We start from the raw sequence: 72089 nt of genomic DNA on the forward strand, positions 1-72089 counted from the left end.
TTTATTACTTAATTGTGCATTTTCTTTGAGTTTGGTGTTGATGGTGAATGTCCATAAATTGAACATTAGTATTGTATACTTTCGTATATATTGAACATTTGTAATATTTTTGACATTTGTAATATATATATATATATATATATATATATATATATATATATATATGTGTGTGTGTGTGTGTGTGTGCGCGCGTGTTTATCATGTTTATTATATGTTTATTATGAAATAAAGTTGGCTGCTAGGAGTTTTCGACGATGTATCACTCCGTCTTGAATCATGCATTAGGGAACAATGACTATGTTTATCTTAGAATTATGTGTGTATTTCATCTAAATCAAACAAACTACCGAATTCAAATAGAAATAATACTGCCAAAAATTCAATATAATTTTATTCATAATCATCCGATCCAATAGGATATTACATAGTTTATTTGTTTTGCTTATTTAGTTTAAATTTTCAATAATTGTATGTCTAGATCCTTTTTTAATCTTAATGGGCGGCTTTACCGATTCATATATTAATTTTTAAAAAATATTGTTCGTGCCCACTCATTTAAAAGTGTTGTGAGTTTTAATTGATTAGCAATTTTTATTCATAATTGACCATTAACCTTGATTTGAATTTGTAGGAATTGAAGTTTGGAAAATTAATTTAGGAATTTTGATTAGTACATTTTCAACTAGTATTGATTACTAATTGTATTTTACAGTTTGCTTCTGAGTCATATGATGCAATTAGAAGGGCTCACATTCAAAGATGATATCATGTGTTGGTTGCGGAATTTGAAAAGTCTGAAAATTTTCGTCATAAAAAATTTAATATATATAAAAAAATTTGATGTTAACGACATTATTTAGTTTTATTCAAGATCTAATCCTATAATTTAGGGCCACCTCATTCGCTTTTTACAGCTCACTAATTAATATTGGCGTACTTATTCACTAGTTTGGATTAGTTTATTTTCAAAAAATTTAATTGGATTTGAATTTAAAGTAAAACTTGCTTGATTTTTATTTAAAGTTGATTCATAGTAAGAAAAAAATACAAACTCTTAAACTTTCATCCTTAAATTATTTCACAAATATCAGTTTAGTATTTTTTTCAGTTCTGAAATATTTGTTATATTAGACTTACTGAGACTATTTATATTTCAAGCTTATTTTATTTATTACAGCTAATGTGTAGAAGAAATATTGTATTCCAAGCTACTCTGAGTGCCCATTGGCCATCGGGTCATTCATCCACTCATTTGCACCTGAAGTCCTCCATGAATAAAACAACACCACGTCACTCCATCCAACATAGATTTGAAGTGAACACAAGACGCTGGAAAATACTCGAACATCTAAAAGTAAGTCCCCATCCGCCCATCGTACTCTTGAGAATAGATCACAACACAATTATTAACTCAAGAAAATAAAAAAGATTATGAAATTGTATGAAAAATAGGAGAAAATGAGTAAATAAATAATAAAAAAAATTATAAACCATAATTTATAATAGATTTGGTTTAAAATTAAAGAGGCAGACCAATATAAAAATATGCTAAAGTGTTAAAAAAGTTGAAAATTTTTACATGGTAGTATTGAACTTTCATGAAACGTCAGTGGTAGTACTTTTGTAAGATTTTCCACATGGTAACATTCAATTTATGCCTTATCTAACTGTCGTAGCATTTTCTGTTAAATTCTTGTTAATTTTCGTTTAATTCATTATTTTGACGTTTCTATCCTTATTAAGTGTTGGTTGTTATCTTTATAATTTGCCTTAAACCATTTAATTCACCATTTTAAGGGTAAATTAATAACTAAATAGATAATACAAATAAAAATAAGACATATGAGCAGAACTTACCTAAAAAGAAAGTAGAACATTTCTTCTAAATTAAAGGAGTACTATTAACAAACGGGGTGCTCAATTTTTTTCATCCCAGCAATTTAAATTTTATCTTTATTTAAAGTTTTTTATTTTTTTATTAGAGTAAGTAACTTTACATGTCTTATTTTTTATTTTAAATATGTTAACTTTACAATATTTACTACGAGCTAGTTTTTCACTCTTTAATATTTACTAACTCCATTTTACTATTATCAAAATACATTCTTTTTTTCACAAATAATCGTATTTAACCATCTAAAAATGATAAAAAAAAGCCAAATAAAATCAATAGTAGGGATTATATTATTGATAAATCCCGTGAACAATACCAACTACATTGTCATCGATGCTCCAAGGAAAACCAGAAGAAACTTCCTTCCTTATCCAACAATGTTAAAAGCATCCATAACTACATCTCCTTCTCTTTCACTTCTCTTCAAATTCAACCAACCATCTCTTCCTTCTTCTTCTTCTTCTTCTTCTCTTCCATTTTCCTCTTCAAAACCTTCACCATCACCATTAACATCATTATCAGCAACTGTTTCTTTGTTTAATTTAAAAAACCCCATGAATAATCTTCTTGGAAAACTAGGTTTTGGGTCTAGAACAGCTGAAAATTCAATGGAATTATCAATTGCTCAAGGCCCAGATGATGATTTGCCTGCACCAGGGCAGCAATTTGCTCAATTTGGTGCTGGGTGTTTTTGGGGCGTTGAATTGGCTTTTCAAAGAGTTCCTGGTGTAACTCGAACTGAAGTTGGGTATTCACAAGGTTTTACTGATAATCCTACTTATGATGATATTTGTAGTGGGATGACTAATCATTCTGAAGTTGTTAGAGTTCAGTATGATCCTAAACAGTGTAGTTATGATACTCTTCTTGATGTTTTTTGGGCTAGACATGATCCTACTACCCGTAATCGTCAAGTATGTTCCCTTTTTTTCTCTATATATTGCTGTAATTTTCATTAAATTTAGTTATTTTGTTTGTTTTTGGATTTTTGATAGATCATTTTTGGGTTTTAGTAGATGATTATTGGTTATATTAATGTGATTTTTTGCTTCTATGTTATATTGATCAAGCGACTCTTATTGAATTTTGGGAATTTTGTTTAATTGTTTTGCTCCCCTTTTATAGAGCATTTTGGGGTTCTAGTTGATGATTATTGCTTTCAAATTTTATTGTATTTTGATGGGATTTGTGTTGTATTTCTCTGTTATATATTGATCATTCAACTCTTACATTTATGTTTGGATAGAGGAAAAGGAAGAGAAGAATCCCCCCTTTTGGATAGCAAAAGGTGAGGAGGAAAAGTGAGGATCTTTATTGAAGAAATAACTTTCTTCAAAAGAGAGAGAATTGAAAATGAGAACACATAAATGTAAGGAGCTTTGTTTTGTTTTGTAGAGCATTTAACAAATTTGTTGATCGTTATGCACATTTTTAATGTGATTTGTGTTGTAATTCTCTAGATGGCCAACAATTAACAATTGCAAAGCGGTCTAGATAAAGTTGGCTCAAGAGTCTAGATAAAATTAACATAGTGAGTTTTATTGATGGAGAGATTTTATCATAAACCAGTATTTTTATGTTTTCCTTGAATCGCAAGGGTCTAGATATATTGGCACAAGGGCCCCAAAATTTTCGAGATGGCCGTGCTTCTCTGATATATTGATCACACAAATCTTCCATTATCTTTGGATAGAGGAAAGGGAAGAGGAGAATCTGTTTTTAGGATAGCAAACAAGGAGGGGAGGGAAATGGAGAACCTTTATTGAAGAAATGATTCTCTTCAAAATGGAAGAGGTTTGAAAATCAAAAGAACACATAATTTAAGGAGTTTTGTTCCCTTTTTTTAGGCATATAAGAAAGTAATTGATCATTATGAATATTTAGATTGCAACATCGTCATTTAATTTTATGTCTAAATATCTTTGTTCTCTATCATTTTAATTTCAACACTAGCCTTCAATATTGCTAATCCTCCTTGTTAGTTGACATAGATCTTTCTTCTTCGAGTAGATTGGTAAGTTTTGAATACATACAAGGGTTTGTAGTAAAGTTCAGTCGTACTTGAGGTTGAAAAGTTAAGTTTTAGGCCTTTAGAGCATGAACATCCAAGAGGAGGATTATATCCTCTTCACAATTCTCTCTTCTTTTCTCCATTTGACACATCATCTTGTCTTTCCTTCACATCATTTTTCACTATTTTCATCCTCTTCCTCATTCTCTACTTTAATTTTTCCAACATCAAAGGAAATACTCTTCCATCCTCTTTTCACTTTTGTCTTTCCTACGCACATATATTCCACCACACATTCTTTTTCCTATCACCAAATTTAATAATTGTATATTGTTTGATTGTTGAAAGATAAATACTACTTACCCAATGAATTTGTATAATTAATTAATTAGCGTATTACTAGTCGTAAAAAATTCAACCTGCACATAAAAAATCATAATTTAATATTTTATAACGTAACTCACGATACATGAAACTTAAAGAATCAAAGTACAAAACATAGAATTTTAGAAAAAAATAAATACTACTACGTTATTCCATTCAAAGATTAGTCTGTATAGGAGCTTCCGAACTTTTCCCACAGATGCTCTACCAAATCATTCTTCTAAGACATAAGTATATGTATCACGAATCTCTTCTCTCGTAGCTAAGAGTGTCGTAAAATTATGATCATCATATAGTCCGGGCGTGACAGAAAATGTTATACCATTTATGTTTGATCCTACTACATTTTCAGGTTGCTCTTGGGCGAACTCTTGTGAATCTTTATAATTAACTTAAGCATCGCACTCGTCTTGAACAATCATATTATGGATAATGATACATGTCATCATGATTTTCCATAGCATTGGCGCACTCCATGTTAAAGCAAGTTTTCGAATAATTGCATATCGATCTTATAGTACACCAAAGGCACGTTTCACATCCTTTCGTGCACTCTCTTGGCGTTCAGTGAAAAACCTTTTGTTTATGGGTTTATGGAGCGGTTATGGCGTCAATAAAAGTTACCCAGTTTGGATAAATCCCATCTGTGAGATAGTATCCTTTGTTGTAGGTATTTCCATTCACGTGGAATTGGACTTGTGGTGCTCGACCGCTAAGAATGTCGTCAATAACCAGTGAACGCTGGAGTACATTTATGTCGATGCAAGACTCTGGTGTTCCGAAAAAGCAAACGACTTCTAAGGTTACAGTCTCTGTTCTAGATCTTCCATGATACATCCCTTTCTAACCAGTTTCCATTCCCAATGCATGCAACCATTGCTCCCTATCATACCTAAAAACCCTCTATCTTCCCCTTCTCTAAGAAGACATTGGACGTCTTTAGTACTTGGCTTCCGAAGGTATTTTGCTGAAAATTGTGTAACTATACCATCAACAAAGTGTGTAAGTGTCAGACACTTCTTCGACGTTGTAGCACCAAATTTTAAATACTCGTCGATTTGAACTACAAATCCATATGCTAGCATCCTTATAACTGCAGTCCATTTTTGAAAAGTGGTAGCACCTTGTCTCATACATGCATTCAGATTTTGTTGGAAAAAACGATAATGTAAACTGAAGTAATCGGCTATCAAACGACCGTTTGCTGATTCCCGATCTCTAGAAATATAAGTTCTTTTCTTTCTTGGACGTAAACCTTCATTTCTAGCTCCTTCGACGGTGGAGTGAACTACGTATCTTCCTGCATCCTTTATCGCTTGTATTTCACGACTCTCTTCGGCAAAATCCATTAACATATAATCATTGATTTCATCCGCACTTGAACTCGAAGAACTGGAATCGAGGTTCAACTTGAAGTTCATTTTGGGATGATATGTAAGACTGTGATGAAGATGATATCTAAATGGAAGTATATAATTTATAACAAGATGATAATGTAATAACGTTCTCTACAAAATCTGAATTGGAGGATAATGTAAGTCGGAACATAAAATTTTTGCAGCAATATTATTGATAGGTGATGTTTTAATGCATAAAATGACATGAAGTGACAAGTCCTTGGTGAAGTAATTTATGATTGGAGGATAAAGTAAGTCTAAATATTAGATTTTTACAGCAATAATATTGATAAGAGATGTTTCAATGTATGAAGGGACAATAATATTAAAAACAGATGTGTCAATGCATGAACAATTATATTAAAAGCAAATGTTACAATTACTAAAAATATAACAATCAAATTAACAATGGATGTACAAATAAAAATAACTTAGTAAAGACAAATTAGAATTACGTTAATATTGTTGAAAAAGCATTCATAAATCATAACTAAATAAAAACGACTAGAAAGATGGGTTTAGCCATCAACATACTTATTAATATTCAAATTATTAATCAAAGATTAAACTTATTATTGAATTTGTCCCTGAGCTTCCGCTACATTTCTGCTTCAACTTCATCAAGGATTAGGTTTAGCCATCAACATACTTAACATCATAAACTTCGTCGCCTCCTCCTTTTGCTTTTATCTTTTTTCTCCTCGTTCCCTTATCATGCTGAGCATATGTACCCCTAATTCATTTCTCTGGGCTGCATGGTCTTCAAATGACGTAACTCATAACTGTAAACCTCCACCTATTTTGGAACTTAATCTTTAATATGATCTCAACGTTGTTGCATGGACTTTGAGTTCCGTTCACGAATTTCCCCGGGATTCTCAGACTGTGCCATCTCATAATATTTAAAGATTTCAATCTATAAGTCAGCCTGTCTTGTGTTTGTGTTTGTGTTTCTTACTACGTCTCCTCCAGCGTTGATGTAGCCCGAAGCAATTGCATTAACCTTAGCTACGCTCCAAGCCGCCTTTTTTTTCTAGTTTTCTCTTTAGTAACGACAAAGAGTTCTCGTGGAACCGATTCAACATTAACCTCCTCTATATCTTCATGATGTCTAGTTGCCCTTAATTCAAAAGTCGGAGCAGCGTTGTAAGAACCTTCACCGCCCGGTGAATGCTACATTTTTTGAGTAAAATGTTTAGAAATGGAAAATGATGGATTATTTTCCGAAGATTGTTGAAACAGTGTATAGCTTGGGTAAGTTAGATTTATTTGTATAGGTTGAGAGCCAAACCATTGTAAAGCAGCTTGAAATTGTGGATTATTGAGGATATTTGGAACAAAAGACGGTTTATTTGAGTTATTTTGAGGTTTTGTGTAGTATGGAAAGATGAAATTTCTTCCATAATTTGGATTATTTGGATCCATAATTAAGGATATGATAATGTGAATGAATTTATCAACAAGAAAATGAGCTTAGATGGGTAGTTTATGAAATTGTGTAAGTATTAAAGAGAGAGAAAAGACTGAAAAACTAAAGTGCGTGAAATATAGGCAAAATTAGGTTCATTATAGAGTCGTTGGTGAAATTATTTTGAAATTTTACTTGTTTTTTTATGACTGTTTTTAATAATACGGTTGTAAAAAAATCAAAGTTAAATACAACCAATCATATTGTGACAAGTGTACCACTCATATTATTGCTTGTGGGACCCACTTCCTTTTTTTCCTTTTTTTCTCCCTTTTTCCCTTTGCCACTATGATTTTTTTTTCATTCAATCCTCTTCATTTCCTTTTCATCCTCTTCATGTCACTTTATGTCTCTTTATTTCCACTAATTTTAAATTATTGCACCAGGGACTTGTCACTTCATGTTAGTTCATGCATTAAAACATCTTCTGTTAATATTATTGCTACAAAAATTTTATCTTCTAACTTACCTCTTCCTCCAATTCGGGTTTTGTAGAGAACATTATTTAAGTACATTATTATCTAGTTGATAAATTGTATACTTTCATTCACATATCATCTTCATCAAAATATTACATATCATCTCAACATAAATTTCGAGATGAACATTGATTCTAGTTCTTCGAGTTCAAGTGAGGATGAAATCTACGATTATATGTTAATAAATTTTGTCAAAAAGAGTCGTGAAATACAAGCGGTAAAGGATGCAGTAAGATACGTTGTTCACTTCACAATCAAAGAAGCTGGAAATGAGGGTTCACGTCCAAGAAAGAAGAGACATTTATGTTTCTAGAGATCGAAAATCAGGTAACGATCGTTTGATAGCTGACTACATCTGTTTCCAACCACTCTACAATGAACGTCAATTTCTTCATAAGGTCCGCATGCGAAAACATGTATTCATTCGCATGTTGATACCCTCGGTTTACATTATCGTTTTTTCCAACAAAATTCGAATCCATGTATGCGACAAGGTGCTACTGCTCTTAAAAAATGCACTGCAGCTATAAGGATGTTAGCATATGGATGTGCAGCTGATCAAATCGACGAGTATCAAAAATTTGGTGCTACGACGTCGAAGAAGTGTCGTACACACTTTGTTGATGGTATAATTGCGCAATTTTTGCCAGAATGCCTTCGGAAGCCAAGTACTGAAGATCTCCAACATCTCGTTAGATAAGGGGAAGATAAAGGGTTTCCATGTATGATAGGGAGCATCGATTGCATGCATTAGGAATGGAAAAATTGTCCCGTTGTTGGAAAAGGATATATCAAGGAAGATCTTGAACAAGGACTGTAAAATTAGAAGTCGTTTGCTTTTTTGGGACACCAAGATCTTGCAAAAACATAAATGAAGCGTTCTTCGGTTTTGATGACATTCTCAACGGATGAGCTCCACAAGTTCAATTCAACATGAATAGAAATACCTACAATCTTTATTCGACATGAAGGGATACATTTCACATATGGGATTTATCCAAAATCGGAAACCTTTATTGACGCCATAATCTCTCCACAAACCCATAAACAAAAGTTGTTCACTCAGCGCCAAGAGAGTGCATGAAAGGATGCTGAACGTGCCTTTGGTGTACTACAAACTCAATTCGCAATTATTCGAAAACCTGCATTAGCATGGAGTGTGCCAAATGCTATGGAAAATCATGATGACATGTATCATTATCCACGATATGATTGTGGAAGACGAGCGCGATACTTATGTTAATTATAAAGATCCACAAGAGTTCGCCCAAGAACAACCTAAAACTATAGCAGGATCATAAATCATAAATGGTACAACATTTTCTGTCACACCCGGACGATATGATGATTGTAATTTTACGACACTCTTAGCTACGAGAGAAGAGATTTGTGATAGACATCTACATATGTCTTTAAAGAGTGATTTGGTAGAGCATTTGCGGGAAAAGTTCGAAAGCTCCTATGCAGACTAATCATTGAATGGAATAACGTAGTTTTCCGGGTTTTAATAATGTATAGACTTTGGTTCTTTATGTTTCATGTACTGTGAGTTACGTCATAAAATCTTAAATTATGATTTTTTTTTTTTTGTGGGTTGAATTTTTTTACGACTAGTAATTCTCTAATTAAGGTAAACAATATTTATCTTTCAATAATTAAACAAATTACAATTATTAAATTTAGTGATAGGAAAAGAATGTGTCGTGGGGTATATGTTAGTAGGAGAGAGAAAGTGAAAAAAGGATGGAAGACTATCCCCTTGGATGTTGGACAAATTAAAGGAAAGAAAATGAGGAAGGGGATGAAAATAGTGAAAAATGATGTGGAGGAAAGAGAAGATGACGTGCCAAATGGGAGAGAATTGTGAAGGGGATATAGTCCTCTTGGATGTTCCTGCTCTAATCTCTTATCTTAGTGTACTTTTGAAGGCGTAGCCAACTGAAAGAGTTTTACACCTCTAGCAAACTTTATTTGAAAGAGATTCTTAAGACAGTGTCATTGGAAGTGTTGTTAGAATGACCTAGATGCTTAGGTTTAAAATCCTTGAGGCACCCTATGGCGGTAAGAGTTTAGAGCTTAGGCTCTAGGCGTCCTTAGTAAACCTGAGGGCAATAGACTCTGGGTATGAGGCGCCCTAAAACTTTGAAATTTATTAAACAAAAAACTGCATGAAAAGTTCAAAGGAAAAGGGCACTCTGAGCTGCTTGACTTAGGTGCAAAAAAATACTTTGAAGCGATTTCCTTACGAAATTGCCTCATCCAGACCTATTAAGGCTCCCACCCATGAAATTCCCAAGGCACTAACCTTAGACCCGCCTAGACGAGCTTTTTAAAACTAAACGTGGATGAAGCTGGATGCATGTGTAACAGAAAGTGAGTGATTCATGATATAGAACACCTTTTGTTTTTTCAATTTTGAGTTTTTTTTATTGGAAACTCTGATTGAATGATTTTTTCTTTGAAATTTCATTTTTAGCATCGTCCTTTTGAAAGCAATCTTCTATCAATATGCTTACTTTGTTATGTGACGTAGTTAAGAGGTTTGAATCACATTTACGGTGTTGATTTTTTTTGGGTATGTGTAATCTGTTGGGTGTAGTTGAAGAAGTTTATTAAAGGTTTTATGACGGCCAAGGAAGTTTATGGAAATAAGTGTGTAGAAGAGATTAATGCTTGTGGTCATAATCAGCATTATGAAAATGGAGTTTTGGGCTTGTAGGTTTTGATTATTAAGATGGGTGTCAAAAGGGCAATTCAACTAATTACGTCTGCCCTTCGTCTGATCAAGATATGGACTAAAACACTAGTTTGATCCATTCATTTAACATGGTGGATATGTTTTAGAAAACCTATCACACATGAGCAGACCGTCTCTCAATGAGACGGTCTTAAACAAGAAGCTCATATCCTCATAGATGACCTATTTAACCCATGTATGAGACGCATCTCTCGGTGAGACCGCCTCGTACAACAATTTGTGGTTACACATCTATGTTTGTTTTCCTGATTTCTTCTAGTTACTTATCTCATTGGTTTTCAATTAGACTGTCTTAAAAAAACAGTCCTAATTGTAATCAGCTTTAAGATTAACCTTGAACTTCTTTTGTTCCCGTCAATGAATGGTGTGAATTTTTTCAGGGGATTGCAATTCTGATCGGTGGATAACCTTTTATTTCAGGGGAATGACGTAGGGACGCAGTACAGATCAGGAATATACTTCTATACACCTGAACAAGAGAAGGCTGCAATTGAATCAAGGGATCGTCAACAGAAGGTGTTGAACAAGGAAATCGTGACAGAGATTCTTCCTGCTAAGAAGTTCTACAGAGCTGAAGAGTACCACCAGCAGTACCTTGCCAAAGGGGGACGTTTTGGTTTCAAGCAATCCACTGAGAAAGGGTGTAATGACCCAATTCGATGCTATGGTTGATCTTTTCAAGCCATGCTTGTCTTATAAACTCATTCTTTCTTATTTACATTATGCTATTGATATACACAATGAGTTCAGCATGTATGTCTCATGGGTCTGAGATTTCTGGTATAGCTCACGTTACTTGTATTGTAACTAGTTGCGAGTGTGGGAACGGATGTTCATCTAGTGCGAATGAAGCAGATATTGTGGTTTGCTTGTAAGTGCAATGTTGCGCTGTCTTCTACTACCATGATACTCGTAGTCCAGAATGAATATCCAACAAACAACTATAGACTGTAACCGTTCATTTGTTTAGAAATATAAATAATTTCATTGCACTCTTAATTATTTTTTTTTTTAGAATTCATATAAAAAATGAGCAAATGTTGCAGGCAAGAATTTGCTCTCATTGTTTAATAATGATATATTGACTTGCTTTAAAACAAACCACACTTACCCCTAGTAACTAAATCTAACGCACAAAGGAGAAACACAATGGAATATAGTCTCAAACTCAGAAGCTCAATTTCTCGCACGCTTAAAACCATTTGTGCTATATTTGAAAATGAGGATTTCATTTGAAAATATAGATTGACTCAAATTTAATGTTTGGCAAATATAAAAATTTCGAATTTGGATTCGAGTCGATTTCACAATTGTTATAAAAATGGTTTAAAGATGAGGATTTGAAAATGACCTCCCAAACCTTGTCATTCTCAAATTCTACATTAATGATTTCATAATTGAAATCTATAATTTAAAATGAAATGTTTATTTCCAAACACAACCATATTCAATTCAATCGGGTTCAAATTGTGTTTGATCTCCAAGTTAGCCAATGATTTTCTCGTCTATGCAAAATACAAGAAACGCGTACAAAACAAATGTCAAAACTTTCATCAAGACTAAGAAACTGCTTCATCAAGTACAACAAAACCATGTATACAGCTTTATGAAAGAGGAAGCATACACTAATGAGCTTCTTGGAGTACACCGAAACCATGTACAAAGCTTCTTGGAGTACAAAATTGGATACAAAGTTCGCGTACAACATAGCTTTTCAAAAACTCACAAAGTCCTAATTGCTTTAATCCAATCAATTTCAACTCTGAAATCTCCTGGCCCAGATTTTGCACCGGGGACACCACCTTCAGCATTTACTGAGAGTGACATACCAAGAACACGGGATGGATTCATCTCCAAACTTGCGTCAATGACATTACCCCTCCATGTTGGTAAATACCGAGCTAGAGGGATCTGATAAAAAAGGAAGATTTTTCATGAGAATCAGACATAATATTTGATCAGTGCTGTCTTTCAGAAGCACACATCATAATAGACACAGAGGCACATGCAACTTTTCTAATATGGTGGTGCCAAAATGCTCGTTGTCGATTAATATATTTAAAACAAAAAACATTGAAATTTCAAAAAATTAGATAGGGGTCTAGATCTGTCTATGATTACAAGGATCAAATCATTTCTAAAGCTATCTGTTAAGCTCAGCAATTAACTGGATCAAAGAATAGCGCATTTAAACTTCCACTATTTACGCAGGCGACAAATACCATTTAGTCCATCACAAAACAGTATGTCTTGGCATGGGCTACTCAATCCACTTCATTAAACAAGCAATACCAAAACAATTTGACTCGGGTTTACTATGTCCAAAGGGAAACAAAAGAAGCCTCTAGGTGTTGGTTCTTCTTTTAAGAATTTTACAAACTTTTACGCAACATTAATGGTGGAAAGCACAACTTCATTGTCATGTAAGTGTGATCACTGTCATATGATTCACTAAACTCCTTGCGAATTGCAAATAAAAAAAAATTATGGTCGGTTTTGGGCTTTTTATAGTGATTTGAGTGAATCGCGAATTCAAAAAGTAAGTTATGTTGCACTGAGTGTGATTTATGAGGAAGAAGATAATCATGATGGATTAGTAGAAAAACAATGGGGAGGAATCTATCCCCTTGATAATCCTCAAGTGTGAGAAACAAAAGTTTATGTGTTCAGGCAAAATTTATGAACTTACTAAAGCAAACAATGTCCACAGTGAAAAAGCATTTTAGATGGTCAAATGTACAGGATCAGATCACAATTAGTATGGTTAGCAAGAAACTTTGATTTAATTAAGAATAAGAATTTTTACAAGTATGTAAGCTTCTACAAACAATGAAACTTGCCTTAGCAATGTACCAATTGTCTGCAGGAACGTAAACAAAAGCCTGCCAAGAATTATCTTCTTGCTGTCCTGGGGAGTTCACCCAATTCTCTGTATAGATCTGACAAGGAATATTTGAAACGTCAGTTAAGGTTCAAGTTACTCCTTGTTTATAATTTCGATGAGAGCACTGAAGCCTTACCGTAGATATGTAGCATCTACCATCTCCTTTGAGTTTCAAAGCTATTGTATCGTATGAGTCCAAATCTATGAAGCCATCAAACTGGAAGAAACGGAGTAGAGGTGAGAAGAATAATGTCATTTAGAGTTTCTTTTGAGTATCTATATCAAAATAGTTTTAAAAACTCCAATCTTTTGGGATTAAGGCTTTAGAATTGATGTCGTTAATAAATATAATAGTGCAATTGTTTTCCTAACGCATGAGACTTTTGTTTTATTTTTGTTTCTTAGTGTAATCCACGCATAATAAGTTTTTCTTTAAATTTGAATTTTTGCTTAAAGTAATGCCCAAATAAACCATATTCCCCAATCTCAGATCACTAAAATTTCATTCTCGTGCTCCATGTCCATGTAGTATCAAGATCAAGATATAGAAAAATGATAGAACCGCTCAACGACTGTTCAACAGCGGTTCTATTTTTTAAAAAAAATAAAATAAAAATAAAAATAAAAAAACCTTGACAATGTCAATCTGATCTAGTAGAAAACATGACTTTTGACACGTTGAACTATTGTCAATAGAACCCCCGACACCCATTTGTTTTAATGGGTGAAATTTTAGTTTCTCCAGTAAGTAAAACCACTGACACTATCCACAGTTTTCAAATGGTTCTACGCTTCTCAACTTCGTCAACTATTTGCTTTTTGGAGCTTACATGGACCATATTGTGCCAAAGTATACCCTTAAGTCAGAATTTTAATTAACTTTAGTATCATATTGAGCAAATATCCTTCAAATTTTTCTTTCAAAGAAAGGAAGTTTTGTTGTGAAGTACCAGCACTAGGTCTATTAAAAATGTCTCAAACCAAGTTTATTCGGCGGTAAATCTTTTTGAAATAATGGAAAAAGATAATTTGATGACCAGATGTATATGGAACTTGGAAATTTATGTACACAAGCATTTTACTCTATTTGTTCCTTGTTTTCTCAGAATTCAGGTCAACAGTTAATAGGGCATCTAAAGTGCCTAGACAAGGTTATTTAAAACTTATCATGGTTATTCAAACTGTAGGTATAATCTTAAAGCATAAGCCACCCTTTTCAAATTACATTACAAAAGACAAAATTTCAGCTAGCAAATTTAACATTACAAAACATCAATATTATATCATAAGGAAACCAATATAGCTTTCATAACCATCAAATAGCCCACTTTTTTAAAAGAACATTACAAAAAGTCTCACAGCATTTGCAACAGCAGACAGGTAGTAACATAGACAACTAAAGAAAATTACAAAGAGCATTACCTTCTTTGAACGCATTCCACAAAAGCCACTTCTTTTCATATTCCATCCTGATCCCTCCATTACATCAAAAGAGAGCTTTCCAGAGAATAGCCCTATCAATAAAAACATATTGGACTATGAGCAAAAGACCATATTGTAGAAATATAAATTTGAACTTTCAAACCCCAACAAAGGTGGATGAGAACCAAAATAGACAAATTGGTGACTCCTAAGCTTAGTTTTGAAAAGCATGAGGTGCACTAAGGTGTGCAGCAACATTTCATCTCTACGTGCCTTTGGAAAAAAGCACAGGGCTGCTGGCCAATATATGTTGTAAATTTATATAGTTTTGTATCAGGTGTGTTTGGGCCGAAGAATGCCTCCAACACCACACCTAAACTTTAAGATCTGATTTCCAGTGACTGGGTGCATCTTGCGCCTAATCATACTTTTTAAATTTCATACCTAAAGGATTTGCCGACAGACTAGCTTTATGACTTCAAGAAAGAAGAAGATGGAGTGAACAATCACATTAGATGGTAACCTACATAAGTTGATATATTTCTTTTAAAGTGTTGATGCATTTCCAGTAATGTGATAATACTTTTACACTATGACTACTGATAATAAATGGTGGTAATGAGAATGCTTTGCAATGTAAATATTTATGAAATGTAACATATCATTCTCATTGTAATGAAAAATTAATCATAAAAAAGTTTTTTTGTTCATAAGTTTTCATTAACACCCAATACCAAATGCATTGGAGCAAAATTGTTTGTAAAGAAAATGAGATTACGGAAGTAGATGAAGAATCCATAGATTTTCCTACCAAAATTACAAAATTTTCATTATCTTTGCTACCATTTAATATCAACTACCAAACAGATCGATATTGTCCTACTATTGAAGTATTGATCGGAATCCTCAATAAATATTACCTAAAGTAATAATTTTTAAGTACCATAAGGGATTTTCTACAATTTATCAACAATGAAATTTTAAAAAAATCTCAAACTATTTTTTGAATTTCTAATCAAGCCACGAATCCATTGTTCTTTGGTTTTATTTTAATTAGACTAGAGTAAAACAAGTAATTGAATCTAGTGAGTTTCTAACAAGATGAGAGTTGCATTCAAGGGTCATTCGAAAACCTCTTGGTTATTACAAGGCTAAGGATGGGTACATACGACCCTCCAACATTTCCTAGGCGGCTAGGCGGCCTTGTGGTGTTTATGCAATGCAAATGTTGAAATTTCTCACAAGTCCATGGAAATTGACACAAAGACTTTTGTTTTAGCAATGAGTAGTCTACGTGCAACGGGCTATGCTCATCCTCATGTGATCTGGCAAAAAATACTCTTGTTCTTTTCGGACTAATCACATCCTAATCTTTTCCTAAATGATTTTTTCAAAACATAACGAGAAAAGATAAACAGGCAATCTAACCTTTCTCAATTGTCATTCATGTTGTATAAAGGACAAGAATTTTATAGAAACACACAGGAAAAAAGATGAAAGGCACTCAACCAGATATCATCCATCACCCAGACTTTCAAGAGTTAAGAGTTAATTTAAGTTCAAAATGAATCGAGATATACCTTTGAAACCTTCTCCTCGATCATTGATCTCCAATGATGCTGAAGACAGACCTGGAAAAAAGAAGCAACAAAACATTCTACTTAAAAACCACTTAAAAGCTTGGACGTATGAAGTACCAACAAAATCTTATCACAATTCACTTTGTCACAATCTAAGTGAGTATAGGCTTAGAGTAAAATAGCCAATTTAGAAATATAAATGTGGTGTTTGTAACATTTATCATATCAAAATTTCATTTCCAAAAGTTGAGTTCATGCCTAGCTTCAATCATGTACAACAATTCCTAATTTACTCTTAAAAAGTGAGATCATATACTCTTTCTCCCTACATGATAACATACATCTTTCAGAACTTGACATAAATAAGCTCCACGTGATTCAATAAGCTATTTCATTAGTCCACTATAAAGAACTACGAATTGCAGCTCCATTGAGAATGGACAACCAATGCTAAACCCTTAATCAAAGAAAATGGGGTCCAGTACATGGATTAATAACCTAATCTTAGTGACTATTCACAGAAATTTTCCTCAAAACATTTCTATCTCTTGTCATATGGTTTTCTCAGCCTAAACATCTCGTAACCTCCCTTACTCTGGCCATCCATATCAATTTTCGACTCTCTCTCCCTCTTTATAAACCTCCTCACAACCTTTTACCTTACGTATTCGGGTTGTTACCAAAAAGAGAATCTTTTTCATCTTATCTTTAATATTTGCAACTAACCCCTTCCTTATGTCTTAATTCCTAATTTTATCGTTCCATATATGTTTACTTTTCCATCAAAGCATGCATATCTTAGCTAACCCTACTATGATCAGTTTTAAAGGTCCGTGGAAGATGCATCGCCACTAATAATTCCTTTCTAATTACAGTATGTACCAGTAACATCGCCAACTACAGAAAATAGGATGTAATCAAAGTGATAGGTACCTGTATATGCACATACCTCCGTATTCTGAGTCTGAGTAAAGATGCCATTTCTTGATCTCTTCTTTACTATTGAAACTGAAGATATACTTTTCACTAGGGGGCATTAAATCTTCAACATTCCACGTGAAAGCTACAACAAGAAGATGATGAAAATGTTAAGACATTGAAACATACACAGGTGAAAAGTAAAACTTTCACATAATGCTTCTAAAGAGTTCGACATTCTAGTTCTTAAGAGGGGATTAACTCGTTAAGGGTGGTTTGGATAAATGAAACCTTACCCATTAAATAATAATTTAAATGTTATCAATAGAGTTATAGACGCATAGTATAAGAAACACTAACTGTCAACTGCATAAAAATTTAGAAAAAAAAAATGCATCGCTTTGATGAACCAACCCTCATATGTCAAAACACTATGGAGAATTATTTGAGAGGAGTGGAAGCAACAGAAGAGGAATTCAATAATACACATCAGAGAGAGAACAAAGAAAAATCAATTAAAGGGTTAGTTATGTATAGTACAACAATGAGTACAAAAGTCAACATCGGATATAGCATTCCATTGATGCAAGAAGAATATCAATCTAAGTGCACAATATGTCGAAGATCATGGGTTAGCCAAGTGGATGAGGTTTTTATCTCACCCTTATAATAGTCATTCGATTTTGATTATTTGTAGAGATTTTCTAGCGTACCTCGAATCAAAAAAGTTCACGATTTGTAGATGTTTTAATCACTTTTGTTGTACATGAATTGTACGACGTGGTTCTAAAGTTTGTACAAGTAAACATTTTTTATCTCACCTTGATGCTTTCACACATTATCATGTGTCCAAAGAGCACAAGGTGGTAAGACTTCCTACATACCATGTAAGAAATATCCTCTAAAATAGATATGGATCACTAACTTTTGCTTCCTAAATCCTTATACAATAGCTCAGTGGAGATTTAGGCCTGAGGCTTCCTAGTCTATAGCCCGAGTCATTTGACGAAAACTCCAATCAATATTGAATAGAGTAACATAAAACATAGAAGATTGGTAGTTGAGTTGATCCTATTCGGCTCACTCAATACCATTATCTTGAATTTATTGCTAGCCATGCTTTAAGCACTACATTCTTTATTGTGTCATAAATATAGCTAATGACAGCCACATTTGAACATTTAGTGGGGCAAGTTCTAGCTTGCATTGATAAAAGCATACATGAGGAAGCGAGGGAGCTCACATGCCAAGGTTTGAAGAATGAAAGAGTAGAGAAAATGTTGGAACAAAGGTATGCTTGACAAGCATAAGGTTGTTCAACCGGGCAGAATAAGCAAGTTGCATGAAGAAGGTTTTGAAAGGGATGCTTGATCGAGGGGGTGGTTGGCCCGATCAAGCAAGCGTGTCAAAAGCAAAACTTTTGTTTTGCGTGAGTCTTAGTTTTAAAAAGTGAGCTTCAATTTGCGCCTTGTAGGTCTCTAACTCATGCTAAAATACCTCAACTAGGTAAGGCAAAGCCCATTACAAGAAGCATGTACCTTGGTGCGCCTCAATGTGTACCAACTCTTGTGTGCCCGATGCACCTCCCCTTTGGTCAGTTAATTAACTATTGCTTCCAAAAACGGCGAGCAAAACTGGTAAAGAATAATAAAATAACTTTGGGCACTATTCATGTTTTCAATATTATAGTTATGATTTCAATATTATAGTCATGTACTAAAGTTAATGAATGTTTTCAAGCTTGTTGCTTTTATAAAAAAAATAATTGGCGTGTTTTTTAAAGTATTATATATGCTTTAAATTTGAATTTTTGCAAAAAAATGTCACTACAAAAATGATCATGCCTTAGCCTTGCCCTCTGCGCCTATGCTTTAAAGATCTTTTGAGTCTCGGTGTGCCTCGCGCTTTTTTATTAAGACACGTGTGAATCCTTTTATGGATCCCAAGAATTGGATTGTTTGACCCTCTTAAGCCTATAAAGAGGATGTTAAGGGTTGAAACAAGAGTGTGGAAAAGTGCAAAGAAACATTTGTGGATTGTTTAACCTTATGAGAGAAAGTTGCCTTGTATTTTGAGAGAAACATCATAGGAGTTTTAGCAAGCTACAGAGAGTGAGTTGCGTTTGTATGAGATTTCTCATCTTTTTCTATTCCTTTGAGCATCGAAATTCACAATATGAACCGGAATAAATAATAGTTGCACCATTGTATCAAGTAAGGAGTATTAAACAATCAATTTCTTGATAAATTTGAACACAAGAGCACATTCAATTACAACAATAAATCAAAAGAATGGGGAAAATCACAATTAAAAAGTTCAAAAACATAAAATTAATCAGCAGCAAACGAAGCTTCAGAGTTTGATTAAATTGGTGTATATACCTTTCTTGGTAGCATTCAAAGAAGCTTGAATAAGTGATCGAAATCTTGACATTTTGAGTATTCTAAACAAAACCCAAATCAATGTCTTCGAAGATCGTTACCTATTGACAATTATTAGGAAGACGCCATTATTAGTACAGCTCGATTTTCTCTCAAAGCTTATTGGGTTTTGGGAGTTTGGGAACGAAGCTTTTAGGCTTGACTTCTGAGGTGTGGATGCCAAAAATAGGGGTTTTTTGAGTTTTTGGCACTTCTGTTGCTCTTCCTTCCTTGGTGTTGAAATGAAGATTACAAATGATGAAAAGAAATGAAATTTTAGGAGGATGCGTTGTACTTGTAAATTTGTAAATTTTGAGAAAAGTAGTATAGGAAATAAACTTATATCATTTCTTTTATTACATTCACTCACGAAGCATTGTGGAACTTGCACTCATATATAGTGCAAGATGATAAATGTATACAAAAGTGTTACTATTAAAAGGAATAGGATAACTCTCAACTCTATGCATTCAATTGTCTTGTCCCATCAATCACAATACTCCCCCTTGAATGCATTACATATATGTGTAAATTTTATTATGACATTCATAATCTTAAAACTGTCTCATTAAAAACCTTTATCAGAAAAAAACCCAGTGGGATAAAAAAAAACTGATCAAAGAAAAAAAGAGTACAGTGAGCATATTTCTCCCCCTGAAGTTAACATATGTCTCGAAATCGGTACATCCCAATCTTGCGTACCAAATATTCAAATTGCTTTGACGGGAGTGACTTTGTGAATAAATCAGCAGGGTTTTCACAGGATTGAATTTCTTGGACTTTCATCTTTTTATCTCTCTGTAGATCATGTGCGAAGAATAATTTTGGTGACAAGTGTTTTGTTCTGTCTTCTCTAATGTATCCTTCTCTGACTTGATTGATACATGCATCATTATCTTCATAACCTGTAGTTGGTGCCCTAGTTGTATCGTTTAAGCCACAATCCTTTTGGAGTTGGCCGATCATGGACCTCAACCATACACACTCTCGGCTGGCTTCATATAAAGCTATCAGTTCTGCATGATTTGAGGATGTAGCCGTTAGAGTTTGTTTTGTTGATTTCCAAGATATTATGGTTCCTGCATATGTAAATACATATCCAGTTTGTGACTTGCCCGTATGTGGATCAGATAGATACCCTGCATCAGCATACCCAGTGAGTATGGCATCATTTCCTGACTTGAAAAATAATCCAAAGTCTATAATTCCCTTTAGGTATCGAAACAAATGTTTTATCCCATTTCAATGTCTTTCTGTTGGTGCATTGCTATACCTAGCTAATAAATTTATAGAAAATGCTATATCAGGTCTTGTATTATTTGCCAAGTACATTAAAGCACCAATGGCACTCAAGTATGGCACTTCCGGGCCTAAAATTTCTTCGTCTTCTTCTTGTGGGCGGAATGGGTCATCTTTTATATTTAATGATCGTACGACCATTGGGGAACTTAGTGGATGAGCCTTGTCCATGTAAAATCGTTTCAAAACTTTCTCAGTATAATTGCTCTGGTGGACAAATATTCCACTTTTCAAATGTTCAATTTGTAGACCAAGACAGAATTTAGTTTTTCCTAAATCCTTCATTTCAAATTCTCTCATTAAATATTTAGTTGTTATCTCAAATTCTCTTGGGGTTCCGATCAGATTTAAGTCATCTACATACACAGCAATTATTACGAAACCAACTTGAGATCGTTTGATGAATACACGTGGGCTAATTTGGTTGTTTTTGAATCCTGCTTTCATAAGATATTCACTCAAACGATTATACCACATTCGCCCAGATTGCTTTAATTCATACAATGATTTCTTTAATTTTATAGAAAACATTTCTCTGGGTACTTTTTTTATTGGTAAGTTTAGCCCTTCAGGGACCTTCATACAGATGTCTGTGTCGAGTGACCCATATAAATACGCAGTTACAACATCCATCAATCTCATGTGTAGGGATTGAGAAACTGTTAAACTTACCAAAAATCTGAGTGTGATTGCATCAATTACTGGGGAATATGTTTCTTCGTAATCAACTCCTGGCATTTGAGAAAAACCTTGAGCTACAAGTCTTGCCTTGTATCTAACAACTTCATTTTTCTCATTTCTTTTTCTTACAAATACCCATTTGAAGTCTACGGGCTTTATGCCTTTTGGAGTTTGTAAAATTTGCCCAAAAACTTTCCTTTTTTCTAATGAGTTTAATTCTGCCTCAATTGCTTCTTTCCATCTTGGCCAATCAGGTCTTTTTCTGCATTCATTTATCGATATTGGCTCAATATCATTTTCATCATTTATTATTTCAATAGCTACGGAATAAGCAAAGGATTCATTTGGAATGATCCCTTTTCGATTCCATTTTTTCTTGGAAAAAATATAATTCATTGAGATTTCATAATTTTCATCCTTTTCATTATCGGAAATGTCTTGATTTTCTCCTTTATTTTCATTTTCATTTTGAATATTATTTTGTGCACCTTCTAGTTTTCTCAACTTTCTTGGTTTTAAATCTTTTGAACCAAGTGGCCTTCCACACTTTCTTTACACAACAATTTACTGCTGGTATATGTGATTTTGTAACTCTCTTAGTATCTGTGAATGTATCAGGTAATTGGTTAGCAACACTTTGAAGGTGAACAATTCGTTGTACTTCTTGTTCACATGATTTTATTTTTGGGTCTAAATATTCTAAATGTGTTGCTTTCCAAATAAGTTTCATATTTCTTTTCTGTAAGTCCACATTCTCTCCCCCTAAGGATGGGAATATTGTCTCATTAAAAATGGCAATCAGCAAATCTAGCTTGAAATTGATCACCAGTTAATGGTTCAAGGTATCGAATGATTAATGAAGATTCAAAACCGACATATATTTTCATTCTTCTTTGTGGACCCATTTTTGTACGTTGAGGGGGAGCAATGGGCACATATACAGCGCATCCAAAGATTTTCAAATGTGAAATATTTGGTTCATGACCAGCTACTAATTGCATTGGCGAATATTTATGATAAGCTGTAAGTCTTAGCCTAATCAATGATGCTGCATGTAATATTGCATAACCCCAGGCCGATGATGGTAATTTTGATTTCATTAGCAGTGGTCTTGTAATTAATTGCAATCTCTTAATTAAGGATTCAGTAAGACCATTTTGTGTGTGAACATGTGGCACAAGGTGTTCCACTTTAATTCCAATTGACATGCAATAATCATTAAAAGTTTGAGATGTGAATTCGCCGGCATTGTCCAATCTAATACTTTTTATTGTATAATCAGGAAAATGATTTTTCAATTTGATGATTTGTGCAAGTAGTTTTGCAAATGTATTGTTTCTACTTGATAGAAAGCTTACATGTGACCATCTTGTGGAAGCGTCTATTAAGACCATGAAGTAACTAACAGGTCTACATGGTGGATTAATTGGCCCACATATATCTCCTTGAATTCTTTCAAGAAATATAGGAGATTCAGTAACAATCTTATTTATTGATGGTCTAGTAATAAATTTTCCAAGAGAATAAGAGGTGCAAAAGAGCTCATTCGACTAGGGAATCTTAATATTTCTTAGTGGATGCCCGACTGAATTTTCAATTATTTTATACATCATCCCAGTGCCAGGATGACCTAAGCGGTCATGCCATAAAGTGAATAGCTCCTTATTGTCTAATCTTATCATATTTATTTCAATCGGGCGTATATGGGTGAGATACAACCCCGATGAATATGCTGGCATCCTTTCGAGGATAATTTTCGTTCCATTTCTTTCTGTTGTAAGGCATAAGAATTCTTTTTCATTTATACTTTTGGTTTCCATATGGTAACCATTTTGCCTTATTGCCTTGAAACTGATAAGATTTCTTCGAGATTTACTCGAGTATAGTGCATCATTTATTTCTAATTTTGTTCCATAGGGAGTATGATGCATTCTTTTCCAGTGCCTTCAATTAATTTTGCTGTTCCTGATATGGTATTGACATTTGCCTCAAGTAATGTTAGGTTTGAAAAATATTCTCGATTTTCAATATTGTATGCGTTGCTCCACTGTCCAGGAGGCAATGAAATGTTGATCCATTTACTGACATTTCCTTTTCTAAGACAAGAGAAGAAGAAAAAAAATTTTATATTATTAATATAAAGCTAGAATACTCAATACAAAAACATAAGTAGAGAATTACAACTTATCAAACGAAAAACAAGTTAGATAAAACAGAAAATGCATCTAGTCATCTCAAAAGATGTAATTATCTTCTTCTTGGGGATTAAGTTTGTGGAGGTTTACATCCTCAGTAAAGGAATCGGAGACATCTAAGGTGGGCCCAGATGTACTTGCTTCATTTAAAAAATTTGCTTCTGCCCCTTTTCCTTTGTTTTTCTGGAGCTTGATATAAATCCACTAAATGTTTGGCGGTACGACAAGTTCGCCCCCAATGTCCAGTCATGCCACATCTATTACATGTGCTTTTGTATTTCTGGACTTGTTTAAAATTATCATTTCGGGGGGGGGGGGGGGGGAAATATATTTCTTTCATAAACGTGGCTACGTCCACGGCCACGACTAAGTCCATGACCACGACCACGACCACGGCCATAGAAATTTCCTTGTTCAAAAGTATTCATGCCGCTCTTTTCGTGATATTTTCCAAGACCTCTGCCTCTTATGAAATAGTTTCCAAGACCTCGATGGCGCACATTCCTCTCAATCATATTTGTTTCATTAAAGGGCATAGTCCCAACCGGTCTCCTGTTGTGATTTTTCAATAAGAGTTCATTATTTTGCTCCGCAACAAAAAGTGTTTTCAGCAATTCATGATATTTCTTGAAATGTCTTTCACGATATTGTTGTTGTAACAAAATGCTATTTACGTGAAAGGTTGATAATGTTTTTTCTATCATTTCTTCATCTGTTATTATTTGTCCACAATAGACTAATTTTGATTTTATCAGATGAAGGGCTGAATTATAATCATTGATTGATTTGAAATCTTGAAATCTTAACTCTCACCATTCATCGATGGCCTTTGGGAGAAGTACACTTTTATTATGGCCAAATCTTTCATTTAGCTCTTCCCAAAGTAATTTTGGGTCCTCATAATTGGTGTATTCATGTTTGAGACTGTCGGTTAAATGATGTCTCAAAATTGATGCAACTTTTGCCTTCTCTTCCTCAATTTTTATGGGATCTCTTTCAATACCCTTTCCTTTGTCGGTGGGATTAAGTTCAATTATTGTGCATAATAAACTTTTTCCTTTTAGATATAATTTGACATCTGAGGCCCATTGTATAAAATTGTTTCCTGTTAATTCCAGGGCATTGAATTCTCTCTTTTTGAGATCAGCCATTATTTTCTACAATTGAGAAAATGACAAGGTTATTTAATGATTTTATGTATCATCAGAGATATTAAAGCATATTAGTCTTATCTCCCCCTGATTTAATATCTCAAACATAATAAGCACAATATAATCATACATAAAAATAAAATAGATAGTATTAATAGATAATAAAACAAAAAAATAAATAAATACATATTGCTAAACAAATGCAAGATTTTTGGATAATTAGGTAGAGTATTAACGCTACCAGTAATACTATTAAACTCATAATGATAAGGAATGCGTCAAGTATTTTACTTATATTGTCGGCAATTGGATTGATGTGGGTGTTTGTAGATGTATTGTTTGCCATGGATGGTTGAAGGAAGAAGAAGATGAAGAAAAAAAAAATTATTTATTGTGTTTGAGATAAGGTGTGAGTGGTGTGTGTGTGTTTGTGACGGGTATAAGTCCTTATTTGTAGGGGGTAAAAAGGTTAAAAAAAATTATTTTTTTTATTATTTATTTATTATTATTATTATTATTTTAGAATTGAACCTTGAAGATTTTACTTAAATTAAAATTTTCGAACCACTCTGGCATTCATCCCAGGGTGATATTTTTACAATTAGAAAATGATTTTATGTTGTGTAGAAATAATGTGGTCATGTCTGCTAATAATCTGTGTTATAGATAAATTAAGACAATTTATTATTATAATGTTAAACAAAATAGAATCAAATAAAAGCGTTATTTATTATTATTTGAAGGTGAAATTATATTTTATGAGTTTATCAAGTGATTATATAACTTATGGACTAAAATAGCCAAATGCATATGCACATAATATGATGACATGATCAGATAAATAGAGATAAAACCGTCCATAAAGGTGATAACAATGCTAAATTAGCCAGTCCTTAAAGGCGGTCATTACAAAATAATATTAGCCAGTCCATATAGGTGGCTGAAAAAGTAAAAACGAACATAAAGATTAAACGACATTATTAAAATAAATTATTTTATGGGTTAATAGTCTGAAAACGTTTGTTACTAGTTTTTTCGCCAGTGTCATTTTTTCTTTTATTATTTTCTTGTGGGACTGTAGAATCATTAGTAGGTTGGACTGGTGGGTTATCAGTAGATTGTGGTGGTTGATTAGTAGGTGGTTGTGCTGGTGGATTAGCTGCATTATTGGGACTTGGCATTGAGTTTTCATTTATATGGGTATTATTTGGATCATGTCTTCGCAGTTGGTTTAAACCACTATTAGCTGGGTTAGTAGTAACAGATATACAATTTTCTTCAAGGATAAAGTATAGAACGGTGTTAGTAACACCTTGAATAATAATATTGATACCGTTTGATTGTTGGTCCATATTGTGGCTTAAAAAAATGTTATAATGTTTTGAGAAAAAAAAATTACCTTCTTGGGTTTTTTTATTTGAGAGTGAAAAATGGTGCTGATAACGTGTTAAAAGGTAGGGATAATATATGGAGAAAAGTAGTATAGGAAATAAATTTATATCAGTTTATCTTAGCTTTTATTACATTCACTCACAAAGCATTGTGGAACTTGCACTTATATATAGTGCAAGATGATAAATGTATACAAAAGTGTTACTATTAAAAGAGATATGATAACTCTCAACTCTATGCATTCAATTGTCTTGTCCCATCAATCACAATAGAAGGTTATTTTTTTCAAAATTTTTAAATTAAAAGATTTTTTATGAGAATAATAAATGGAATACTTTTAAATGGCAAATGAAAAGTTTTTTAAGTAACAGAGAGAGTAATTTAAATTTTGTAACTAAAGGATGCAAACTTAAATAAAAATAAAGATAAAAAATAATAAAAAATTAAAGTTATAAAAAATAAGTTGCACGAAATCTAAAAGAAAAGGGCTATTTGGCGTTCACTTTCACCACAAGGAATTACTAACAATGACTATTATTAAGGAGTATAAAATGATATAAATAAGTGCAATCCTACCAGCATCCTCGTTTATTTGTAATCGGTTAAGTTAGTCTCTTTAATATTTTTTTTATAAAAAAATAGAGTAATAGTTTCTTTTACTCACACTCAGCCTCTTTACTAGGAGGATACGTTGAGTTTCAAAGAAATGCTGAGCTTGACACAGAAAAACAGCTTTATCCTGGCATGGCCGCAGACCCTGAGAAAAAGCTTAATTTTCAATTGGCCGAAATTAGGGAAAATTATAAAATATTATTTTCAATTGACACAGAAAAGGTATGAAATTTTTTTTTTATCTATCTAAATTTTGCTTAGTGTTATAAAATATTATTTTCAATATGTTGAAGTAGTTTGACAGCAATTGTATTCTATAAACCACGATATCAGGAAGTTGGAAATGGAAAAAGTACAAAAATACGTGAACGGCAGGATTCGAACCTGCGCGGGCAGAGCCCACATGATTTCTAGTCATGCCCGATAACCACTCCGGCACGTCCACTGGTAGTACTAAAAACATTATAACAGTTGCTGTATTACTAATTGTATTGTTCAGAGTTTCGTCTACCATTTGTGTGAAGATTATAGCACTTGTCACTTATGAGCTATGGTTTACTCAATTTTTATGCAGTGAAAAAGTTTTGTTTTAATTTTTTGTGGGGATGGAGTAAGGCTTGAAAATACATAAAATATAACTATATGAGGGGTGAGAATTATCCAATCTATGGAAATTTCAATTTTAAGAACTCTATAGTTGGATTTGAACATTCACAAGGTTTTGAGAGCCATCATCTCATATCGAGAATAATAGCCAAATCGATTTAATTATAATTTTTCCAATACGTGATTAATAATTGTATTAATTTAACGTCATAATTGATATCTTTAATGTTAAAATTGATTTCTTTTATAAGTTATAATTGATTATTTAATTAATTACTTTATATATAACTAGTATAACCTCGTGCAATGCACAAAGTTTTTAGTGAAAGATCTATATATAAATATGATTTTTAAAAATACGTAATAAAAACATACTGGTGGTGGTGTAAATGGTATGGGTGATGGTGGTGGTGATGGAATTTGATAAGATAGTGGTGTGGCTGGCTTTAGTGAGGGAGGTGTGTCATTGGTAGGTTCAAAGGTGTTGTGTGAGGTAGAGTCATCATCCAAATCCACAACCGGACTTTTTCCTTTAGAAGCTAGCCTTCGACTTTTCCTTGGTGTTGCAACAGGCTGCTTCTGAACCGGCAATTGAACCTCCTCATCACTTTCAGCATTATCATCATTATCCTCCTCCACATCCTCACCTTGTTCTTCAGCTTTCCCCTTACTTGCTTCTTCCCCCTGTTCCCTTGGAGAACAAGCTTCTGCCCTTTTTGCAGTGGCAGAGGAAACAGGCTCCTGATCCTCTTTCTCCAGTTCCTTTTCTTCCCTTCCCTCCTCATTTTTTTGTGCCTCCTCTTCCTTGTCAGAATTAATAACATCAACCTGCTCATTTGCATCCTCCAGAATCCCGATATCATTTAATTTCAAGTGCAAATTATTCAGACACTTTTCACCTATTATATTATTGGGACTCATGGGAAAATGCAGACCATCGAGAGGGACACCAAACTTCTTAAATATCCACGTTAACAATCCTTCATACCCAACCAAATATTTCTTCTCAATGCAATCACTCAAATGTGAAATCATCAAAGAAGGAAAATTAGTTTTTATGTGATTAGCCAAACAATAAATCAAAGTAGCATCACGTAGATTTACCTCACTACGCTTAGAATTGCGTGGCAGGATAACTCGACGGGCTATGTTGTAAAGTAGTTTGTGAAGTGGAGACAGTATGTTGTGACTAATTTTACCCTTCTTTTCATGAATCCCCAAGAACTTCAAAACAGTCTTCTCGTTTATACCAAAAAAAACAATTTTAGACCCAACATGATAAGTATCAGAACCTACGGCTGGCACTCCAAACCATTTGCGCAACATTAAACTGTTAAATTCTATTTTAATCTCCTTAACAATACTCGAACACATTCCATTGTCAATAGAAAAATTTGAAATAAATTCCCGCATTAAATTTGGGTATATAGGGTTACAACATTAATCAACCATTAGGAGTTTTCCAATATTGATTTTGTAATATAGCATGAAGTTGAGGGAAAGGAGTGGATTCATATCAGTACTTGTCAAGACCGAATCCCACTGACATTTCCTTTGATATTTCCTCAACGCTGTTGGGATCACTCTGCTTGGTTCTCTTTGTTGATCTGGATAACGATTTTTCTGTTGGAGTGTCATTGGATCGTTTGTTCCCAACATGCATCGTAGATGCACTTGGTGTACTTGAGTGTTCTTTTGATGGAGATGGAGCAGCAGCGATTTGGGGTGAAGGATGGACTACCTTTAACGGTTTTGGTTGAGTGGTTTTGGGTGTTTTGTTGCTCTGCTTCCTGCTTGAGGCGGTTTTTGGGGTTTTCATGGTGGATTTCTGAATTGAAGATGAAGGAATGAGATTGAATGAGGGAGATAGACGGTTTGAGAATTGTTGGTAAAGTAGAGTGATGAAGTAATATGTTGTGACGTGAGGGAAAGAGTTTATATTGATGATGAGGGGACGGATACTAAAGGGTTTCAATACACATTATTTAATTTTGCATGTGTGAACAATGTGTTTGAAAGGGTAGGTTCATGGAATGAGTAGTTAATAACGGTTTTTCGAAGCATTACGATGATCCGACTCCCACTATTTAATTAATTTGCGTTAACCATCTATTAAAAAAATTGTTGGAAAAAATATAGAAACTGAAAATATGAAATATTTTATATGAGGATAAAAATATATAGAATAAATATATGCTGCTTTGGTCTGATCAATTTAAACATGCAAACAAGAAAGCATTCATAGCACATACTTTTAAATAACTGCGCACCTGATCTTTTTAATAATTGATTTTTCAATTAAGATTTTTGTGGATGATTTAACCTATTCAATTTTCATTTTGCCTTGAGGAGAATGCTTGTCATATACTTTAGTGTAGCTTAATTATGCCAAGTTCTAACCTCATTTTTTCATGTTGTTCCCTTGGAAGTGGTTTTGTCATGATGTCTGCTACTTGCTCGTTTGTATTAACATGCTTGACAATAATATTTTTATTTTCAACATTATCCTTAAGAAAAAAATGTCTTAAGTGGATATGTTTTACTCTTGAATGATGCACTGGATCTTTAGATATTCAGATGGCACTGGTATTATCACAATAAATAGAAACACAATCAAACTTAATACCAAAATCTCTTAGCTGCTGTTTTATCCAAAGCATTTGGGAACAGCAAGCTGCTGCTGCCAAATATTCTGCTTCAGCGGTGGATAGTGCAACGGTGTTTTGTTTCTTGGAACACCATGATACTAAACATGAGCCAAGAAATTGTACCATACCTGAAGTGTTTTTCCTGTTAACAAGATCTCCTGCATAATCTGCATCACTATAACCTTTCAAATCATAGACATTACTTTTAGGATAAAATAGGGACGAGTCATCTGTTTCCTTCAAATATCTCAGAATTCTTTTCACTGCTGTATGATGTGATTCTTTAAGGTTTGATTAAAATCTAGCACATAAACCAACACTAAAAGCAATATCGGGTCTACTAGCAGTTAGATATAATAAAGAGCCAATCATGCCTCGATACATAGTTTGATCAACATTTATACCATTTGAATCTTCATCTAATCTAACATTAGTAGCCATAGGTGTGTGGTTAGTTTTAGCATTATTTAAAACGTATTTCTTGAGAAGTTCTTTTATATATTTTTGTTGGTGAATAAAGTATCCATTTGCTGTTTGTTTAATTTGCAAACTTAGAAAGACATTTAATTCTCCCATCATGCTCATTTCAAATTCAATGCTCATTAGGTTGGCAAATTCTTTACATGGCAATTCATTGGTAGCACCAAAAATAATATCATCAACATAAATTTGAACAACTAAAATTCAGAACCTCTATTCTTAAAGAATGAGGTTTTATCTATTTTACCTCTAACAAAGTTATTTTCAATCAAGAACTTTGATAATCTTTCATACCATTGCCTAGGAGCTGGTTTTAACCCATAAAGAGCTTTATCAAGCTTATAAACATGATCAAGAAAAGAGGGATTTTCAAAGCCAGGGGGTTGTTCCATAAAACACTTCTTCATCAAGAAAACCATTCAAGAAAGCACATTTCACATCCATTTGATATAATTTAAAATTCATAAATGCAGCAAAAGAAATTAAAATTCTGATAGCCTCTAACCTCGCTATCGGAGCAAATTTCTCAGTATAATCAATTCCTTCTTATTCCACGAGCCTTGCCGTGTTTCTTACAATGATTTCAAGCTCATCCAATTTGTTCCGAAATACCTATTTTAGTCCAATCACATTTTTGTGTTTTGGTTTGGGTTCTAAATGTCATACTTTATTTTTTTTCAAATTCATTCAGTTCATCTTGCATGGCTATAATCCATTCGGAATCTTTTAGAGCTTCTTCGTGATTTTTGGGTTCAAGTGTTGAGAGGAACGCAAAGTGTGCATAGAAATTTCTCATTTGGGATCTGGTTTGTGTTCCCTTATTCAAATCACTGACTATTAAATCAAGAGGATGACATTTTTGATATCTCCAAGGTTTGGGCACAAATTCTCTTGTGGGAACTGTTGTAGGCTCAGGGTCGTTAACTTGATCGTTATTCTGCTCATTTTCAGCTGGATCAGTTTGCTCATTTCTGGGAACAGTTGTATTGGGAACAGTTTGCTGGTCCTCATTCACTAGCTGTTCTGTATTATCTGGTACTTCGATTTGTTCTTGAATCAGCTGTTCTCCTACTGTTCTTTGATCTTGCTCTTTCATTACATCTTCATCATCTTCCTTGCAAGACCTATTTTAAAATCATTTGTATTCTGTTCACTTGTCATAAAGTTAGTTTCATCAAAAATAATGTGAACGGATTTTTCTACGCACATAGTTCTCTTGTTGTAAACTCTATAAGCTTTACTATGAGATGAATAGCCAAGAAATACTGCTTCATCACTTCTTTCATCAAACTTTTCTATGTTTCGTTTTCCATTAACATGAACAAAGCATTTACATCCAAACACACAAAAATGGGAAATATTTGGTTTTATACCTTTAAACAATTCATAGGGTGTCTTAGAAGTGATAGGTCTTATTAGTACACAATTTAAAATATAGCATGCAGTATTGACAGCCTCGACCCAAAAATTTCTAGGAAGACCACTAGCAATTAACATGGTTCTAGCCATTTCTTCTAAAGTTCTATTTTTTCTTTCTACCACACCATTTTGTTGTGGGGTTCTTGGTGCAGAAAAGTTATGACTTATTCCATGTTCATTGCAATAATTCATAAAGCTTGAATTTTCAACTTCTTTACCATGGTCAGACCTTATGTGAATAAGTTGAATATTACTAGATTTTTGTATTTTGTTAGCAAAAGAAACAAACTCATTAAAAGCTTCATCTTTGCTTACTAAAAATAAAGTCCATGTAAATCTACTATAATCATCAATAATAATAAATACATATCATTTGCCACTACGGCTTTGGATTCTCATGGGTCTACAAAGATCCATATGGATTAGTTCAAGCGGTTTAGAAGTGGTCACCACATTCTTTGGTTTAAAGGACGACCTTACTTGTTTTTCTTTGGCACAAGGATCACAAATTTCATCCTTTAGGAATTTATGGATGGCAATCCTCTTACTAGGTCTTTTGATCTTAAGGTATCAATCAAAGAAAAGTTAGCATGACTTAGACGTTTATGCCAAAGAAGAGGGTCATCTTCTATGACACTGAGATAGGTCAAACTCGATTTGGGAACAGTGTTGATGTCCACAACATAAGTGTTCCCTTTTCGAATCTCTTCCAGAACAGTGTCTCCTGTGTCACTCCTAGAAATAATACATCTTTCAGAAGTGAAGTTTACAGAGTTACCTGTGTTACACAACTGAGAAATACTTAGTAAGTTATGTTTAAAATTCTCGACCAAAAATACATTATCAATTGCATGGGAACTTGACCTTCCTACTTTTCCTTTGGCGATGATTTCACCTTTCATGTTCTCACCGAAAGTCACAGTTCCCCCATCATAGGTTTCCAGAAAGAGAAATTTTGATTTATCACCTGTCATGTGCTTGGAACAACCACTGTCGAGATACCATGAGTTGTTCCCCGTCACTAGAACCTGTATGAAAAATTAATTGTTAGAATTAGGAACCCAGTCTTTCTTGGGTTCCTTGTCGATTTGACATGAATCAACTTTCTTAATCCAAATACGATCGACATAATCTCTATTGGAGACAGTATGTTGTTCCCTTTCGATACACTGGATTTTCAGATGTCTAGTTTTCCCGCAAAAAAGGAACAGACTTTGTCACTTGGGAGATTGACATAGACCTTTTTCTTTTTATTATTCTTAAGGTAATCTAGGCCTTCTGAATTTTTACTTTTAGCATTTAGAATCCATTAGGGAATATTTTTGATTTTCCCTTTTTCTCTTGAATTTAATTTAAGTTCTAATTTATCATTGTCGGTTTGGTTGGATTCTAAGTTGATTTTCAAATTTTGAAAATCAATACACAAATCTTTAATAGATGCATCATTTAATTCCTTGTTCAAGCCTAATAATTTATATTGTGTCAATTCAACATTAAGAATAATATTTTCCTTTTTCACTTTTTCCATTGTTCCCTTTAGAATTATATTTTGAACCAACAAACTGAAAAATCTGTTTTGGACATCGGATGTAAAGGTATTTATATAGGAAATATGGTCTTTACTAATCTTAAGGTCTTTTTCAAGTTGGAAACATTTATCATTACATTTTTTCAATTTATCTTGTGTCTCCATAAGCAACTCTATTAATTTATTTCTATTTAATTTAAACGGATGGTTAGAAAATGAGTTAGAAGACTTTACCCGTTTTCCTTTGGACTTCTCATTCTTGCTTTCGTGTGAGGCCATGAGACATAAGTTTATTGTTTTTTCTTCTTCGGGGATTTCAATCTCATCATCACTCTCAGATTCTCCCCATGCAGCTATCATGGCTTTGCGAAAAGTCGATTTTGTTGAGATTTCCTTTACTTGGTAGTGTTTTTGTATCCCTTGTCTTTTCCTTGCCCTTTTCATTTTTCCATATAGGGCAATCTTTGATGAAGTGATCGGTACTTCCACATTTGTGGCATTCAAGGTTGGATTTTGTATTGGTAGTTCTTTTTTCTTTGTTATTTCTTTGATTGGTGTACCTGTTGTTCATGAAGAACTTCTTGAATTTTCGTACCAGCATGGCAGCCTCCTCCTCATCACATTCTGATTCTTCTTGATCTGCTGCTGTCAGAGCCAATCCCTTGTTTTGATAACTGTCTGCTGTTCCCAAATGTAATTCGTGAGTCATTAGGGAACTAGCCAACTCTTCCAGATTGAATTTTGTAAAATCTTTAGATTCCTGGATGGCAGTGACCTTGGCTCTCTAGCGTTCATCTTGAGGGAAACTCCTTAGAATTTTCCTTACTTGTTCATCGGTGGGAATAAGTCTTACAGGAGAGACAAGTTCATTTGTGATGTTAGTGAACCTTGTAAACATCTCTTGGATGCTTTCTCTTGGTTCCATAACAAACCGTTCATACTTAGACATCAACAAGTCTATCTTGAAACGATTCACTTCACTTGTTCCCTCATGGGTAACTTCCAGCAGGTCCCAAATCTGTTTGGTAGATTTGCAACCCATAATGTCGTTATGTTCAAGAGCATTTATCTCGATTTTCTAAAAATCTTCCTTTTCAAATTCGGTTATTGGTTTGGGAATAATTTCGTTATTGGAGTTTGTAGTTGTTACCTCAAAGTCTCCAATTTCGATAATTCTCCAAACTTGATAATTTTCGGTTTTGATGAAGATCTCCATCCTATTCTTCTAATATGTGTGGAATTTTCCATCAAACATAGGTGGCCTTTGAGTAGAGTACCCTTCTTCCAATCGTTCATTCATTATCGAGATCTTTAAAAATACCAGGATATTACTCTCAGGGCTTCCTAATCAAATGAGGAACAGGGCTCTGATACCAATTGTAGACTGTTTTAGAGATGGGGACGACAACAAGAGGGGGGGTAAATTGTTGTTTTAATAAGTTTAAGTATTTTAGCCATGTTTTTGCAGAATTAGATAAAAGAAATAAAACTTAAACTTAGAGAGAAATAATGAAAGAGACAACACAATTTTACGTGGAAACCTTCTAGGCCTAAATAGAAGGAAAAACCACGACCCCTCGGGATTTCAAACTCTCCACTATGTTTTAGTCAATTCGTTACAATTACATAAAACAACTCGCTTCACTCAAAGCTTCTCTTACTAGGCCAACTTCTCCTTTCACTTGCTTCACTTAAAGCAACTTTCTTAGCTTTAGTCCAAGCTATTCTCTTCTCTAGCTTCACTAGAAGCTTTTCTCTTAGCTTTACTCAAAGCTATTTTCTTCTCTAGTTTCACTAGAAGCTTTCTAATTCTCCCCTAGACTCACCCAAGTCTAGTTACAACAATTTAGTCAAAAACCCTTTTACAAGGATAAAATTCTCTAAAGATAAAATCAAAGAGTTGCACAAGAAAATATTATAAGTTAATTGGAAGTTTTTGAACAAAATATTTCTTGTTTTTCCAAAAATAACGTATGAATTTGATTGTTCATACACGGCTTAATTTGAGGAACAAACAAGTCCTCTATTTATAGACTTTAGTTTAGCTAAAATAGAAAGTAACTCTCCATTATTCCCTTATCCCTAATAAAATGGATCTTGAAACACAAGGTCAAACACACGGTTATTTCCTTGTACCTCTTCAATAGATAAGGAAGAAATAAGTGGAAGCTTAGTCCAAAAGCTACGGTTCCCTATTTCTAATAATAGGTAGGTTGGTTACACGGTTCCCCTTTACTAGTAATAGTTACGATTCTCTTTACTAATATTAGCTACGGTTCCCTTTACTAATATTAGCTATGGTTCCCTTTACTAACTTTAGCTAAGGATCCCTTTACTAATATCAGCTACGGTTCCCTTCACTAATTTTAGCTAATTTAGTTATTCACTAAATATAGATTCAAAATAAAAGCCTTTTAAAAAGGATTTAGAAAATCACACGTTAGGTGGTTATAAAAATATTTTGCCAATTAACTTAATAATTAAATAATACAAAAAATTAATTTTAACTAATATATCAACTAAAAAATCAGAAAACATAATAATCAGAATTTCCAGCAGACGAATTTTCTTCAGACTCCAGTCTAGGAACAATATACTTTTTCCATTTTCCAGTTTTGTTAGATCATCAAACTTGGGAACAGTAGACCTCCTGTTTACATTTGACATCCTAAGCGATATACCTTTTCAAACTTCTTTGGATTCCTTTGACGAGTACATGTTCATAGACCAAGTCATAGGCACCATCAACGATCTTAATCACGACCGGATATTGACCTGCAAACAATCTCTAAAAATAATTTGTTTACATAAAGTGTAGTCATCATCAAAACCTAAGTAAGTCAACAAAATCAAATGTGGGTGACTGTGACCGAAACCGTTTGAGAAGTGGCAATAGAGACCTTAGGGGTGTTTTCGGGAAAGCTAAGGGTGTATAAAGAGTCGTGGTGGTGGAATGAGGAGGTACAAAAGAAGATAAAGGGCAAAAACAAGAGATTTAAGGAACTTATGGCATGCACGTAGGAGGATAGGGTACCTAAGACAGATATACAAAGAAGCAAAACGGTCGGCAAAAAAAGCGATAGTAGAGGCAAAAAGTCGTGCATATGAGGAATTATATTAGGAGCTTGATATAAAAGAGGGAGAGAAAGATATTTTTATGTTGACAAAAGCTAGTTCCATGCAAAAGTAAGACTTAGAAATAGTGAAATACATCAAAGATGAGAATGAACAAGTGCTCATAAGACAAGAGAAAATCAAAATAAAATGGCGTTAGTATTTCTCTAAACTAGTCAATGAGAAGGGGGGCCAAAGAAGGAGGATAAACTAACTTATGAAGGTCAAAGACCACGTGAATACGGGTCAACCTGTGATATTACCACAGAGTAAGTAGGAAAAGCTCTTAAAAATACGGGGAGAACAAAAGTAGTTGGACTTGATAATATACTGATTGAGGTGTCTAGGGGTTTAGGAGTAGAGGACATTTGTTGGTTAACTAACCTCTTTAATGTTATCTTACAAAAACTTAAGAGTCCAGAAGAATGGAGGAACAACACACTAATCCCAACTGTATAAGAACAAAGATAATGCAAAAGTATGCAAGAACTATAGAGGGATCAAAATTTTAAGCCATATAATGAAGTAGTGGGAGAGAGTGATAGAAAGATTATCAGACAAGAGACGGTGATCAGAGAGAACCAGTTTCACTTCATGCCAGGATGGTCAACCAGTGAAGCTATTATTGTTTTGCGAAGACTAATGGAAAAATATAGGGATCAAAAGAAGGATTTGCATATGGTGTTCATCGACTTGGAGAAAGTGTATGATAGCATACCATGAGGCATCATTTGGGATAACCTTAAGTTTAGAGGTATTTAACAAAGGTATATTGAGGCTACCCAACATATGTATAATAAAGTATTGACTACCATTTAAACACCGGCGGGAATAATAGAGTCTTTCCCAGTTAAAATAGGTCAACATCAGGGATCGTCATTGATCCCTTTCATTTTTATAGTTATTATGGAAGAGATTTTTAAATTGATCTGGGAGACTGTACCTTGGTGCATATCATTTGCTGTTGATATCGTATTGGTAGCGGAAACTAAGGAGGAAGTTAATTATAAATTGGAAGACTGGAGGGAAGTTTTAGAAGCTAGAGGGTTGTGCATAAGTTGTATGAAGACAAACTATTTGCGATGCGGCTTTAGTAGAACATCGCCAATAGGGGAGTTAGAGGTGACCATTGGTGAAGAAATAGTAATGGGGAGATTGATGGAGATGTTACTCATCCAATACAAATAGGTTGGTGGCGATTAGCCACCGGGGTACTTTGTGATAGGAGGTTCCAAGTAGGTTAAAAGGTAAATTTTATCGAGTTGCAATCAGACCAGCTTTTTTGTATGGGACAGAGTGTTGGCCCATAAAGAAGACTTCTGACATAAGATGGAAGTTATAGAAATGTCAAATGCGTATGCTTAGGTAGATGTGAGGTAACACAATGATGGATAGGATTAGAAACCAGGACTTTAGAGAGAAACTAGGAGTTACTCGTATTTCTTCAAAGATGCGTGAAAATAAATTGAGATGGTTTGGGCATGTGTAGAAAAAGACTTTTGACGCCCCCAAGAGGAAGATAAAAAGAATCATAGTGGAGGCCTGGAGGGTAAGAGAAGTCGAGGAAGACCTAGAAAAACGTGCAAGGAACATATAAAGAATGACTTGCATGACCTACATCTTTTTGAGGATCTGAATAGGGATAAAGGTAGTTGGAGGCGCCTTATTAATGTCTTAGTCTACGAATACTCTTTTGCTTACTAGTTGTTATTCTTATTTTTGCCTTTGCCTTTGCCTTTTTACATGACATTCCTTTATTCATCTTTAACTAGTTTTATTGTAAAAACTCATTGTATTGTTAATTATGAAAAGACATATATTTCCAACAGTTTCATTGTAAAAACTCATTGTATTGTTAATAATGTATCTTTTTCCATTTTAGAAATTGTTTTGAGATGGTACAATAAGGAAAATCGTTTTGTTGCTAGTCTACAATTACGTTACTAAAATTACAAAAATCAAAAACCATATTAGCTTGATTTATCAAAATGGTCGATCGAGCTTATTTTGGGTCAAATCACTCTATCGGGTTACTTTCTCGTTGGGTAGTTTCAGGTTGGATGAGATCGGGTTCGAGTCAACTTAAAGAATCGTAGAATCAAATTTTTTTTTCTTATCATTAATTTTTTTCAAAATAACTACAACTCTTTCTCGACCATTTTCCCCATTTACTTCTTGCACAAAGACAAAGGAGTCGGGTACAATATGTTAAAGTAGTTGGGTGTTTCGAAATAAAAAATAGAATATGGAATAAGGTCATATTAAACAACAAGAATGGATGAATTTCTTTGGGTGAACTAAAGAAAAAAATGAGACAAAACTAAGTGGGGTAAAAGATTATATGATTATTTTTTTTTAATTTCATATAAAACATTAACTATTAAAAAGACCAATATAATAATTATAGGTTTACAACAAAGAAATGATATTTAAAATTAAAAAAGTTAACTAAAAATATGTGGGTTGACCAAAAATAATGACGTAGAATTAAAAATACTGATGTGGAATGCAAATCGGATCAAAACAGATGTAGTTTAGATTTTGATTGGGTTGACCTAGTTTTTCCCGGTTTTTTGTTGGATCATTTTCAGGTCACTTGTTGACATTTTTTTGGTTATGAGACAATAACTTCGGTTCAAGTTCAGCGTCAATTTTAGGTCAGGACATATTTTTTTATGTATGGTCAGATCATATTGACAGGTCTAGTTTTAGCAATCTTAGATGATATATCTACTATAAGTCTAATAGTGTAAGAAGACTCTCACAAGACTGATCCAAGAAGATAATAAAAAAATGAAAAGAAATAAAAAATGTGTTCAAAACTGAAAAGAAAACAAACGATCAAAACAATCGACAATTGCTGTAAAAAAAAATGCAAAAATCGAAATAAAAACCTTTTAAAAATGCATCTAAATGTGAAAACTTGATTACCTAAATATGATATTGAACAATAAAGACACTATTAAATGTCGTCATCTTTTCCAACGGTCAACAGTTCTAATTAAAGTTACAAAAATGCCCTTGTAAAATAAAAAATTGTTATCGTTATTATTAATAATTTTGTATTAAAAAATAAATAATAATTAAATAAAAATACAAAAATATATTAAAATAGAACTAAAAATAACGCGACTGGGCTTGGACAACTGTACACGCTAGCACAAACCGACATGGACAAGCTAAATATGGAGGACAAACCCTCAGTTGAGAAAGATGATCAAACTCTATAGAACCATTGAAGTCTGTAAAAATGGAAGAAGAGAATGTACAAAGAGATGTAGGAGTAAATCAAGAAGCTATGGAGAAAATTGCTGATAGATTATCTTTTTTGGATAATCTCTATTTTCCTCGAGCTGTTCTTCCCAACGCATCTTCTCCTTCTCTCCGCAAATCCCTCCTTCTCGATCTCCTTCATCGCAATATCCCTGTTTTCTTGGGTAATTCTTTTTATCATCCTGTTTGGTTCAATTGTAATTTCGATTTTGTTACTGGGTTTTTATAGAGTAGTTCAGCTTTTGATTTTGTGTGCTTGATTTATGGAAGTGGTATCTAGAGATTTTGGTTTTGGTTTATGATGAAATAGAGTTGAATAATTCATTAAATCACGTGCAATGCTTGTCTAACCTATGAGGTTTTGAAATGAAGTGTAATTGGAAACGGACATTTTTGTTTTATTTCTACATCGAACTTCTTATTCTGCGTAGGCGAAACCCCTTAAACTTTAGGAATTGGGAGCAATGTAGTTGTGGTGTTAATCAGAATTTGTTGTTTTGGATTATAATGGACTGCGGTGGAATTACTTTTAAATTATGTATACTTCTTATTTAACATATGGGGTTTTAAAATTAAGGGCAACAGGGAACAATCATCTTCTTTGTTTTCTATGAGTAAGGTTGCACATATCGGAACCCCTTATTCTTCCTAGGCAGGAGCCACTTTAAGGCCTTGAGGATAATATGATGTTGTGCTGGTAGAATTTGTTGTTTTGGATTATGGGGCTAGAGTAAGATTCATTAGATCGTGTATACTTCTTATACATATGGGGTTTGAAACTAATGCTAATTGGAAACTGCCATCTTGTTTGTTTTCTACTAGGGTAATGTTGAATACGTAAAACCCCTTATCCTGTCTAGTCGGAAGCAACTTTAGGCCTTGAGGGTAATGTAATGTTTTTTTGCTAATTGAAATATTGTTCGTTAGGCCAGCTTATTGATCACTATCTCTATGTATGTTGTTTGAGGAATTCAAGTTTGAATGTGATAAGCTTTGATCATATGAATTCAATATTTTATAATTAATTGCTTTTATAATTAATTCGGGTCTCCTGCTTCTGTGAGGTTTTTTCCCACCTTGATCTTTTTTCCGTCAAAGATTTCGACCTCCTCATGTTGTTCAATGGGTTGAGGTCTCTCATGAACGTTTAGAGTGTCAAGTATACACTCATAACAGATTGGTGATTCTCTTCTTCTCTCTTCCTCGTAGGAGATACTCTAGGAGCACCATCCTGCTTCAACGCATTGATGAGGCATTGACGGGTTGCCTTCTGATCCCCCACGAGGATTCCAACTCTTCTACCATCTTGCTCAAACTGTAGCAAGAGTTGATGAGGTTAAATAACAACTTTGATCTTGTTAATAAGGGGAAGCCCCATGATCGCATTGTATGAAAAGTTGAACTACAATCAATTAATTATAAAATATTGAACTCATATGATCAATGCTCTTGATGTCATACGATCAATTAATTATAAAATATTGAACTCATAAGATCAGTCGATATATACAACTAAATATTCAAACATTACAAAAATACGTCTCGGAAAGTTCTAATGCGATCATTGTTTTGATAAAATGTTAGAATATTACAAATCTTAGAAATGAGTCAACAGACTGGCCGAATTAGAATTCTACAAATCATTCAAAAATCCTTCTACAGCTACATCGTCGGCGTGAAGGGGAGGTTTGGATGGCCCAGCAACTTCTTCTTCGGGAATGGGGCAGAAGCTTATATAATCCTCAATATTGAACGGTTCAGTCCCCATCCCCGAAAAATCTTTTGATAAACTTTGAAGACTCTCGGTTTCATCGATGAGTAGGTTGGACAAGTCCAAGCACACACTTTCGTACTTTGATAGCACCAACCTGTCCAAGAGTTCGGGTATGGTGGGAGTAGTTATAGTTAATTTCTCTAAATTGAGAAGAAGAGCTTCCTTCTCCTTTTTAACCTCGACCTTTTACAACCACTCCTCCCTCTCTTTAGCGTCCAAGTCGGGTCAACCAATACCGCCGAGTCTTGCTTGAGAATGGAAGCTAAGTTTTGCAAAACCTCTTCTCCTTTGTTTTTAGCCAGCTGACTCAGAGCTTCAAAATCGACACCTAGCTCGGCTCCTCCTTCTTTTAATTTTCAGTTTTGTTGATGGCTCCTCCCTCTTCAAATTCTCGAGAGAAGTGGTTTTCTCTGTTCCACCAGCTTCAGTGCCTCTTCATTTGATGGCACGTCTTCCAACCCCTTTTCTGTTGTGGAGTTTTGCCAAAAGAAGTTAGAAAAAAATTTTCAAAATATATATGAGATAAAGGTGAATATCTATCAGTTGGTCCATAATACCTTAGGGGGAGTAGCTAAGGGCTTATAAACAGGCCTTTTGTCTGCACCCTGAGCAAAACGCATCATGCAGAGCTTCTAAATCAATTCTTTTTCTTCAATTCCTTCATGGCAATTCTTACAAAATCAAGTCCGTGGTTAGATATCCATAAATACTACGGCAAAAAGGGAGGTTAAAAGAAGCTTATGTCTATCAATTTTTATACTGATTCCGAACGCCGAAATAAGGTTTTCATTCTCCAAATCTTTTCTAATTGGTGTCCAATTGTGTTAAATGTTCACAGATTTTCGTCCCAACTGAACATCCTTTTGTGTATACTCTATAGCTACCGCTTCATTCAATGTACATTGTGGCAAGTCATTGTTAAAACCCTTAAGGTTAGGTTTGATGTCAAAAGAAGTCTTTATATTCCAACTTCGAGAATAGTATAAAGATATGTCTAAAGGCGGTAAGACTTGGTTGGACTCCTAAAACTCTACAAATAATCAAAATTGCCGTTAAACAACCCATGCATTAGGGTACAATTCGGCTACAGTCATGTTTAATAGTTCAAGTACTTCTCTAATGAAAGGATGGATGAAAAATATAAGTCCTAATTCAAAAGCTGGAGCATTAACTGCTATAGATTGTGGAGGTGGGAACCTAACTGTGTCATAGTTCCCCGGTGTGATTATGCTATATCCTTTTGGGAGACCCCACTTCTTCAGTATGGCCTCCCTTTCTTTATTCAGATCCCGTACTAAGGTTAAATCTATAAAATAATTCAAAGGCCTGCCGTGTGGTATGTGGAACAAAGGAGGCTCATTTGCAGCACTTTCTCTTCCGTGCGATTCTACTCTTTCAGTCATCTTTTTCGTATCTACATACAATAGCCTTTTTTAGGTCAGGATTTATTCGGGGCAAGTAATTCGGGAAGAAAGCAACACTCACTTCATATGGAGTAGGTTTATTGATTTTTGGCAAATATATGTTTATTCGCTGCCTGTTTTATTGATTCAAAATGTGGGGTGATTTTTGTCGTGGTGCTCTTATCGTTCGTATCATTAGAAGGTTCGATCTTATTGTCATTTGGAATGTCTTTAACTAAATCTAAGTTAGGAATGTTTGTTATGTTAAGAGTCCCTACATCTACGTTAATCAATGATTCGGGTTTATCCGAGACGTCCATATCTGAAATAATCAAAGAAATACAACAGTCGGACTCGTAAATGACCCTCGCTATCTCAAAAGTAGTCCAAGTGTTGTAATATAGCCGAATTATGTGACATCTAAATCATCGAAGATGGGATGGAAGTAGTCCTCGGGCTGTATCTTATAAAAGTCGGACCCCTAAGGGGACTCATTTTAAGTGTAATAAACATATATTTGCCATTAATCAATAAACCCACTCCATGGGAAGTGAGTGTTGCTTTCTTCCCGAATTAGTTGCCCTGAATAAATACTGACGTGGAAGGATTATTGTATGTAGATAGGGAAAAGATGACTAAAAGAGCAGAATCGCCCGGAAGAGAAAGCACTGCAAAGGAACCCCTCCGTTCTATATACTGCACGGCAGGCCTTTGAATTATTTTATAGATTTATCCTTAGTACGGGATCTGGATAAAGAAAGGGAGGCCATACTGAAGAAGTGGGGTCTCCCAGATGGATATAGCATAATCACACCGGGGAACTATGACACAGTTAGGTTCCCACCTCCACAATCTATAGCAGTATATGCTCCAGCAATTGAATTAGGACTTAGATTTCCCATCCATCCTTTAATTAGAGAAGTACTTGAACTATTACACGTGACTGTAGCCGAATTGTACCCTAATGCCTGGGGTTGTTTAACGGCATTTTGGTTATTTGTAGAGTTTTAGGAGTCCAACCAAGTCTTACCGCCTTTAGACATATCTTTAGGGCCCGTTTATGCAACTCGCAAGAACATGGCGCTGGGTGGGTCACTTTTACCCATTGGCGGAGTCTCAAGATAGTGCATGGCCTTCCGGATATCCAAAAGGGGTATAGAACAAAGTTTTGCCTTTTTATACTATTCCCGAGGTTGGAATATAAAGACTTCTTTTGACATCAAAACTAACCTTAACGATTTTAACAATGATGTGCTGCAATGTACTTGAATGAAGCGGTAGTTATAGAGTATGCACAAATGGATGTTCAGTTGGGACGAAAACCTGTAAACTGAATGTTGGAGTTTAATTTGAACTATAGTAGAATATGATAGTAAAGAAATCTAATTCGAACAACTGAAAATTGGAGTTTAATTGGAAACAAACGAAAATATGAAAATTGAATGTTGATTTCTGATTTCTGATTTCTGATGATGATGATGTGCATCTATGGCCCCTTGCAAGGCTTGTTAAATGAAGTATTTCCAAATGATCTCCATTACATGGACGGTGTAGTTTCTTCCCTTCCATATCTTACAATTCAAAAGACCCTAGTGTGATGATGCAGATAATTCTGAACGGACCATCCCAGTTGGCCCCGAGTTTTCCTTTTTCTGTGTATTTTCCCGTGGCTTCAACTTTGCGAACAAAATACCGCAGTTGTAGTAGCCTTGTTTTGACATGACGATTGAAGGGATGGGCCATTCTTTGTTTTTGAGCTATCAATCTCAAGAGAGCATTTGCTCTGGTTTCTGGTAACTAGTCTAGGTTGATCTTCTTTTCATTTTCGTTCTCCTCATGTGAATGGTTACCCTAGTTGAGGGTATGCTAATTTCCACAGGAAGAACTGCTTCAACACCATAGACTAAAGAGAAAGGTGTGTGACCTGTTGAATCGTCTTAGCCTTTTATTCTCCAGATAGGTTCGTGCGTGTTGGGTCTCGGACCTCCCTTTTTTCTTTACTTAGACTCTTACGGAGTTTTGACCTTTCTCTCCTCCTCTTGTTCCTCTTGCTAGAGCGTGATATCTTTGTGTTCCCATTATCAGACTTTTGGGGACTCGAGACATCTTTATTTGGTTCAATATGTTCTTTGAGACTTTTGATCTGGTTAGCCATGTCGGCCAGTACCTGCTGCTAGGGGGCAGCGTTATTGGGACCTACAATGGCGCGGATTTGCTATGTGAAGGCATCGGTGAGATTTTGTGCCAGCATGTCCAGATCTCAGACCCGCTGAAGCATTTGTATGTGTACTATGCACGGTGACGATTTGCGTAGGATTCTTTTTGGGAGCCATAGACTTTTTGTTCGAGTTAAGTATTTATAACACTTCCTCATAGACGGCACCAAACTGTTTTGATTATGAAACTGGAAGTACAAAAGACTCTATGAAGATGAAGCATTATTGAAGTCAATTGTCAACGATCTTGAAGTATGACGTAATACTTCCGTAGATGTAACTGCAATCTCTGCACCACAACACGTTAGCCTTGTCCAAGTCGGTTGCAGATACAGAAATCAAGGAATGATAATATAATAAAGGGAAATTTGCAAAGAAACACCTTTTAAAACCACTTTTTTGTAAAGAAACACCTTTTATAATTTTTTTTGTAAAAAAACACCTTTTAAGAGACTTTTTTTTTTAAAAAAAACACCTTAAATCAGTTTCCGGTGACTTTTGTCAACTTTCCGGCGTTGACTATGCCAGTCAACGCCGGAAAGTTGACAAAAGTCACCGGAAACTGATTTAAGGTGTTTTTTTTTAAAAAAAGTCTCTTAAAAGGTGTTTTTTTACAAAAAAAATTATAAAAGGTGTTTCTTTACAAAAAAGAGGTTTTAAAAGGTGTTTCTTTGCAAATTTCAATTATTATTTTTTTTATTTTTATTATTATTATTATTATTATTATTATTATTATTATTATTATTATTATTAATTTTTTAAAAAAAAATTTTTTTTATATAATAATAAAAATAAAATTTTTTTTCAAAAAATAATATTAATAATAAAAATAAAAATAAAAATAAAAACAAAATTTTTTTAAAAAGTTAAAAAAAATTTTAAAAAAATTAATAATAATAAAAAAATAAAAAGTATAAAAAAATATAAAATAACAATAATAATAATTAAAAAAAAATAATAATAATAAAATTAAAAATAAAAATAAAATTAAAACTTTTTTTTTTTTTAAAAAAAAGAATAATAATAATAATAATAATAATAATAATAATAATAATAATAATAATAATAATAATAAATAATAATAATAATAATAATAAATATTATTATTCTTTTTTTTTTAAAAAAATTATTTTTTAAATTTTATATTTATTTTTAATTTTATTATTATTATTATTATTTTTTTTAATTATTATTATTGTTATTTTATATTTTTTTATACTTTTTATTTTTTTTATTATTATTAATTTTTTTTAGTTTTTTTAACTATTTTTAAAATTTTTGTTTTTATTTTTATTTTTATTTTTATTATTAACATTATTTTTTAAAAAAATTTTTATTTTTATTATTATATAAAAAAAATTTAAAAAAAATTTTAAAAAAAATTAACAATAATAATAATAATAATAATAATAATAATAATAATAATAATAATAATAATAATAATAAAAATAAAATAAAAAAAATAATAATTTTTTTTAAAATTTTATTTTGTAAAGAAACAGCTTTTATAATTTTTTTTGTAAAAAAACACCTTTTAAGAGACTTTTTAAAAAAAAAAAACACCTTAAATCAGTTTCCGGTGACTTTTGTCAACTTTCCGGCGTTGACTGGCATAGTCAACGTCGGAAAGTTGACAAAAGTCACCGGAAACTGATTTAAGGTGTTTTTTTTTAAAAAAAGTCTCTTAAAAGGTGTTTTTTTTACAAAAAAAAAATTATAAAAGGTGTTTCTTTACAAAAAAAAGGGTTTTAAAAGGTGTTTCTTTGCAAATTTCCCTATAATAAATTAATCTTAAGGATTATCAGGAGATTTGGAGATGGCAGGAATATGTAATTGGGTAAGTCAAATGTGAATTTATGCAGAGTAACGGTAGTCAAATGAAAGCATAGAGAGTAATATGAATTTTGTAGGAGGTATTTATATGGGCTGATTTAAGGATCATGGGGCAGTTTTAAGGGAGATTATGGGTGACATGGAGTATAGTGGTAGAGAGTGGAGTTAACCAGTGGTTAGGGTTTATGTCGGAAGTTATTTGATGGACAAATTGGAAGGAAAGGTCATGTAAGCCCCTTGACTATAAGTCAAGGTCAAATGAAAGTCAATAGGATATATAAGTAATTTCACAATAATCATTAAATAAATAAATAAAATAAAATAAATAAATTGTTACCCATAACAGGCCTAGAGTTTTTTGGATTGAGAAGGACATGGAGTACTTCTTTGAGTTCATTGGTGGACTGTTTTTTTGATGAGTTCGTTCTAGTTGCGTGACCATTAACTTTGTGCGTACCAGTTGTTGTCTTATTACCAGGCATATAGCTTTTTGTTTGCATAGAAGTAGAACATAGAATCAGCAGGTCTTTAGAACAGAGATAATTGGAGATGTGAAAGTTGCCTACTTTGGCTTCTGGTCATAGAAATGATAAATATGGTGTGCATTTTTCTAAACAAACATTCGGATGTATATCATGTAATAGTTGTCCTTTTGTCTAGAATTGATAGGCACATATTAATTTGAGATTGCTTATGGTACATATAATCTGAAATACCCCTGAATTATGGAGATACAAGAGAAATGACATGGTAATGGGCATGAATTTTGATGAAATCATGTAGATATAATCTGAAATACCATGTAAGACTATCATTTGGAGGTGTAAGGAGCTTTAGATTGATTGGGATGTTCAAATTCCCATCCAGGAAAAAAAATGCACCAGAACTGGTTTGTATTTTACAAATTTCTAATGCATAATTGGGTTGTCCTCCCCCCCTCCCATGCTTTACTTCCCTTTCTGAACTGCAAGAACGAAAGAATTGGCAGGGAGACTTATTCCTTGCTTGTATTTTTTAGGACTTGATCAGATGTTTATTCTCTTGAATCATATTTCGGTTTTATAGTTAAACATATGAGTAAACCATATTTGATACCACAATTTCCTTTTCGATCATTATAATGTGGCTGTTTTTCATGTATAACTAAGATATCTCTTTTACTGCAGAACGCTATGGGCCTCAATTGACATCCAACGAAATTCAAGAGTTTGACGTCCTAAAAGATGACTATGAAGTTAATTGGCACTTAAAACATTTAAGAAGCAAGCTCAGTCCAACTTCGGAGCAGTTGCGCTTTCAATCATTGACTATAAAGAATAGGAGAAGAGCTTACATGGATAAACTCGTACGTGAAGGTCAATACTTTTCTGAGGATTCCATGAGAGAGAGGGAGCCATATTTGCACCATCAGTATTTGGGTCAGTTTCAGGATCCTTACGGAAGAAGTATGGCTAGGCCTGGGGAGCGGTGGTCAGAGACTTTAATGAGACAATCCGAGGAGGCAATTTTGCTTGCGAAGATTAGAGGTGAGCAGCAGAGGTTAGGTGTTGATGAGAGTGAGTGGGTTGGTAATGAACTAGCAAGCCAAATGGAGGAAGAAGAGGAGGAAGAGGAGGAGGAAGAGGAGGAGGAGCAGGAGGAAGAGGAAGAAGATGAAGATGAGGACGAAGACAAAGAGGAGGGTGAGAAAGCTAATGTTTATGCGAATGGAGTATGTTCAGCATCAGAGGTAACTAACTCTGTGAAGTGCTTATGCTATGAATCTATATTGTCAAACACATGATGATGAATACTCCTTCCGAATCTAATAGTTATTTGTTGACATATACAAATCAAATGTCTCATTTCGTTACTTGGTAACTTTTTCCCTTATGCCCTCATGAGATACAATTATTTACCCAATTTCCTTCAAATTAGTACTTTTTTCCCTTACTCACTCCTCTCATTTGGTCATATGTGGTACCCCTTTTTTCTTAAAATTGAACTATCATCAAACGAGACATATGATTAGAATAGGAGGTAGTATTAGTTATAATAAAGCTAAAAGGTGGGTTTCAGCTGGAAAAAAATCGATTGGCAGTAAGAAATAATAAAGTGGATAAACTAGAAGATAATGTCACTTTGTACACATGAAAACTTTTAAAACTAACTTCCTTTTAAATAAGTCATAATAACTTGCTGCACACAGTTGAACCTATATTCCCCATACGAATTAGTCCACCTCAAGCATCCGTGCTAAATTCTTGATGCTTCAAGATGATTATGAAAACTGGACTGTCATTTTGCCCAAAACACGTGGAAAAGTTCATGAAAATAGTAGTCTTAATACTTGAACATGTGACTTATGGAATTAAGTTCGAGTAACAATTATGTAGGCCTGAGCCCTTTCCTTCTAGCTCTATATACAAGCACTTGAGGCACTAGTTTTGGGCATCAATCTTTTAGTAAATAGGTAATGGTGTTGCGAATTAGTACTTAAAATTAATTGATCTATTTGGAAGTTGGGTGCATATTTTGCGCCAAGAAGAATCTTCTTGAATCCATAGTTAAGAGTATGTTTTTAAAAATGAATAAAAAGTAGTTGCCTTGAACACTGATCTTGCGTTTTGTTTATTAAAATAAATATCTTCAGAAAACCTAGCAAGTCAAGGATTAATGTTAATTCGAGTGATGTCTTACAGGATTGAAGTTGTACTTTTTATAGTTCTAATTTCTGCCTACACGTTATCTTTCTTTAGAGTTTTCAAATTCATTACATAAAGTGTTTATTGTTTAAATCTTTCCAAAATCAAATATGTAAACCAAGGTGGATCTCGGCCTTAAAATTATATCTTGTCTTTACTCGATTAAATCATTAAATTCTGTTATCTCTTGAACTAAGTTTTCAGATTAAGTAGAACTCTACAAATAATTGCATCACTGATGTCTATATGGGAAAATCTTTTGACACTAAGTATAGTTTCATCAGCCAAAATTTATCATCCACAAAACACACACACCACAGTACTTGATCTTGTTTCATGTCAGCTCATGCAAAGCTGTTGTAAAAACAAAATAATTGTTGTGCATAATAGTGTAATTGTTCGAGTAACATAACTACATAAGGATGTAGGTCGTAGCCTGTAGGGCTAAGAGTGTTTTGTGGCTGATGTGGACATGTGGTTTTATGGCAGTTATCTGAATGTCATTTTTCTAGTTTTATTATTAGATGCTGATTTACCTTGGAAGATATTGTGGAGGAGCAGTGCTTTTGCTGAGCCCTCATTTTGGGTATGAAAAAAGAAAGAGAATCATTTAGTCTCTTAGCTACTGACCGTAGGTGTCCATGATTCATGAAGGTGTGGCTGTTACACCTCTATGAACGGTTTTGCTGGTAGAGCTTTGGATTTTGGGGCGTCAAGAATTTTTCGATTTATGTACAATGAAAATAAAATAAAACTAAAGAATTCCTCTTACAGAATACCACAAAAAATTATCACCTTCTCCAGAAACATGTTTGGTTTCCTTGTGTGCATTTATCAATTCTATTTTTGGATTTGAGTTCCCCTATATTTACTCTATATTCTTTCTCTGGTTTTTAAAAATCCCGTTATAAGTATCATCAGGTTAGCAATCGATATTTCACGATCAAGGGTATAGTACTCTTTGTGGTAGTGGTCCTTATATATCGTATTACCAATCGAAATATGGTCGAAAGAAAAAATCTCTATTTGATAGGGCTTCTTCCTATACCTATGAATTCCATTGGACCCAGAAATGATACATTGAAAAAATCCTTTTGGTCTTCCAATATCAATAGGCTGATTTCTGAGAGTTATTTACTAGATATGAAAGAGAGTACTTGGTTTCTTCCAATAACTAAAAAGTGTATCATGCCTGAATCTAACCGGGGTTCCCGGTGGTGGAGGAACTGGATCGGAAAAAAGAGGGATTCTAGTTGTAAGATATTTAATGAAACCGTCGCTGGAATTGAGATCTCATTCAAAGAGAAAGATATCAAAGAATTTTATTTTATAACATGAATTAAAGAGTTATTGAGTGTCATTTACTACTTTGTCTGAAGCTAAACTCGTTAGGAGAAATTAGAAAACAGTGAAGACTACAATTTACATATACAAATGTGTTCAATGGAAATGAAACATACTACAGGGATAGTTAGACTATTTGCTATTAGTGGATTGAATAACCTTATAGACATTCTGGATTTCAAGCAACCTCACTCATACTTCATTCAACTAGCCGTAAAGGAAGCTTTCTTCCTGATTCATTTAAGAACAATGATTTAGGTGTTTGGACCCAAAAAGAGATTATCAATGATCTATTGATGTTAGAAAAAGAAGTAGAGACATCAATATGATAATTGTTTTCTAGGCTTCTGAATGTCAAACTTTTGACAATGCGTTTATCGGACCCTCTCAAATCCCACCTTAGTTAGGAACCACGTAATGTCATTGGGGTAATAAAATGATGAAATGATGCTTATACAAAATCACAGTACTGCAGCGTGACTAAACAAACATTCTTTTTCTGCTGAAATGTACGCAGGTTCAATTGGCGCATCAAGAAAATGGAACTGCGAACAGCACTACATCCACAAACGCAGCAAACTCCGATAGGCGAATGTTATCTCCAGCAGAAATGGAGGAGCAGTTGGATCACTTTACTTATATAATGCAGCAGAAATTTTTATCAGGTCAAGATCGTGAACATGTCGATTATACGAACATAGATGAAGATGAGACCTTGGACGACCACTGGTCAAAAGAAGCCAATTATGATGCCGAAGAAAAGTACTTTGAAGAAGATTGATAGATGCTGCGTTTTGAATGTTGTCATAGTCGGGCTTTAAGTTTTCGGTTCCAGCATCTTTTACCAGTTTGAGAGCTTTGTTACGGCGCAAAGCTTACCTTGCATCGGCCAACCCTAAGTGCAGAGATGCCTATGCACATAGTAGGATCTAAGAAGGTTTGTAGTCTTGTATTTACTTATTAAATATAGTTTTGCATCACTTTACTTCGTTGTATTGCTCATAATTAAGTGGTTGAATTCGCAGTTAAATTTGCATTTCGAAAGAGTCAAGTAAAAATTTTGATCATCTAATTTTTTTTTTTGAAAAATTACCTAGAATAATATAACATTTTCTTGATTTTCCTACAATAGTCCCACCTATTGATTAACCAAGAATAGTCTCAACTTTAGGGGAAATTTGCCTAGAGTAAATTCCGTAATTGGATGGCTTGCTATAACAAGTTTTATTTATTTAAAAAAATAAATTAAAATAAAATGTCGAAAAAATATTTAAAGAAATGTTAAAAAAAATATTTTGTTTTTTTTTTTATTATTCTGAGGTTTTTATATAAAATTTCAATTTTTTTTTCTAATTTTAAATTAGTTTTCGAATTACTTTTTGTTAAATTACCTATTATAAAGCTCATTAAGTTACCCTAGTTTACTCTAGGCAAATAGCCTTTAAAGTTGGGATTAATCATTGTTAATCAAGGGTGGAATTATTGTAGAAAATCATAAAAATGTTGGATTATTTGAGGTAAATTTTTCTTTTTTTAAGGGGTTCGGCTAACCCACATCAACAAAGTTTCGCTATATATTATTGAAGGAAAAATTACCTAGAATAATATAATTTTTTATTGATTTTTCTACAATAATTCAAATATTTGATTAACCATGAATAATTTCAATTTTAAGCTCACTTATCCAATAATATTGTTGTTCAAATGATGACTGATTTTTACACAGAAAAAAAATAATTAAAATGAAAAATATTAAAAGTTTAATGTTCAAATAAAAAAAATTATTTCCTTTTTAAATTTAAAAATTTTTCAATTTTTTTATAAATTAGTTTTATATTTATTTATTTTTTTTTATGCAAAATGGCTTGTTGTATAGGTTAAACCGTCAAAAATTATCTTGGTGTATTCTTAGCAAATACCCTTTACAGTTGGGATTATTCTTATATAATCAAAACTTGTGATTATTGTAATGAAATCAGTAAAATATTGAATTATTCTAGTTAATATTTTTTTTTATTAAATTCTATACTAAGAGTTCAACTCTTAACTTTTTCTAGTTTAAATTATCTTGAGACATTTGTAATTGATTTGAAATATTATTTATGTAAAAAAAAATATATTTTCTCCGTTTAAATTTACTTGTAACATTAGAAATATAGCTTTATTCATTCATCATCCTAAATTTGTGATTAATTTTTTATCTATAAGTTAAAACATAATCAAGTGGGATTTTGTTTGATTTGTCAATGCAAAGATTAAAGATATTAAATTTTTATAATTTTTTTTATAATATATAATTAAAGATATTAAGGATTATATTAATGTATTTGAGTGGGTAAAAGTCAAATGTTGTAATTTTTGAGATGGAGGAAGTAATTAATCATGTGAGAGTTTAAGACTTGACACACATCATCAAAGCAATGGGAGGGTAGGAAATGCAAGGACAAAGAAGGGAAATTAGTGTCATTTTGTTATAAATATTTAGTATATCAAAAGGATTTATTTTGTTAAAATTATGAAGAAATTCCTCCTTTCAACTCTTCTTCTATCAATGGCCCTCCGTTTCCTCATTAATATTCAATATCTCTAATATTTCTCTCTCCTTTTTCTAAGTTTTTAGTTATCTAAACGTTGCATTAATGTTAGTTAGCACTATGTTTGGATAATAATTTTGGAGAGAAAAGAAAGAAAGGAAAGGGAAGGGAAAGAAAGAGAAGGAAAATAGCTCTTATTTGTGTAGGAGGAAATGGAAGGAAAAGGAAGGAAGATAGGAGTTTTCCTTTTAAATCTTTTCAAATTTAAAGAGATTGAAACCTTAATAAAAAGTATCCATCAAATCTTTCCAATTCCTTCCCCTTCAAATTCCTTCCCTCCTATTTTGCTATATAAACAAGGGATTCTTCCTCCCTCTAAATTCCTCCATTTTCTTTCTATCCATTTCCTTTCATCCAAACACATCCTAAATGATGTTTTGATTTGAGGGGAGATAAATATTTTTGAGTATTTGTTTCCTATATTTTCTTTTTCACACATTCTTGTTTGATAAGGGATTTGAAAAGCATAATTAGGTCGAAAAGTTGTTTTTTTTATTCCATTACAAACATTTTCTTCTAAAATATAATGGTTCTTAATTTTTCTTTATTATTTTATCCTTGTTTAAAATGGTATAGGCATATGCAAAAATTGAGTAATAATGAACTAATAAGGAAGATAAAAAGTTTGAAATAGGATTTAAAAAACGGATAAAGAAAATTAAAGATGACCTGAAGGACAAAAGTTGAAAGAGATATGGAAAATTTGGATTTACATATTGAAAAGATAGAAAATCAAAGTGAATGAAGAAGAATAATCCATGTTGACGACCATGAAAATTGATATCTTAATTGATATAGTCGATCTTAATATTTTGATATTAAGGTTCTAACGTTATTGTTATTGTATTTCATCCTCGCAATATTTATTATTTTAAGAGTTATACATTAAATTTAAAAATAAGATAAATATCCCTTGTATTCACATTTGAAAATATTTTTCAACAAAGAAAATATTTTCCGTCAAAGGAAACACCCCTTAAAACACTATTAATCATCATAAACTATTAAATTATAAATATTATTAAAAGAGTTGAAAAACAACAAATGGTATGTTCTTAAAGCCTTGTCAAATAGATTAATTAATAGAGTTTGAATTCATTACGTGACACTTTTTTTTCCTAAATTAATTTGAAGCTAGATTAGGATAAAGATTTAATTGATTTAATTACGTCAATTCTTTGTACCTAAATTAATAATATGCGAAGATTAAAAAATATTAATATAATTTCCTTAAATTAACAAATATCTTTTTGTATGATTATATCTAATAATGGCCACGGGGTGAGCTATCCGGAAGCGAATCGGTCTCAAACCGCTGAAAAACTGTTCTAGAATCGAAACCGTTTGCAACAGGTTCCAATAGAAATGTGATGGAACCGTGGAAATGTCGGTAGGAACCGGACCATGGAACCGCAAGACGATTCAATCGAATCGGACCGGTTCTCCCCACCGACTGGGTCTAAGGAACCGAGAACCTGACCGAAACAGTTCACCCTGCCCAACTATTCCTTGGACCAGAACCGTATGGTTCCCCCGGCCTAGCGATTCTTTGGAACCGACCAAATTAGCCGTTGGGTTTTGAAAAACTAGCTGTTGCAAAATACTTTATAAATACCATTCCATTTCAATCACTTTCATTCACAATTCTTCTCATCTACTACTCTCTCTACTTAATTACTCAATTACGCAATTATTCTCTTAATTACGTAATTAGTCTTTTAATTTTTTAATTATTTCAATATTAACATGTCTGTATTTTTGAAAAAAAAGCCTCTAAAAAAATTACTAAAATGGCAAAATCATTGGAAGGATCTAGCTCCAAATCAACAAAATCTTCGGTTAGTAATTAAAAGCCAAATTATCAAGAAGGGTAGGACCAAGAATTAGACAATTATGTATATGAAGTGGAAAAAGAACTAGAAATTCAAGAAGAAGATGAACCATCGACCCCTATTGGGATAATTAGATCTCGACAATCATCAATGAGATCACAAGAAGTACAACAACAACAACAAGCTTTAGTAAACGTGTTAGTTTTATAATTTTATTCTTCAAATTGATTAAATTTTAAATTATTATTTATTTATATATTATGGTATTTGAGTATGTCTTTATGTTTAGATTTAGAAGAACAACAACCAGTGAGACAACCTTTTCTAGCAATGTCAAATTCTTAGTGGTAGAGTCGTTTCACATGTGTGGTCATATTTTTCGAAGCAACCAACCGACAATCCAGATGTTTTTATGTGCACACATCAAATTTGTGAAAGTCAAGGGGTAGAATCATTAGTCTCATATAATTTCAGCAAAGGTAAATACTTTTTAAGTTTTTCAAATGATATTTATATTTTATAAATTAAGAATGTATTAAATTCATTTATTGTGTTTTGTGAATACGTGTTAGGTGCTGGTACGGGATCTTTCAACAAACATTTTAGCAAAGAAGCATGGAATCAAAAAGGAGACTCATTCAGCAAATGTTAGCGGAATACAAGTGGAAGCCGATAAACACAATTAGATAGGTGGACAATGAAAATGCTCGACGGAGGTATGTCTTTTAATTATAATCGTAATGAAATGATTAATGAATTTGCTAAATATGTAATTTTTGATGAGTTTCCATTTAATCATGGTGAAAGTAAGACTTATGAGTATCACACTAGAAAAACTCTGTAACCACGATATATAGTGATCTCTAGGAACACTCTTAAATGCCACACAATTAAAATTATATGAATCAAAACGTCATGAATAGTAGAAATGTTTAAATATTTTAATGGTAGGGTTAACATAACAACCGATATTTGGTTTGCTTCTCAACATTTAAAACCTTATATGTGCATAATAGTACATTGGACAGACCATAACTGGGTTATTCAAAAAAGAATTATTTCCTTTGAGCTAATGCCTGAAAGATATACTGGTGATAACATAATATATAGATTAATAGAGATATATAAAGAATAAAACTTATTAGATAAGATATTATGTTGTTCTACTGATAAAGCAACTGCCAACATTAGATGTATGGAACATTTGTATAACGAAACTGCTTTCAGTTTTATCCTTGGTGGTAGATTATTGCATATACAATGTTGTGCTCATATTATTAACTTATCTTGCCAAGTATATGATCCCACTAAAGACATAGTTAAGTGGCTTAAATTAAGACAAGTAAAGAGGAGATTTAAACATTTATGTAATCATTATGGACTTAAAAAGGTATATTGGTCATTAGATACTTCAACACGTTGGGGCTCAACCCATGAGTTGTTAACAAATGCTACTCCCTCCAATTCAATTCACTTGTCCCATTTAGGTTGGGCACGCAAATTAAGGGTAGTGGGGGGGGGGGGCCACCTAAAAGTGGATAGTTGGGGTATTTTAAGAGTATGGATTAATTCCTAATAATTCTCTCATTTTTCATTAATAAAGTAGGTATAATTCAAATTTGGAGGGAAAATACAATTACACATTAGAATTCTTTTAATTTACATAATTACAATTCATAATTTATGATTAACAAATTTTTAAAGTACTTAAAGTAAAATTACATAATGTTTGGTGGCAAATCAAGTTTTTAGGGTTTTTTGCAGCTAGAAATCCAAGATTGGTGGCTTATTCCCTCAAAATCCAAGATTGGTGGCAAATTAAGTTTTAGGGTTTTTTACAACTAGAAATCAAATGTATACCCTCAAAAAAAATTATAGGGCAAACACAAGAACACAGGGTTTCAAATTCATCACAGACCACAAAAAGTGCATATCAAACAAAGAACAAACAAAAAATACCGAAATCATCATAAGTCAGAAAGGTTGTGCATATCCACATATGAAAGAAGGGACCATGAACATCATCAAAATCAGGCTTCAGATCAGCATCATCAAGTGACTCTTTGTCTGAAGAGGGGAAAAGGTTCTCAATATAAAGATCTTGTAGATCTAGTTGCAAGTCAAACAAACCCTCTATTCCTTCATCCTTTGAATTCAACTCCTTTCCCTAATAAGGATCTGTTTCCACAGAAATGGTAGGAGAAGGAGGGACGTATTAGTAGTAGTCAAACCAAGGATTAGGAGGACCCACTGAATCATTTTCCTCAGAGGAAGCAACCTATGAAATACACACATTTGGTGAATCCATACTCTTAAAAAAGTAGATCTACGAAGACAGAACACAAAGAAAAGAGAGAATCAAACCCATATCTAGTTTAGGGTTTATTAGGGTTAGGTTAAATCAGCGAGGAGAGAGAGAGAGAGAGAGAGAGAGAGAAGGATGAAGTCGAAGATGAGAGAGAGAGAAACTAATGATGAGGATGAAGAAGACAAAAGATGAAGATGATGATGTTCATCTTCAAACATGAACAACCAACACAGGAAGATGAAGATAAGGATGAAGACACCATTTTAGGATTAGGGTTAATCAGAGAGTGAGGGAGGGGGTAGGTTTTATGGAAAAAGGGAGGGAATAGTTAGTAGCTTAGTTATGTTAGGGGATTAATTAGTATAGATAAAGTAAGTTAAGTGGGGTATTTTGGTAATATCACATGGAAAATGAGGGTAATTTGGTAAAAAAATCCATGCCAAAAAGAAAAAATGGGACAACTAAGGTGACTTTACCCAATAAGCAAATAGGACAAGTAAAATGAATCAGAGGGAGTATTGATCAGCATCATCTAGATACTCTTCGTCTGAAGAGGGAAAAATATTCTCAATATAAAGATCTTGTAGATGTAGTTGCAAGTCAAACAAACCCTCAATTTCTTCATCCTCTGAATTCAACTCCCTTCCCCAATTAGGATCCATTTCCATAGAAATGGTAGGAGAAGGAGGGACGTATTGGTAGTAGTCAAACCAAGGATTAGGAGGACCCACTAAATCATTTTCCTCAAAGGAAACAACCCATGAAAGACACGAATTTTGTGAATCCATACTCTTAAAAAAGTAGATCTACGAAGAAAGAACACAGACAAAAGAGAGAATCTAACCCAGATCTAGTTTTAGGTTGTATTAGGGTTAGGTTGACTCAGTGAGGAGAGAGAGAGAGAGAGAAAGGAAAACTAAGGATGAAGTCGAAGATGAGAGAGAGAGAAACTAATGATGAGGATGAAGAAGACAAAGGATGAAGATGATTATGTTCATCTTCAAACATGAACAACCAACACAGGAAGATGAAAAAAGGATGAAGGCACGATTTTAGGATTAGGGTTAATTAGAGAGTGAGGGAGGGGGTGGGTTTTATGGAAAAAGGGAAGGAATAGTTAGTAGCTTAATTATGTTAGGGGGTTAATTAGTATAGATAAAGTAAGTTAAGTGGGGGTATTTTGGTAATATCACATGAAAAATGAGGGTAAATTTGGTAAAACAATCCATGCCAAAAAGGAAATGGGACAACAAAGGTGACTTTATCCAATAAGGAAATAGGACAAGTAAATTAAATCGGAGAGAGTATTGATCAGCATCATCTAGTGACTCTTCGTCTGAAGAGGGGAAAAGATTCTCAATATAAAGATCTTGTAGATCTAGTTGCAAGTCAAACAAACCCTCTATTTTTTCATCCTCTGAATTCAACTCCCTTCCCCAATTAGGATCCGTTTCCATAGAAATGGTAGGAGAAGGAGGGACGTATTGGTAGTAGTCAAACCAAGGATTAGGAGGACCCACTAAATCATTTTCCTCAAAGGAAGCAACCCATGAAAGACACGAATTTGGTGCATACTCTTAAAAAAGTAGATCTACGAAGAAAGAACACAGACGAAAGAGAGAATCAAACCCAGATCTAGTTAGTAGCTTAATTATGTTAGAGGGTTAATTAGTATAGATAAAGTAAGTTAAGTGGGGGTATTTTGGTAATATCACATGGGAATTGAGGGTAATTAGGTAAAAAAATCCATGCCAAAAAAGGAAATGGGACTAAGGTAACTTTACCCAATAAGGAAATGGGACAAGTAAATTGAATCGGAGGGAGTATTACATATCGTGCTGTTATAACACAACTGTATAGTGAATGTGTGTTGTCATTTAGAGCGTATAATGGTCATAAAAAATAACACATTAATTAAATCAAATAAATTAATTAAATAAATAATTAATTGGAAATATCCCAAAATTGCAAAGTTACTAATTTGTGGAAATTGTTTTCCACGGATCGCGAAATGCCTCGCGGTTCGCGAGTTTTCAAAGCAAAGTTTCTGTTTTTGAAAAAACAGAAAATTCGCGGTTTGCGACTTTCTTCCCTGGTTGCGATATCGCGGGTCGAAAAGTTTTTCACTGGTCGCGAGTTTCACGCTGATATTTGCAATGTTTTTTTATTTGGTTTTTTTAGTTATGCTATAACTACCTACGGTTAATATGGTTATATTAACTGAATAATTTGGATGGATTGATTTAATATTGACATTGGTTCGTGAATCGATGTTGCGTTTCATGGAGTGACATGTTATTTCGTGAAATGGTATAAGCTCATCTATAAATATAGAAGGCTTGTGTGAGTTATTTACTACATGTAATTTCTGAATTTCTTATCCTCTCTAGCACTTTACATAGATAACTTGCAATTCTCGATTGTAAATTTCTGTTTTTTCTTCCATTTAAGTTTTCTCATGTCATTCTAATTTCCTCGTGCTAGGAATTTAGTGAAATTCTTTGTATCTCATGTCATTAACTGAAATTCTTGTTACTATGTTCGATATATTGTGATTCTCGATGATGAAGTTTACATTAAGTGTATGTTAGCAAAGGTTTGAACTTTTCATATGTTTTTGTGACCTACTAAGTTTATGTAACTTTATTTTTTAAGATTAATTATAAATTTAAAGTCACAAATACAACAATCTAAAACATTATCTTTCTAAAGTAAGTATGGCAAGTCTCAAAGCTTTAACCACAAACTTTGTCAAAATTTGACAAATTTGTTGGGAAAGTTTTAAAGTTTGCTTATATGAAAATTACACCATAATCGGGTGAAGAGATAATCGTAGAGAGTTTTGAAAGAATGTACTCGTTTGATAAAAGAATGTGTTGGTTCGATAAAGGGACACGTTGGTTTTTGAAAGGATGCGTTGTTTCATGGAGGGTTGCGTTGTTTCATGGAGGGTTGCGTTGTTTCTTGTTTTGATGAAGTTATGTAAGAAAAATGGATATGTAAGTGTTGATAAAATCTACAAGTCAAGTAAGATGTTTACTACTATTTACATAAAGTAAAATTTATTAAGTTCTCTATGTTAATTTCATATGTTTAATTATTTTATGAAAATAGAAAAGTATAATATGTTACATATTTAAGTAAGTTTTATATCCATGGAAATTGGTAAAGTAAGTGATCATGGTTATTTGGTCATGTTTATCATTTGGTCTTAATGATGATAGTCCATTTTATTTATCAAAGAAATTTTGATGGTATGAAGTACAAGTAACTTACCATGATTTTATGATAATTAAAATTGTTATGAAAGATGGATAATGTTTGCTAACTTTTGTATTTACAAGTATTATTTAATGCATGATAAAATGATAAAATTTTGTTGTTATGTTTTTTTGACATGTTCATCTTGTATTATTTTGCATCATGTTTTGTTTTATTATAGAAAGATAATAAGTGTTATCATCAAGTTGATTATAATTGCATTAATAGTTCATTAATGGTAATATATTAAATATTTGGGTCTTTGCATGTTTGGTATGACAAGATAAATTTTGTTATGCAAGTTAAGCATTATGTGTTGATTATGGTTGGTTATCTTTTGGCCAATTTCAATAATGATTTTGTTACTGAAAAGTTGCATGCTTCATGTTAAGTTAACATTAAAAGTTAATTAAAGTGTCAATTTTATTATTGCAATGTTGTTATAAACAAAAGTTTATGTTGCATTATTTTGTTTCATTTGTAGAATTATTTCTATGTATTTGTGCATGACTCAAGTTAGTTTTTATGATATATTCTTTGTTCGTTTGTTACCAATGTTGTTTAAATTTGAACACATAAATTTTATATGGATAAAATTATTTTGTCATATGTTTATTTTACCCAAGGTTATATTAATATTTTAATATTGAAAGGGGTACAAGGTTTATGACATGAATAAATTTAAAGGTTTATCATCAAGGATTCATTATAAGTAAGTTTCAATGTAAAGGTGATATTAACAAGAATTTGAAAATCTAATAATGTTATCAAATATAGGTTGAAAGTTGTCAACATTACTTTAAGCTTGCTATTTTATTTATTAAAGTTGTTAATTATAGAGGTTAAGTTCCATAATGTTAAATAAGCAAAATGAGTTCAATGATTATATAAGTAATTTTATACTCCCTCCAATTCACTACTAATGTCTCATTTACTTTATGCACTCTATCTAACGCACTTATTCGATCCTTAATATCTCTAATTGTGCATAACTAAAAATTATGAAAAGTGATATAAATAATCTTTGCATTGAGACAAATCAAACAAGATCCCACTTGACTATGTTTTAACTTATAGAATAATAATAAAATACAAATTAAAAGTAATAGATGAATAGTGACCAAAAAGCAAATAGGACATTAGTATTGAGTTGGAGGGAGTATATCATATAAATGATAAAGACAAGTTTGTCTAGTTTTATTTTGATATATATGATAGTTTAATCTTGTATGGTATAAATGTTAATTTGCCTAGTAAAGCAAGATATGAATTCATTTATTACTACATTGATTAATGTATTAATTGAAATTCATATGTTACTCTTAATCTAGAGTTACATCAAAGCTTTAAGTTTTATTATAGTAATTAAAATTCCATAACATGTTATTATTTTGATTTTCAAGATGTGCATTATTTGCATGAGTATATCTAAAGTTTTATACTGATATTTTTTTTGAAGGAAAGTACTAAATAAGTTTTATTTCGATTAATAGGTATGTTATGTTTTTTTTTCTATTGTCGGATAAACGCCAAATAGATTTGGTGTGACAATTATACGGAAGAATTTAACTATTTAAATTAAAGTTGATATTAAATGTTTTACTTGGTTTAAAGTGTTTATTTTGGTACAAAGGAAATTTGTTTTGAATTATCTCAAGGTTCAAAAATAAGAATGCATCTATATAGATTATGTTATTTATAACATCTACTATGAGTTCTAATTATTAGAACAAGGGATATTATATATCAATGATATTTGATTATAATACCAAGTGATGCAATATTTATTTGGAAATTTATTTTCAATGATAGATAGGTTAAAATACATACAAGTTTGTACAAATGATTATGACACTTTAATCTTTTTAAAATTGATTTGCTAATCTTTTGCTAAAGCATGTATTTCCAAAAGGGAAAAATATAAGTTTGTTTTATTAAGAAAAAAGTTTTTAACGAAATTTGGATTTCTTAAAGGTTTCAAATTAAAGGTTTTTTAATATTGTATTCATGTTACTAATATGAAGGTTTACTCATGATTATTTATTTTGATACTTAAATATCATATAAGTTTAAGCTTTCTAAAAGGAAGTAAGTAATGATGTGTTCATCATGGAAATAATGTTAGCATTTTAGTACTTTAATCTCCAAGTAAGTATGACAATATGTTATAAAAAGATTTTCATATTATATATGAAGATTGATGAACATGTAATAAGGTTCAAGATATATTAAGTGGTATTATGCTTAATATGATAATTGATTATTGAATTTATTTCAATAAGTGTACAGAAAATACAATGGTTAAATAATTGTTTGTATTTTGATATGGTATGTTGTATCATGTATATTTTTGTAAACTATGATATATATTTTGGAACTGTATAAGTAAGGTTGACAAAGAAATATGTCAGACCCTTCTATGACGGGAATGGGGGAGGTAAATGTTAAATGAATTTTAACATAAAAGTTTAAGGACTATGAAATAAGTATTTTGTTATACTTTAGGTAAAGTCCAAAAAATTATCCTCATGTTTTCTAGTTGAAGTTATTTTCTAAATATTTGGAATAGTTATATAAATTGGATGTAATTTTGACTTATACATGATTCAAATTGTTTTAAAGTTGTTAAGTAAAGTTTTACTTACAATCTAAATTCTTATATATGGAAATTATTTGAATGGTCTAAAATGTTTATGTTATACTATGGATTTAGTTAATTTTATAGTGGAAGTTCTTCAAATTTGAAGAGGTACTCAAATGTGAGTTTGATCTTTAGTGAATTGGTCATTCTCTATATTGATCAAAGTATGTGTTTGTGGGGGAGGTATACCAGGTTTTGATCACCCAAGAATAAACAAAGTTTAACTTATTCCACTATGATATTAATGTTATTTGTCATGATTTGGACAAATATGTACACTGTATAGTTTAAAAATACTCATCTTTGTGATGTTTAAAGCCAAAGTTGTGCACAAAACAATCTAGTGTGATTGACAAGTGGCTTGTATAAAGTATTGATAGTTGAGTGTAATTTTGATAATGCTATGACATCTAATTGAGGCAAAGCTGAAAATTAGGGCTTATCAAATTAAGAAGGGATCACATTTCTTGACTATGTGAACAAAGTTTAAAGTTAGACAAAGTATTCTTACCAAGTCTAGGAATTTCATGGTTTAATGAAATCGGAAAATGCCCATTCTTCAACACAATGCGTGAAACCCAATTCGACGCTAGAAGAAACATCTAGTCTTGAATTCAATGTGGATTGATCGCTCATCAGATTTGCTTTGTTCGTGATGTTGAAAAATGAGGTAGTAGAGTAGTCCCTCAAGGTCTCCAGTTTCTAGAGTTTTTGAAGATCTCTAGATTGAGTGCTTTATTCACAAAAGTGAGAAGCTACCTATGTAAGTTCGGAGTTTGGCCGCCTCAACGAAATCAAGGGGCATAATCATGATTTCTATGGACTTATGAAAAGGTATGGACACATGACCTTTAAGGTGTCATATAACGAATTATTTCATGTGTACTACTCCTTCAATTGATTGGATATATCTGTCTAATTCAACCCGTAAGAAAATTAGGGGATATGATCGATTGTAAAGATGTCTGGTACTAGCTGTCAATTCAATTCGTAAAAACATTGGCATTGATGCATGAAATGAGTAAGATATTATGGATCGCGAAAGAGGAAAAGGATTATACACTCTAAATGGGGAAGGATTGTTGTCATTTAGAGCATATAATGGTCATCGGAGATAATAAATTAATTAAATCAAATAAATTAATTAAATAAATAATTAATTGGAAATATCCCAAGATTGCAAAGTTACTAATTTTGTGGAAAGTGTTTTTCACGAATCGCAAAAAGCCTCGTGGGTCGCGAGTTTTCAAAGCAAAGTTTTTGTTTTGGAAAAAAGACAATTCGCAGGTCGCGACTTTCTTCCCTGGTTGCGAGTTCGCGAAGTTTTTCATTGGTCACGAGTTTCGCGCTGGTTTTTACAATGTTTGTTTTATTCGGTTTTATTAGTTATGCTATAACTACCTATGGTTAATATGGTTATATTAACTGAGTAATTGGGATGGATTGATTTAATATCGACATTGGTTCGTGAATCGATATTGCGTTTCATGGAGTGACATGTTATTTCATGAAATGATGTAAACTCATCTACAACTATAGAAGGCTTGTGTGGGTTATTTACTACATGTAATTTCTGAATTTCTTATCCTCTTTAGCACTTTACACAGAAAACTTGCAATCCTCGATTGAAATTTTCTATTTCTTCTTCCATTTAAGTTTTCTCATGTCGTTCTAATTTTCTTGTGCTAGAAATTTAGTGAAATTCTTTGTACAAAGGTTTAAACTTGTCATATGTTTTTGTAACCTATTAAGTTTATGTAACTTTATCCACACATTGTTGTATTATAAGCAATGCAACATGACAACTAGCTATAAGTTTACACAAAATATTAGAAGTGTATGACCACGCAACTAAGATTTTTTCATATGTACGAACCAAACGTCCACCTAGTTATAAGTACATGCAATACCATTTTACCATCTTGTTAACCATTCGCATAATGATACTAATGAATTCTTTACGTCCCACTAGGTTTAATCCCATCATAGCTAACATAATAAGAATAGATGATTGTTTTGTTGGGCCTTGTTATTCCTCACCCTCCTTTTTATATTTAGAACTAGATAATTATCTTAAACATCATTTTGAAATTGAATAAGATAGTTTTAATATTTTAGAATGGTGGAAAGAAAAAATCAATAAAATTCCTCATATATTTGATAATTGCAAAATATTTTATCGTTGTGTTGGAATCTGCTTTAGTGCAGGTAAAAGAGTTCTTGATGAAAGAGACCTCGTCTTGCTCCACGTATTATTCAAATATGTGTTTGCAAGAGAAAGATTGGGAACAAGCGGAGGTCCGAACACAAGGACTCAAGAACGATGATGATTAAGTCGATGATAATGATCCATGGATGCTGATTGATACATTTGCATCATCGGGAAAGAGAGGTGGCGGAGACATCAAACCAACAAGATGATGATGAAGAAGACGGATAGAATTATGAATATCGGTCAACAATCGATCAACATTCAAGAATATAAATAAAAGGATGCAAAAACTACGTGGGCTTTGATTTTTTGGGATGCTTGGGCAATTTAGTATTCTTTCGGGATATTAGGTTTAAGTCCCTTTCCTCCCTCTTTTTTTTATTAATTATCTTTATTTTTTTATTAATATAATTTTTTCCTTCTTTTTAGTTAATATATTAATAATGATTGACAAGTAATGAATTTCGGTAATAATAGAGTAATCAACAAAGGTACGTCCGCATTATTATAGTATTTTATATGTATTTTTATATTATATTTAAAGCAAAAAGAAGAATGGAACCGATGATCCGACACATTCAACCCAGAAGTTGGAATTGCTAGAATCGCCTCTTGAACCACTAAGGAATCGTTTGGAACCGTCCCAAACCGGAAACGTCCGAATCATATTCCAAATGGAACCGAAATCAGATGGAACCGGAACGAAACCAACCCAACACACACCGTGGCCATCATTAATTATATCAAAGAAAATGAATCTCATATAATTTATAATTTATGCAGTTAATTAATAAATATAATCATAAATATCATTAAAAAGAAATAATAAATGATTAAAGTGCAAAATGAGAGGGGAAAATAAGAAGTAGCGAAAGAACCACACTTTTCGCTAGTAGTAGATAACCAATTGGGCAAAACAAATGGCTCGAAGTCGATTGTCGAACCCACTTTTCGTATCGAGGCTGTCCATTATGTATCAACCATCCACCCAAATGTAACCAGCTTTAACAAATACGTTTCGAAACGTCCGAACATGACACAATAAAATATCTTCTCTCTTCTTTCTCTCTCCTAAACCCTATTCTTTTTCCCCCTATCCTCCTTTTTATTCTCGCCGATTCACTCAATTTCTCTTTATAGTCTCTCCCATTTCAACATGAATCCTAATCAAATCTTATTCCTCTCAAATCTCTTCATTTTTTTCGAATCTTAGGGATTTTTTGAATTTTATTATATTGTTTTCTTTCCTTTCTTTTACTCTACCACTTTCTTCTTAGGATTAAGCGAACTTAAATTCGAGCTTATTATTAGTTAGCGATTGTGTTTGATTAATGAATGGATGAACTATTGATTAGTGATTGGTTGATTAATTGATTAATTGATCAATTGATTGAAGTTTACGAGATGTATAATAATCGAGGGTCGAAGTCAGAGATGGGAGCTGTGGATCGCAAAAGGATCAATGAAGCATTGGATAAGCATTTGGAAAGATCATCACCGTCGACTTCTAAAGGTTTGAATGGTAAAGATAAGGATAGGTTGACGATTATTAGTGCTAGTAGTGGTAAACAGCCTTCCAATCAGAGGGATTCTCGTCCTGTTTCGCTTTCTAATAATCGATGCTCCGATGGTAAGCTCTTCCATCTGCTTGTTACTTTTTTCTTTTTAAAATGGTGAGTTTGATCACTTACTGGTTTTTTTTTTTTTTTTTTTTTTTTTTTTTTTTTTTTTTTTTTTTTTTTTAGTATTTGTGGAATTTGAATGCTCTTTTGTTTGGTACTTATAGTTGATTGAATTGGTTTCTAGTGTTTGATTTGTTTTATTCTTTGAAATTTGAGTTGTATTGCTACATTTTAATTGTGGATAAAGAAGCTGGTTATCATGTTTGATGATCAATAAAGCAATACATTAAGTGAATGGTTTTGGAGAAATTGTGCAACTATAAATATGACGGAAGTATCATCAAGCTTTTAAAGTTACATATGGCTGTTTTTTGTAAGGTGTGTGATGACCATATAGTAAGAAAATTTGCTATTAGAAACTAGAGTTCAAAGGTGATATTGAATTGTGCACTGTTACATATTTTTTTTTGTTTTTCTATATCTCTAAAATGATCCAAAAATAAACCAAAACAATCGTAATTTGCATGTCTCCGACTTAGTAGTAGATTGCAATTCTCACAGGTTGGTGAATTAGGTAACAATGTAATATTGGTTTCAATTGAGGAAGGAACTAACGTCTGAGTTGCCCTTGCCCCTTAGCATTAATATGGTAATGGCAGAGGCAACACATATAGACTCTAGTTTTGGATACATGAGTTTCAATGTTTGAGGCTGTGTTTGAACTTTGAAGCATGGTGCAAAAATACGGTAACGGTTACAGTTGTGGACAAGGTAATACAGTAACAAGCGTGATGCAGTTATCATATCTCCAAATTTTGGCCTAAACCATGAAATATCTTGAAATTACCTATTACATGGTATTTTTATAGCTTTATGAGATAATATTGGTTTGGTAAATTTTAAAACCTTTACAATACGGCTGATACGATACAATAAAACTTTGTTTTTGCACTATGTTTGGAAGTGAAGCGAAGGATTCAAATCCTAAAGAAATTGTTCAAGACTTTTTGGTGAATTTTCTCCAAGGGTATGGTCTCTATGGAGGATGAGGCCCATTGTACACTATATTGACTATGTATGCTATTCAATTATCTTTCCATCCGATATTTGTTGATGGCTTACCATATCTTTTGGTAAATCCCATTACCCCAATTGCTCTCACTACCAAACCCTGAACTCATGAATAAGATTCTAAGATGCTAAATTTCAAGCCACCTAAGCGATGGAGAGCCACATGCTAAATCAATGGCTTACAATTCGACCTGTCAGATTGGTCATTTGGGTCATAGATTTATTATATTATTCTGATTGCTATAAAATTGCCAAAAAGTACGATGTAAAATTTTCCATTAAAATTTTGAAAATTGACAAAATAATTATAGGTTACAACTTAAAAATATTGATGCAACACACAAAAATTCACCAAATTTTAGGAAAGCGGGTCGGGCCGTTTGGGTTTTTGTTTAGATCAAAATTTGAAAGTTCTACTTATAATAGATTATTACAGAAGGTTTGCTTATTTCTGTTTTAGTTTTTCCTTATATTTGTGTTTGAATGTGTGTTTGGCATACTGCTCAATTATGTTTTTCTTTGTGGTATGGGAGGATGAATCTGTTTTTGCGTTCTAATTTATTATCTGGAAAAAAAAGATATTTCCTATAAATGTTGGGTTATGTGATTTTGCAAGATTGGAGGGCCTCCACATTTGGATAAGTTTGATGCTTGAGTTGATTTCTCTACTTGTTATCTTTCTCTCATTTTCTGAACTACCTCACTGTTCCGTGTTTCATGATTGTTTTTTAATATCAGAATATTATCATAGTATATAGTGTTTATTCTATTATGGCATGCGGCATTAACACTTATCTGCTTTGTTCACTTTATGTTGTTGTTTCTACCTTTGCACCATGTGGGTATTATCTTGATTTTTGCAATTTGTTGATGACATCTCTCTTGCCTTGTAGATGAATCAGAAACCGATAGTGAAGAGTCTGATGTTAGTGGGTCTGACGGTGATGATACCTCTTGGATCTCATGGTTTTGCAACTTGCGAGGAAATGAGTTTTTCTGTGAAGCTGATGATGATTACATTCAAGATGATTTTAACCTTTGTGGGTTGAGCAGTCAAGTCCCATATTATGACTATGCGCTGGATTTGATACTGGATGTGGAGTCCTCACATGGTGAGTTTTTAGCTGCCCCCACCGAGGTTAAGTTAAGCAATCAAAAAAGTTTTGATTTTCCTTTTGATGCATACAGGAGCAGCATAGATATTCAAAGTTAGGATGCCCAATGTAACCAAATCCTTGTTGTAGCTTCTGCTTTGATTGTCTGTGTTATGTTGATTGCATCTATGCATTATATTGCAAGTTTTGTTTCTTGCTCACTGAGTGTTGCCTGATACTTTTTCTAATTCACATGTTTGGGTTCACTATTGGCTTGAAATGGGCCAAAACAGAAAAACAGATTATAATTCACTAGTCTAATTAGAAAATTGTAAACATTGGTCTCATTACTTTGCTTATTTGTGTATAGATCAGTTATTGTTCTTCAGTAAATATAGTGCGACAAGTCTTCCCTCTTGACACTAGCTTCATCGTCTTGTAGCTGATGAAACTTGGGGTTCGCCTGGATTCCATGAAATGGTTTGAGCTTATCAATCAATAGAGTAAAATATCCTGTAGTTTTTATAAACCAAGTAATCTGTTTCTTGTCAAAGCTTGGTATCAATACTGAAGTAAAAATTCAGGTCTTATTTTCCTTGAATAAATATCTATTTCAAAGGCTAATTTTTACTGTTCCCTTGCTGTCTCATTCTTTTTACTCATCTTCATCACTTAGCAACTCTTAGACATAGGTTACCAATTTCAATCTCAAATCAGTCAACAAAAAATATTCTATTACACAATTTTCTCACCAAAGTTCTGGGCACAAACTGATTTGGATTGAAATATGAAATGGGTACATTAACTTTATAGCTCTAGCCTCTAGCTATACCTCTTCCCTGCTGTTGAAAAGGCTGAAGATTGTTCTATTTGAAAGACATCTTCAAATCTTGAGGTGAGGAAGAGAAGATAGAAAGTTAAAAATCAATTGGTTGATTGAAAGTGCAGGGTGTGAGTAGAGATAGGCAACGTCTAATAATTTTTGGGAGGTGGGTACGGTTATAGTATCTCCTATTTGAAGGTAATAGATTACCCTTGTAGTCTTTCGCTTTCAATGCAGGCAATAAAAAAGCCTGTAATTTTTCTGCTTTTTTTTCTTTCCAATTTTTATGTGTGCGCTTAGAGGCTAGAAAGAAGAAATAATAAATTTTGATAAAAAATAATTAACCCTTCGGTTATCTCATGCATTTTGGTCGGTCATTAGAAAGGATTTCAAAAGTCCTTAGTTTATGTTTGATAAACAACACAACCAAATCCTCTCTTTTGTATTTCTTATTCTATAGCGATCCTTAGGAAATTGTTGATGCTTCTTTTTTCTCATAGAACCTCTATCAGTAGCTTTGTCTTCCGCACTCAATTATAGACACAACCAATTTGTCTCTCTGTCACTACAATTAGTTTTTTCTATTGACACCTTTCAGTGCACCTTCACAAATATTGCCTAATATTGCATGAATGATAGGTTTAGTGGTGAAAATCAACTACAAAGCTCTTGCTGATTTGAGACATGGTGGCTAGGGTAGATATTTGGTTAATTGATGAGGTTATGACTTGTGACAGAGTTGTGATCGATAGATGATGGCATATGGACTATTTGATACTTCATTATGGTTAGTGAAGTTGTGATCATGGTGTGTAGGGGATTTTTTGTGTGTGTGTGTGCTGTTTTTTAAAAAGCGTGCCCGAGTTGCGCCTAGGCGTGAAGCCGTAAGAGGTGACTACTTAAATGCTTCTTTGAGTCTAGGCGCAACGCGATATTGGAGGCTCTTCAAAGGTGCACGTTTTTGCGCCTCTTGTATGCCAGATTTTATTTTTGATAAATGACATGTCTTTGTCTAATATTATTGAATTAAATAACCCTCAATTCTTAGTTGATTATTGAATGGAAAGCAAAAGTATATTCCCTTTCTTGACCTAAAGCAAAATTATGGAGAGAGAAGTGGAAGAGAAAAACTAACCTTGAAGAGCAAAACTAACATTACAAGCATCAAGAACCACTGTTTTTTTCTCCTTACCTTTTTCTTTGTTTTAGTTTTTATTTCTTTTGTTAACTCAAGAGTACTTTATCAACTTATCGAGTTTTCATATGACTTTATGCGCTTACTTAAATGTTATTATATTATGAATAACATGTTTTAATTTTTCAGTATTCAATATGTTTTAAATTTGATTTTTGGTGCTTTCTAA

At 33.0% G+C, this 72089-nt stretch overlaps 4 protein-coding genes and 1 non-coding gene across 5 annotated transcripts in view; 3 read left to right on the forward strand and 2 right to left on the reverse strand.

Moving 5' to 3' along the window:
- The first annotated feature begins 2200 nt into the window (after positions 1–2200).
- LOC130799117 (peptide methionine sulfoxide reductase A1-like) lies at positions 2201–11390 on the forward strand. Its single transcript, XM_057662190.1, has 2 exons — positions 2201–2808; positions 10812–11390. The coding sequence occupies exons 1-2, from the start codon at positions 2272–2274 to the stop codon at positions 11061–11063; spliced, it is 789 nt and encodes a 262-aa protein (XP_057518173.1). The 5' UTR covers positions 2201–2271; the 3' UTR covers positions 11064–11390.
- A 540-nt stretch (positions 11391–11930) lies between these two features.
- Positions 11931–19889, reverse strand: LOC130799118 (probable complex I intermediate-associated protein 30). Its single transcript, XM_057662191.1, has 7 exons — positions 19577–19889; positions 17227–17340; positions 16278–16328; positions 14698–14789; positions 13412–13492; positions 13232–13330; positions 11931–12302 (listed from the first exon to the last, which is right to left on the reverse strand). Exons 1-7 carry the CDS (start codon positions 19626–19628, stop codon positions 12114–12116), a joined length of 678 nt encoding a protein of 225 aa, XP_057518174.1. The 5' UTR covers positions 19629–19889; the 3' UTR covers positions 11931–12113.
- A 7419-nt stretch (positions 19890–27308) lies between these two features.
- Positions 27309–27390, reverse strand: TRNAS-AGA (transfer RNA serine (anticodon AGA)). The gene has a single exon. It is a non-coding gene; the product is annotated as a tRNA-Ser (tRNA).
- Positions 27391–39872: 12482 nt separating this feature from the next.
- On the forward strand, positions 39873–52325 carry LOC130799641 (uncharacterized). The gene is made up of 3 exons (XM_057662803.1): positions 39873–40177; positions 48406–48968; positions 51785–52325. The coding sequence occupies exons 1-3, from the start codon at positions 39991–39993 to the stop codon at positions 52046–52048; spliced, it is 1014 nt and encodes a 337-aa protein (XP_057518786.1). The 5' UTR covers positions 39873–39990; the 3' UTR covers positions 52049–52325.
- A 14762-nt stretch (positions 52326–67087) lies between these two features.
- The window catches only part of LOC130799664 (casein kinase II subunit beta-1-like), a 7013-nt gene continuing 2011 nt past the window's right edge, over positions 67088–72089 (forward strand). Inside the window, exons 1-2 of the mRNA XM_057662837.1 lie at positions 67088–67745; positions 69702–69920. Coding sequence (XP_057518820.1) covers positions 67520–67745; positions 69702–69920 — 445 coding nt within the window. The 5' untranslated portion in view covers positions 67088–67519. The remainder of the gene's footprint in view (positions 67746–69701; positions 69921–72089) is intronic.

This window comes from Amaranthus tricolor, chromosome 14, assembly GCF_026212465.1.
Source record: "Amaranthus tricolor cultivar Red isolate AtriRed21 chromosome 14, ASM2621246v1, whole genome shotgun sequence".
NCBI classification, from domain to species: Eukaryota; Viridiplantae; Streptophyta; class Magnoliopsida; order Caryophyllales; family Amaranthaceae; genus Amaranthus; species Amaranthus tricolor.

Coding starts and splice junctions, on each gene's coding strand:
- LOC130799118 (XM_057662191.1), bottom strand. CDS start 19,628: ATGTCAAGATTTCGATCACTTATTCAAGCTTCTTTGAATGCTACCAAG. Junction 17,341..19,576: donor TTTGAATGCTACCAAGAAAG/GTATATACACCA, acceptor TTCTTGTTGTAG/CTTTCACGTGGAATGTTGAA. Junction 13,331..13,411: donor GTAGATGCTACATATCTACG/GTAAGGCTTCAG, acceptor ATTCCTTGTCAG/ATCTATACAGAGAATTGGGT.
- LOC130799117 (XM_057662190.1), top strand. CDS start 2,272: ATGTTAAAAGCATCCATAACTACATCTCCTTCTCTTTCACTTCTCTTC. Junction 2,809..10,811: donor CTACTACCCGTAATCGTCAA/GTATGTTCCCTT, acceptor CTTTTATTTCAG/GGGAATGACGTAGGGACGCA.
- LOC130799641 (XM_057662803.1), top strand. CDS start 39,991: ATGGAAGAAGAGAATGTACAAAGAGATGTAGGAGTAAATCAAGAAGCT. Junction 40,178..48,405: donor CAATATCCCTGTTTTCTTGG/GTAATTCTTTTT, acceptor CTTTTACTGCAG/AACGCTATGGGCCTCAATTG. Junction 48,969..51,784: donor GAGTATGTTCAGCATCAGAG/GTAACTAACTCT, acceptor AAATGTACGCAG/GTTCAATTGGCGCATCAAGA.